The 72,089-nt window shown below is 44.3% G+C and overlaps 3 protein-coding genes across 3 annotated transcripts in view; 2 read left to right on the top strand and 1 right to left on the bottom strand.

Annotated features, from left to right (window-relative positions):
* Positions 1-1,897, top strand: part of chadlb (chondroadherin-like b) — an 8,286-nt gene extending 6,389 nt beyond the window's left edge. Inside the window, exons 10-11 of the mRNA XM_079493575.1 lie at positions 979-1,145; positions 1,525-1,897. Coding sequence (XP_079349701.1) covers positions 979-1,145; positions 1,525-1,819 — 462 coding nt within the window. The 3' untranslated portion in view covers positions 1,820-1,897. The remainder of the gene's footprint in view (positions 1-978; positions 1,146-1,524) is intronic.
* Positions 1,898-2,965: 1,068 nt separating this feature from the next.
* Positions 2,966-17,712, bottom strand: l3mbtl2 (L3MBTL histone methyl-lysine binding protein 2). Its single transcript, XM_079492945.1, has 18 exons — positions 17,572-17,712; positions 16,483-16,955; positions 14,337-14,451; positions 13,703-13,836; positions 13,060-13,132; positions 12,345-12,412; positions 11,603-11,720; positions 11,324-11,458; positions 11,048-11,136; positions 9,236-9,485; positions 8,877-8,944; positions 8,625-8,729; positions 8,381-8,528; positions 8,113-8,195; positions 7,799-8,033; positions 6,735-6,800; positions 4,986-5,153; positions 2,966-4,042 (listed from the first exon to the last, which is right to left on the bottom strand). Exons 2-18 carry the CDS (start codon positions 16,858-16,860, stop codon positions 3,135-3,137), a joined length of 3,141 nt encoding a protein of 1,046 aa, XP_079349071.1. The 5' UTR covers positions 16,861-16,955; positions 17,572-17,712; the 3' UTR covers positions 2,966-3,134.
* Positions 17,713-33,696: 15,984 nt separating this feature from the next.
* ep300a (EP300 lysine acetyltransferase a) lies at positions 33,697-71,764 on the top strand. The gene is made up of 31 exons (XM_079492296.1): positions 33,697-34,243; positions 36,739-37,436; positions 42,545-42,724; positions 42,869-43,211; positions 43,644-43,757; positions 45,606-45,845; positions 46,702-46,807; positions 47,219-47,338; positions 47,429-47,546; positions 48,298-48,439; positions 49,316-49,396; positions 49,770-49,849; positions 50,152-50,304; positions 50,868-51,344; positions 51,480-51,924; positions 52,365-52,483; positions 52,838-52,901; positions 53,579-53,754; positions 56,427-56,515; positions 57,842-57,922; positions 59,939-59,995; positions 61,024-61,101; positions 61,266-61,333; positions 61,743-61,893; positions 62,560-62,706; positions 64,039-64,152; positions 65,288-65,453; positions 65,803-65,970; positions 66,197-66,358; positions 67,434-67,715; positions 67,993-71,764. Exons 1-31 carry the CDS (start codon positions 34,150-34,152, stop codon positions 71,431-71,433), a joined length of 8,754 nt encoding a protein of 2,917 aa, XP_079348422.1. The 5' UTR covers positions 33,697-34,149; the 3' UTR covers positions 71,434-71,764.
* Positions 71,765-72,089: the final 325 nt, after the last annotated feature.

The following is a 72,089-nucleotide window of genomic DNA, read 5'->3' as shown; positions in this document are numbered from 1 at the left end:
TCACAAGATAATGAATAAACCCAGGACAAAAGATCAATTTACGTGACTTATTAATCAAAAAATAAATAAGCTAAGCTTATTTAGTTTGGAAGAATGTAAAGACGTTGAACTAAATGTAAAGAAATGTACAGCAACTGCAACCTCTTGAAATTCAGGAGGCTGGCGTAGAGCCATAGACGTCCGGGCACCTAGGCTGCTAATCAGCCTTAGCCTGGCGCAGCCAGACTTCATCTGCTTGCCCTGCATATGCAGTGCAGTGGTATATTAGTATCTCAATGAGAGGCTAAATCAGCCTGACAGCGTGTCGCAGGTTCGAATCCCGATCCCAACGACCTTTTCTGCGTGTCACTCCCCATTTCCTGTCAGTCTACTATCCTATCAAATAAAAAATCACACCTGTGTGAACTGAGTGGTGCAAGGTCTTATATAGTCTGATCAGCTATGTCAGTGACGTCACACACTAACCATAGTAACCATGCTCACCTGTGCACGTACACAGGTACACGGACACAGGTACACAAACATACAGACAAAGCTGGTTATTGGAGTGGTTTGCACCACTCAAAAAAAGAAACACATCTTTAAAAAAGAATCACACGTGTGAAGTGAGGGGCGCTATATATATACATCTTTTATGACGTCATTATCACACAAAGCAAACATTAAACTCTGTCCATGTCAATGGCGTTTTTAATGTTTGTTTAAGGAAAAACAAACATTAAACCTGTATATAGGAGCCCCTCAAAAATAAATGCCATGTGGGTGGCTTGCTTCACAAAGGTAACCTCATTGTACGTAGCCCGTACAATGAGGTCCTTTACCAGGTCGCCGATGCTTTTTTAACCCATAGGGTTTTTGATGTATGCAGAATAGAAAGTAAGGTCTGTGGTTAATTAACAGTGGCAGAAGTAATTTATGCAATGGCCTACAAACATCATTCCTGTAGCATGCTGTACCATTTCCCCTCTGCCACCTCAGATGTCTAAGGATGCCCTGGCAGGGCTGGGTCCCAGTCTGAGGAGTCTCTTCCTTGAAGGGAACCAGCTAGAGGAGATACCCGACCTACACCCCCTGACCTCTCTGGAGGTCATCAACCTGGCTGAAAACCCCCTGCTTTGTGACTGCCCCCTGCTGCCACTACGCATGTAAGACACACCCCGAAATCAAACTAATCATTCTGATTGATAATCACAATATTTATGTCGGTCATAATGTTGCAGAAACTAGTAAAATACACACATCACTTAGTGGAAGTGCTGGGTTCAAAAGTGACATCAGAAAAAGAGAAGAGAACCCGCACACTCATCTGCACCAATCTACAAGCCAACATGACATGTGAGCTTGCAGATCACACTTTGGTAAAGATCTCTGACAATGACACACACAAAATAGGGATGGCAAGTATTTTGTATTACTGCACTAGTTTTTCCTCTCCTTTCCAATTTGTGCCCTCTGGTTGCCTTTCCTGTTTCAATAAAATATTCTTATTGTTAGAACAATGTAACTTGGTATGTTTTATTCCAGGTGGATTGAGAAAGTCAACCTGAAGGTGCGCGCCACCTGTGCCAACCCTCCTGAGCTCCGGGGTCGCAGGGTCAAGGATGTCCACATCTTCAAGGCCTGCCCTGGGGGTGAGAGTCTCCCCTCCACCCCCGTCCTGCCTGCCCCAAAGATCCCCAAGGCACCCAAGTCAACAAAGCCTAAGCCAGCACATCTCAATGGCCCTCATCATACCAAAATGCTCAAAGTGAAAGCCAAGCCTCGCAAGAGTCACACCCTGACCACCAAGAAACCAGCAAATAGAAGCAAGACAGCTTGAAACTGACTCTGTGTAGTGGTTTCGAGTGAAAATAAACCGATAATCACCAGTAAGTTACTTATCAAGACGATCTTATCGATCTACCGCTCATGGTGGGAGCCTGAGAACGACAAACCTACCCGCAAGCATGGAGCAGCGCAGTCACTTCCGTGTTTCCTAATCACAGCCAGTAGGCTCCCAGACTACATGCAGTAGGTCTATAAGATCGTCTTGATAAGTAACCTACTGGTGATTATCGGTTGAGAACATTCGAATCGGGTGCTCTGTGGGGGGGTGAGTGGGCACCCTCTGGATTCTGTACCGAAGATCAGTGAACTGTGCACAGCTCCGCCTGAGATAAGTTTAATTCACACACTGAGCTCTGCTTTTTATTACATTTCCGTTGTTAAACCCACCATCCAAGAAAACTTTAAAGAACATGTATGCCTCTTTGAAAGGCAAACAAAGTTGACTGATAAGTCATTCTCTTTGTTTTCTCATTAGTATGTGGTGTGTGGAAGAGATGGGGGGGGCGGAATCAAAACTATTTATCCAGATCAGGTATTTTACAATTATGCACTGCTTTACCTTCATGCAATTAGCCATGCAGTTACAGCTGAAAATACAACCACATGAGCTGCTTCATTCAAGCAGGCTCTTGGATCTTGCCAAAGTGAATGGTCAATTGGCTTTGGTGATAGAAGTCCAATTCACCAGCTTATAGTTGTTTAGAAATACATCTCATTATGATCAACCAAATGGTCTCTTACGATATATATTACTGTTTAGGCATTTCTAGGGAAAATGATTTACTTCTGAGGCATCTACAGCTTCAGGCTAACTTACCTTAACCACTACACTATCCCCCTTTTTGAAATCAGCTCCTTGCCACTCGCCCTACACACTTGGTTGGAAGTGTGTAGGCAGAGTGGTGAGGAGCTAGTTTAAAAAAGGGCCCATGATTGACTATTCACCATATTCACGCAGCAGCCATTTTGCTCTTAAGTCATACTTGGGCACCTCGGTGGTGGCGCTTCTCCCAACGCGCAAATACGACGCGAGAGCAAAATGGCCACTGTGTGAATATAGTCAATGGATAGCCTCTTCTACAGAAAGTATTACATTTACTGGTTTTGTGAATGTAATTTCAAGCATCTTTCAAATCAACAGCGTTGGTACAGTATTTTAATCAATGGTTAATATATTTACCATTATCATACCGTGATGTAAAAGAACAAGAAGGAATAAACATAATAAAACAGAAGAATATCAGTAGTGTCCTTACAATCAAGATCTATACTCTTTCAAACCTTCCGACTTGTGTGCAGGCAAAATGTCAGTGTTCCATTGCTTCTGCTTCCTCTTGCTGCTCTGCCTGCTTCTTTGTGTCATTTACATCCATCTGGTTCTGCTCCATCAAGTCTGTCCTGCTCTCGTCTGTCCCATGACCATGTCTGTCTTCTAATGTTTCACTGTGGTGGGCTTCGCTTGCCTTGCTCTCCTCCCTACCCTGCTCCGTTATATGAACATCCTCCACTCTCTGTTCTCTGCTCGCCACACTTTGCTGTGCAGTCGGCTCCACATCTGCTGTGGCCTCCTGCTCGTTGCTTTGCCCTTCTGCCCTCTCAGTACCGTCCCCTGCGTCCAACGTCTTTTCCGCAGGGCTCTGGATGCTCCTGGTCTCCACTTCTTGGTCCAGATTCTGTTTCTGCTCTGTCAACTTGTTTACATCTGTCGTGTATCCCTCCCTTTGTCCACGTTCACTTTGGACCTCGCTCTCCTCCCGTCCCCGCTCTGTCATATGAACATCTTCCACTCTCTGCTCTCTCTCTGTCACACTTTGCCCTGCAGTCGGCTCCATATTTTCTCCAGTCTTCCGTTTGTCTCTTTGCACTTCCAGCCACCCCGTACCGGCCCCTCCCTCTTCTCCTGCGTCCAACGTCTTTTCCAGGGGGCTCTGGATGCTTCTGGTCTCCTCTTCTTGGTCCAACTTCTGTCTCTGCTTTAAGTCGACGTTGTCCTCATTTCCGCTCGGCTCTGCGTCTCTCTCGTTTGCAGTCTCCTCTTTCGTCAAGCACGCTCTTCCTCCCACTAAGTCGCTAGCCTTCGTGTCACTCTCTTCCTTCATTTGGCCATCCGTCTCCTGCTTCACAGTGGCCAGAGGGAGTGGAGCGATGGGAATGTACGGAGCAGAGATAGGGCACTCCACCTCCAACTCCTCCACCTTCACCTGCACAGCAACGACTGGAGAGACGGGATGGGAGAGGTGGTTTCAGTCAATGACTAAAACTTTGTTTAATATCGCCGTCTGGCAGTCGAATATTCTTCATAGAACAACCAACCCATTAGATTATATTCGAACATGTTTTTAAATATGAAATATTGTATAAAACTTTAAGGCAGCAGACCCCTTCTCTCTGTTTGCACAGTGAGTGAGAAACATGCTGAGGCTCTGACGAGATCAAAATTAAGGATTTCTGCTTTATATTCTTATTCTATAGCCTCATTTTAATAACAAATTTAAGTTACGGAGAACGTACATGCATCTGTGATGCACTGAGCGTCAATCTTTTCTTGGCATGAAACGTGAAATTATAATCAAACCAATTTCTAATCAGTCAGATTTAGCATAGCTTACAATGTTGTAATGATTGATTAAACAACATTGAGGCATACTAAGAAATTAAGTGAGTTTTACCCCCGAAGGACAACTACAGTTTTTAGCTTAATTAAAGTGAGGTGTGATTCCAGTGGTGTGCATTCAGTGCAGCTTTCTATTCTGTGCTGTGAGCAAGGTACTGTAGGGGCGTAACTTGAAGTTAACTAGTAAGTAATCTGCAAAAATCATGATTGTGATTATTAATATTCTTGTTTTAATTCAAATCTTATTTTTTGCAGTCAAATATTCCTTTACTTTTAATGTAAAAAATGTACATATAGACAATAGGGACACCAGTTTGAAAGTTGGTGGGTTTTATAAATATTTAACCATTGAAAAGATAGTTAAAAAGAGCTTGCGAATAAATAACTATATTGGATCCATTGGAACACAGGTTCTTTTTTTAACATTCCTAGAAAGTAACCGTTGTGGACATACAAGGTTTTTGTCCGACAGTGACGATATGGACAAGGAAAAGAACATTCGTGACTAATGCCACAAAAACACCAATTGTTTCATTGTACTTACTCTCCTGCTCTTCTGGCTCTGTCTTGGGTACAACCAGGCTGGGTTCTGGAGGTGCAGATAGGCCGACGACGCCGGGATGGAGGTCTGGAGTCCGGCACGAACCGTGATCCTCGTCAGACTGTTGTTCGATGCGGTTAGCAAGGCCCATTCTCTTCTCCCTCCTTTTCCCTTGAGTGGCGGAACAAGACGAGTAGAGAGACATTAGTCATTCATTGAGGGACGAGTAGTTTCCTTTCTATTCTTTCACCGCCATCGACAGGATTCTGAGGAATTCCAAGCTAAATATTGCCGCCGTAACCTGGTCCTCGGTCTGTTCCATGACCTCCTTCCAGCTGGGTGTGAAAACCTCCCAGGGGAGGCGACCAGGGAGCATCCTTACTAGATGCCCAAACCACCTCCCAGGGGAGGCGACCAGGGAGCATCCTTACTAGATGTTCCATGACCTCCCAGGGGAGGCGACCAGGGAGCATCCTTACTAGATGCCCAAACCACCTCCCAGGGGAGGCGACCAGGGAGCATCCTTACTAGATGTTCCATGACCTCCCAGGGGAGGCGACCAGGGAGCATCCTTACTAGATGCCCAAACCACCTCCCAGGGGAGGCGACCAGGGAGCATCCTTACTAGATGTTCCATGACCTCCCAGGGGAGGCGACCAGGGAGCATCCTTACTAGATGTTCCATGACCTCCCAGGGGAGGCGACCAGGGAGCATCCTTACTAGATGTTCCATGACCTCCCAGGGGAGGCGACCAGGGAGCATCCTTACTAGAGGCCCAAACCACCTCAACTGTCTCCTTTCTACATAAAGGAGCAGCGGCTCTACTCGAGTCTCATTCTCCGTCTCCACTTATCCCAGGGAACAAAATTAACACCAACGAAACTTTGCGAGTACATTTTCTCTTTGGCTGATAAATAAGGAAAACATAACCAACCACTAAAGATTTTTGAATTTTCAATTGCTTCCGTTGTCTGTCTGTGATTCTACCTAAAGCGCCACTTTTGCACAAAATGACCAGGAATAAATCTGCCTGGCTGGTAGACTTTTAAACCTACCAGCCACTTTGACTGGTAAGCCAAAACGTTAAGTTTGTTCCCTGCTCACCCTCAAGGGAGATGCTTGCCAACCTCCCGAGAAAACCCATTTCAGCCGCTTGTATCCGCAATCCTGTTCTTTTGGTCATGATCCACTTAAGTGAGTAAGAATGAAGACTGGCAAGTAGATCACCTTCTGGTTCAGCTCTCTTAGAACTGATCTCTCCCGTTATCTAATATCTGCACACAGCAAGCCGGCCTCACCCTAACACGGTGAAATAACACGGAATGGCAATTCCGTACATACACTACTAGAAAACCCAAAAATCTTTTATTACACTGAAATCCTCCCGATAGACCGCGATGGAAGGTCGCCGTCTCATGCGAACTTGAACCACCACTGAGCGAGTTGCCGTGGCGAACGTTGCGAAGTTCGAGTCTGAGCCGACTCAGCCCTGTCCGAGTTGTAACCCAATAGCACAGAATCCTAAATAATGTCAACCCGATCTCACCCAAACACGGTGAAATAACACGGATTGACAATTCTGTACATACACTACTAGTGAAAGCCACGCCTCAGTCGTAAAAAAAACAGTAGTAGTGTAATATGTACACCTTGTACGGATATTGTGGTTTTCTAGTAGTGTATGTATGGAATTTCCACAACAGTGCAAAGTTTAGTACACTACAAAAGGTTTTTGAGGTGGAAGAACTTACTCTTCTTTCCCTTATACACGGTAGGCTTTGATTTCTTGGGGCGCACTGCCTGGTTCTCTGCTGCGTCTTAGAGAGGGAACAAAGAATCTGTCAGTTTTATATAGAAAAAATATTAAGTTGACAATACCATAGGGCAGAGGGTTGGGACATTGTACTGTAGTTCTCCATCTCTGGAAAGTTGAAACTGGTATCTTTCCATTGGTTGCTTCAACCAACCAACGAAGGCTCCTGGTGGTTTTGTGGTAGTAAGAACTGTTTTATGATAACACCATAATATCATTAATAGAGAGGGCTGGGTGATTTCTAATGAATTTAGAGTAGTGGGTGAGATATGATCAACACCCACACCAACCATTAACCTGCTCAGTTAAACCCAGCCATGTAAATATATGAAATAGAATAAACTATCAGATCTTGTGTATTTGTGTACACACTAAAGCAGGGGTGGGCAACTGGCGGCCCGGGGGCCACATGCGGCCCCCACCTTCACTTAATGTGGCCCTCAGGTTAATGTCAGAATACTGATATAATATTGGTTTCAGCTGTTTACAATTCCACAACATGCAAACATTCAACAGCTTGAATTACTTCAGTCTAAATTAGTGGCTCAATGCTCAACACAAGTATAAAATTAAAGGCATTTGAAATGACATAAAAATGTAAATTGTCAGGATTCCAATTCAAAAATAGCAAAAAATAATTCAAGATTTCAATTCGAATATAGCAAAAATAGCCGATCTACAAGCTCAAAACTGCTACGACAGTAATATATGGCTCTAGGGAGTGAGTGTGGAAATATAGTGGCCCTCTCCATCATCAAAGTTGCCCAGCCCTGCACTAAAGGCAAGGGTGGAGACTACAATCAGATATCAGCATGGGAATTTCAGACATGCCAGCCCAGAACTGCACTTATACTGTATGAGGGCTTTATAGTAAAGGCCTCTGGATTAACAGAGGTAACTGTGTGCTTTGTTAATACAGGGTACATCAGACCCTTGTTATATTGTTAGTAGGCTCTGTACAGCTGTAGGACCTCTTTATTGGCACAGAGTAAAGACCCTTACCAGGTGGGTAAGGCGGTTGGAGTTGGTAACCGGTGACATCACACCAGCCAACAGGGTAGATGTCTGGGGACTGGTGGTCCACCCACTGATCAAACTCCTCATCCCAGCCATCAAAGTGAATGAGAAGCAGGCGGCCCACACAGCGCCTCACAGTGGCCACACACACCAACCGCGGCTCCATGAGGTCAGACGCCTCCAGCTTCATGTTGGGGGAGAAGCCATGTCCTGGGTAGTCCTGATGATACAATCAGATAATAATTAATAATATGATGTTTTTTTTAGGACAATTACTGGTTAGGACAATGTCAACTTACAGTGTTGAATAGCCGTGGTGGTGCAGCTTTAGCTCCGGTTTCCTGCAAGTATTTGTCCCAGGTGAATGTCTCCGAGTCATAATCTGGTGGCAGAAATTTGTCACCCCCTTGAATGTTTCGTGTATTCATATAGGTATATTTGGGCAAGACTGGCATCAATATAATATGTCAGAGATGCCGATGGAAGCCACACCAAGACACCATTCTTACACCCTTGTTTTGTTAGTTTAAGTGAATAAGTGAGAATAAGTACAAATATGTACAGTACCTGGAGGTACTGTGAGGGGGATGTTCTTCTTCTGGCAGTAGCCAGTGGGCAGGATGGCATGAGAGGAGGCGTGGTAACAAAATTTGTCACCACCGTTTTTTGGATCAGCACCATCTATGCTGACCATCAGATAGCCGTCCAACAACACCTGAGAGACAGACGGACGGACGGACGAGGAGGACAAGAGTGTCACAACTCACACAATCAAGCCAATGCGAGGCAAATAATGGTGGGGGTCTCTTACCTTGTGTACAGAAGCAACACAGATGCTAACTAGGTTGAGGGGGTCTATAACCTCTAGTTTCATTCCCTCCTCAAAGAATCCTCCTGCCATGTACACCACCCTGGGCTGTGGATCAGAGACGATACAACCAGTTATCCTGTGACCTTTTCTTTATGAAAACCAACACCTGATTTATACTTAGTTGTGTGACACAGTGCATATTAACGGCTTAGTCGTGTATCTTCAATGGGGAATTGGGGATCTTCACTTTACCCTTTTAAACAGCATGGCAAAGGTGTCTGGCGGACCCTTCCGAGACAGACCACTTTCTGTTCTCTTAGCTGGAAGAGAAGAATAAAATACCATATGACATGACGATGCAGGGTTGAATAGAGGTTGAATTGCTGTGTGGATGTGGGTACCATTTTTTGTATTTTGTAAAAAATAATACATCAATAAAATACATTTTAGATGGGTAGTTGTAGAAAAGTAGAAAATCATTCATCAATGTCACTTGAAAACGTTATGCCTCAAAATCCCTTTGTCTTTCTTTTCTATTCTCGCTTCATTTATTTTTCCCTAGTATTGAAACATTTGTACTTGAGGGCTAACAAAAGTGTATGGCTTCAAACCTGGGGCCTTAATGATGTGTCCCACTTTATTGGACCAGCAGATCGGGTGGAGGAGCGGGCTCCACATGTGGCACCAGAAATCTGGGGTGACTTTATCTGGTCCATCAGGATTTGCGTCCTCATACAGCAGCCGAAGGCGGCCCCCGATCACCTTGTCCACCACGGCCACTCGCGTCCGGGCAATGTGCTTGTTGTCCACCACTTCCACCCGCAAGCCTGGCTTGAATGAGCACTTCATGCTCTCTGCTAACTGTAGGGATAAGGGTATTATTGCACTCAGGTAGAAATGACCAACTGATACTTTTCAGTGTGAAATTAGTTCATAAACTATCAGCTAAACTATTAACAGACCCTTTGCGTGGGACAGTCCCTCATTTCGTAGACTTTTCAGGCGTCCCAAATTGTGTGGCATCAGTGCTCAAATTCCCTAATAGTTGGCTTTCGGTTGAAAAGCTCTCTTTGTCTGCAAGATGTGTTTTTAAGCCTGTTAAAATAACATAATATCCCCTAGGCTACAGTACGAAGTCGGCCATACCACCCATGACCAAAATTAGCATTTTAAAAGAAAATGTGAGACAGAGGGTTTTAATAACAAAAAGAATCACACCCGTGTGAAGTGAGGGGCGCTCTTATCATCATACATAATCATGTATCATCACATACTGGCCAATCAGAATGCCTGTTGCCTGTGATTGGTTAGCCGATTTGCTCGTTTACATATGATGTAATCTATGTGATCAATGTCAATGGCGTTTAATGTTACGTCATATTTAGCGGAATTCTGGCGCCATTTCTCCGTTCATCGTCAATGGCAAAACTTGAGACGGGCGGGGACAAAAGCTGTTTATAAATGATAGGCAATATTAAGGCCTATGGTTGAATATGAGATCAAGGCATTTAATAGCAACTTAAGTAATAGGTTGCTAACCCCACACGCTATCCAATACAAAAGATAACAGTAGTTAGGAAGCAGTGTAAAAATATAAGGAGTTAGGCAAGAATGTTAACCCATTTTGACCTGAGATCAGATTCTAAAAATGTCTTCTACATCCTGACAGTTTTCTGAAAAAGCTATGTTTCTATGTCAGTCGTTCTTCGATTTTTCAAAAATAGCAGACCTCTCGGTGGTCCGCTATGAGCTTGTAGATCTGCTAGTTTTCAATAGCTAAAGCATAACATAATGCTAACACCAAAACGGGTTCCTGCCCAAAATGGGTTAATATACATCATCAGTCCCTGACATACAGGAAAGTGCAATGTATACGTCACGTATACATACAAACATACAAATATCTAGGAAGGTACAGATATATATATAAAAAATTACACCACTCAAAAATATCACACCCGTGTGTAGTGAGGGTTCTTATCATCGTACACCAGGGGTATTAAACTAGATTAGGCCGGGGGCCACAACTGTAGAATGATTGTGTGTTTTTGTGGGTTCTCAAAATGCATGTTGTGTTTACTTCAAACACAGTATGAGCACAGGGTGATATAAGTCTATGCTACAGACAGAGCATACGCACGCGCGCACGCACACTAATTTCTCTCCAAAAGCCCTTGAATATCATATGATTAAAGATTACTGTCATTATGATAATCTCACACTTCATATCTTACACACCATACCTGTAACTTTCATTAGTTCTCTAAAAAAAATGTTTTTTTTTATTGTTCCAAGGACCACTAGGGGGAGCTCCGCATTTATTTTACTTTGTGTAGTACAAGGTTTGTGCACACACCAAAAGCTGGACATAGGAGGGCCTAGCACCCCTCACAAATAAATAAATAAAATAAACTCATGCCTACCTTCATGTAGAAGTCGACAGGTAGAGTGAAGGCCCCAACCAGTTTCTTCATCAGATACTCCTTCCAATCAGGGATGTACTGCTGCACATCTATTAGAGACATTTCCTTTTCATGGTTTCTTTGCTTGTTTCAAGGTGATTCAGATTATAAAATGCATGCTAAAGGGGCAAATACACATACAAGGACTGACAGGTAATGAGCTATCCATATATGGGCATAAAAAGGGACAAAGACTGACAGAGATCTCCATACATGGGCATATCAGTGAATACTCACCTTGAGGTGGAACCAGCAACTTGCTGGTCATTGCACACCAACCGATTGGGTACAATTCCCCTGAACCGAGGTTGCACCAGAAATCATGGCTGCTGTCGTAATCAAAGCCTTCATACCTTAACAGAGCTTTGTATCCTGGAGACGAGGACAGAGAGGTAGGCCATGGTGACACCAAGAATTACATTTCTTACATGTAAACCGTCACTTCTTAAGAAGTGCTACTTTGCTATAATGGCTCAATGAATCCATGCGCCACACATACAGGTGTACAGTACAGACCTGCTAACTGAATGACAGTGGCGATCCAGTAGACTTTACTGGGCAGGACTGCGTTGGTGTTCAGCACCTCCACCTTCATCCCTACAGTGATATCATCCCACTGGGCACACAGGGGAGCCTGCAGGAAGGGAAGAGTCAGAGAAAAACCCTTTTAGTCAGGGATATCGGCTGCGTTTAATGCTGGAATTGAAGATTATTTCAGTTAAATGTTTGGCACATTTTACAATATAGTGATTCTCATCGGCTTATCCAGAGTGGCATGGGCAACTATAGAAGTTACCTAATACACCAATAATACAAGGACTCTTTGGACTCTATGTGTGCAGATAGTGCTCAGTCAATGTTGCTGTGATCCTACAAGTATTAACAATGGGGTGGCGCTCCGGTAGTGCAGTGGTAAAGTAGCTGCCCACCACCACAGAGGTTGTGGGTTCAAATTCACAGTGGAGCATCCGGCTTTGTCGAGCGTCTGTACAATAGGACATAGGCTCTAGTCTACGCCCTCACGGTTGGGGCTCCTCACTGGTAGGTGAGTCAGTAGGATACAACAGCAGTGACAACACAGAAATGTGTGAGGGAAGAATCAATTAGCACAACGACCAAGTTGGGGTGAAAAAAGGGGTAAAAAGAAACAAAAAATTAAATAAAATAAATAATTAACAATGAGGAATTGCTCATATAAGAACACACAGCAATGGCTAATAAAGAGAGGATAAAGAATCTCCGCCCAGTTCCAACTCACATGTCTGAAGCAGGAGACAGAAGCAGCCACAGATGTTTCCCTGTCCAGGTAGGACCCCCAATCAAAGCCTGAGGTTAGAATAGAACTGTAGTTACAAATTAACAACATGCCACACAGGGTTAGACAAGGTTAAACAACCCAATACCTCATCAAGCTATACTACTGACAAGAGAGCACAGCCAGTCAGAGAAGATGGGCAAATATGCCTACTAGTGTATTGAATAAACTCAAGGGTTTCAGCAGTGCCTGCCTGGTGGATCAGTGTCAGTTAGTACACTGACCATACTCCTTGTGAGTCGTGAGGACCAGGGGTCAAATCCATCTTGCATGTCTCCCCCTCTATTCCCTAGGTTTCCTGTCTCACTACACACTCTAATCTAAATGCAAAAACAAAAGACTAAAGGATAAAAACGTTTCTCAACTGCTGGGTCATAAGTCAAAATGTAAATGTTCTGACAGGGAATACATTTGCTACATGACTAAATATTTTTTAGTATAGTTTACTATACTAGAAAAAGGAGCTGCATAGCTAGTGATATCATAAAACAGTCCTACCACATCTATAATACATTATAATGTGCACCGCCAGCACAAATTTTCAATCATGCAACCGTAGTCCAAACTCCAAAGTAAAGAAAGATTATAAATGTGATCATAATCTCTCACAAATATTGAAAATGTGTGTGTGTGTGTGTGTTTGTGTGTGTGCTCTCACCACCCGGTCCAGTGATGGGAAGGGCCTTGGCCACCTTGGGCAGCACTGTTGCCTTCTTTGATGGGGGCTTTCCCTAGGGAGACAAAGGTAATTAATGAGCAAGAACATCTGCCATTTTCACTTTTTAAAATAATCATATATTCAATCATAATTGAGGCAAACGTTTGAAATAATTGTGATATCAATTTGAATTCGTATCGCTCAGCCCCATTACCTGCCATCAAAAATGTATTTTTCTTTCTTTCAAAAAAGCCAATCTACAAGCTTGCAGGTAGCATTGTCATATGCTTAGTATAATAGAGATTAAGTAGTTAATGGGACAGAGGGGAAGTTTAGATTGAGGCCACACAGTAGTAGAGGAATACGGGCAAAGCTCTCATGGAAAGAGTATCAGAAGGTACCACTTATACATTTTTATATTGAAAGATATTGAAAGAACCACTTTGATAGAGAAATATTTTGTAATTGAATATTATTGGTTCATTATTTCTTGACCAATGAACAATTGTGATCCCAGTTCAGAACATCTTGGAGATAGAAAGTCAAAGAGTTTCATCATTATCATTAAATTAATTGATTTATAAGTCATTAATTTCCCTCCCCCTCCATTATTTGTGATGACCTGCATCTCTATTTCTCTTACCTGTAGACGTGCCAGTACGGAGGACTTCTTAGAATTGGAGGAATAGGAGCGTGAGCAGGAGACACTGCAGAAGCGTTTGGTCTTGGAGAAGAATGTACCAGTGGTCCCACTTGTACCACACATCTCGCACACAGCTAGAGTACAAAAAGAATGGTAGCACCAAGGATTGACCATATTCACACAGCAGCCATTTTGCTCTTAAGATCATACCCGTCAACAAGCACACCAAGCATGTGAGCAGGGAGTGAATGCATCCATGTTAGGTTTCATTCTCTACCTGGACTCAAGAGTTCAAATCATATGGGTTGAGTCGGGCTGTTCTCTCGTGTATTATAACATTGTAACCGTAAACTTTATGCATCATCATAATAGATATCATCAATATTATACTACAGAAAACAATAAGTCAAAAGTGAAGAAAAGGCAGCACACTTATATAGCCACCATATAAAAAGATATTTAACAATAATGGACCTGGAATGGTCTAATCAATGTTATAATGTTGTAGTATATATATATATATGTAGTGTACCTATACTACCAGGTACTATACATATACTAGTACAGGCATATTTACCAGTACCTGGTAGTGTAAACTCAAGTTCTTGCTCCCCTGTTGACATTTGCTCCTTACCTGGTCTGTCTTCCTTGACCTTTTTTCGAGACTGAAAAGGGTTTTTTTCCTCGCAGACTTCCTCGCCTCCTAGCTCAGCCTCATCTAACTCCAACGGGGCCACATCATCATCGGTCTGTTGAGACAAAAACATATAAATATGGTTAGAGTGTGAGGAATGGTTGATTCTATGCAGACCCATTTTGGGTGTACATGCATGCAACCAAAATAATATGTCCAATGCAACTAAAAATGGCCATTGGTTGCACCAGTTGCACCTTACATTTACCAGGTCTGTGTGTGTATATGTGGGTGCATCCATTATACATGATATGCTGGTGCATCTACATTTGACAATGTTTGGCGCACCAGTGCAACCAACAAAAAAGTGAGTCTGGAGCCCTGCTATAGTGCTGTGTGTTATTTTGTTAAGGGTGCATGTGTAACTCCTTCTAACCCCCAACTTTGATTTAGGGTTGGATTGGATTTTTGTTTCAATATTATTATTAACCCATTCTGGGCAGGAACCCCTTTTGGTGTTTTAAAGCATTGTTATACTTTAGCTATTGAAAAATATAAGATCTACAAGCTCATAGCGCGGCACCAAGTGCCGCACTATGAGCTTGTAGGTCTGATATTTTTGAAAAATCGTGAAAATGTGCCTCTAATCTTTGAATATATATTACAGAGTGAACATTTTAACTCAAATCTTTGCTCCTGGGGGGGTCCCTGGAACAACATATTTTCAGATGGGGGCGGAGGTCCTTGACATGAAATACTGAGCACCACTGATACAGAAACATAAGGTTTTTCAGAAAACTGTCAGGATTTTGAAGACATTTTTTACATTTTTCGACGTCAGGTCTAAATGGGTTAAAGGTGACCGTAGGAGAGATGGGAGGAACAGTGTAGGAGAGCTAAGGGATAAAAGCCTATGCGACAAGGCATAACTGACACAGCACAAATGAAGCACTATAGAGCGTCGCAGTCGCAGCACATTTACCACATGACAACGTGAGACCCCGTTCATTTTCTCCATAGGCTTTTCAAAAAGTATTTATTTAAAGACGTTTACGCCACGGACAAAGCCAACTCGAGTTGTGACAAATCATGACAACAAACAACATTTTGGGCCAAACAAATAATTACAAAGAAGAAAAACAACAAAAAAGTGTTGTAACCTGCAGTTTTCTTCTAATTATTTATTCGGCCCGTTTGTTGTCATGATTTGTCACAACTCGAGTTGGCTTTGTATGAGGCTTAAAAGGTCTTTATACAAATACTTTTTGAAATGTCTATGCGGAAATTGAACGGGGAATCATTTCCTGGGCCCTGGTAGGGGGCGGGACTGCAACGCTCTATTGGCCTGCCCTTGATGCAAATCCTGTCCAGACTAGTCTATTGTATGTCCCCTTCACAGCCAGCTATCTGGCTCATTTTGTATGTCTCTAAATGTTCTGATGAATTCATGCTTTATGGTGTCGTCCACAGTAACAGTTTTTGTATCGAGTTGTGCTTTCGTTTGAAATGTACCCATTCTGCATATTGGTTTTTTTTGTTTGTTTTTTTGTGTTTTTGTGGCTTTCGCCTTTATTTTATATATTTTTTTGTTATGGAGGGACAGACAGTAGGCCGACAGGAAATGGGGATATAGATGGGGGAAGACATGCAGCAAAGGCCGTCGGGACCGGGAGCCGAACCCGCAGCACACTGCCAGACTGGACTACCAGCCAAGGCGCCCGGACCACTGAGCCACGTTTAAGAACCAGCGCATATTTTCCACTATACACAGACATTACACAATTCTTACAAGAACAAGAACATAGAGTGACGGGTTGCAACGGGCATTTAAATCGCTTAATCAGTCAGCCGTTTCCATGTTTTTCAAGGAAGTGAAATTGTGGCCGCAGAGGCAACATTACTGCCTCCCCTGGTCAGATGTTGAATTGGATTTTCCACCTGCATGTTCTTGGAAGAGCGTTGGGGCTGACCGTTACTTTTTGGAGCTACAGTATGAGCGGAAGGAAAGTTTCCATACGGGGCTAAGTCAGACAGTAAAATAACACTCATCAGTAAAGTTTAAAAGAAAAGGACAGACTCGTATAGTAAACACTGCAACCCAATTTTAAAATAAGTACTTATCGCACTCTCTGAAACAATGACTTACTGCGGGATTGGATTCTGTCTGGCCCAATGCTATGAGCTTTCTTTGAATCGGAGGCAGGCACTCGATGCAGCCCACTCCATTACAGGTGGAGCAGGTGGGTCGGATGAACACTGTTGGTACAGCCCCAGACTTCAGCCTCAAGGTCCCGGAAGCAGCCACTGATTTGAGCATGGAATAGGGCTGCTTAAGGTCAAAGTACTCCCTGCCAAAATGATCACTGCACAAGTGAGACCTGGGTGAGGCGGCCCAGTGGCTGCGGGTCCGCTGCACCTGTTTCTCCCATTTTCGGAACTCCTCTGGGTCTTTGGGGAATTTGTAGAGAGTTACACCATCTTCCACCGTTTTCCCACACCCGTAAGCCACACAGTGGTAGGGCATTGTGTCTTCTGTGGCGAAGTGACTTGCTGTTGGATAGCAGTCATACACCCTCTCTTCTTCACAACTGCATCATATAGCGTTGCTTGTTATTGGTTCTGTAAGGAACAATGTTGATATTATATTATTACCAGATCACTCTTCAGAATAAGACCTCAGGACAGGTCTCAATGGCATTACCTACAGTATACATAAAGGTTTCCCTAAAAATGATATATATACAGATTATTATACACGTTATATACAAACATACGTTTCTACACGGATGATTGATTGGCCGCAATTTGCAACACTAGATATTTTATAATGGGATGATAATGAGGGAAGAGTACATTCGTCCTTTGAATGAAATAATCAGACAATGCTGAAAATCACTAATTCCCAGTCTTTTCTCATTTCTGAGTGAGGAGAGGAGGGCATGAACTATAGGCACAGGTCATAACCAATATTAAAATCAGAATTTATGCAACATATGTGATATTCTTTCATATGTGCAAACTTTGCTGATCAAAACATACAGTTAAGCTAGCTCGCTAGCTCGCTAGAGCACACACGTGTAAAGCTAAATGTGCAAAAGCTTTACACGCAAAACCTTTATGCATGAGTTTTCCACACAATTCAGTACGTCTCAAGTGTGTCTTGAGATGTTTAATAAATGGATAAATATATAGACCGTGTATATTATGTTTTCATTGTAGTAGTTTAGTCACCTACCCGCCACCTCAATGTTGTTTTCATGCGCATGGAATGCTGGGACTTGAAGTTCGCATCCAATGAAGATCATCCGCAACTCCAAGACAACAGGACCAATGAGTGACCACCACGTGACGAGTCACGACCTATGGTCACTCTGCCGACTAGTAGACAGGTGCAATTATGGTTTGACCCTAAAAAAATTGCAACAGAAGGTTTCTCAACTGTTTTGTGTAGTATTAGGTGTCCTTAATAACATACTAAAAGTTTACCAAAGTTTGACCATGCGAAAGGTGTCATTTTCAAGATGGCCGCCGCCAGTTCTTAAAAGACCATTACTCATCCATTATTCATCCTAGACAAGTAATTTTGGTGTCTAACCCTATGTTTTAGTTATGTAGGAATCCAATTAGCTTATATAAATTACAGTTATGATTATAATAACTAGTGTATTTGAAAAAGTGGTTATAAGGTGGTTATAAGTGGTTTTAAAGGTTCAAAATGAACGCTTTCCAATATAAATTTACATGTATCCTTTTTCCACGTGCCATAATGCCCATCATTGGTGATTTTACTTGTAATTCAAATTATGTTGAAGCTTTCAACAATTTACTTAAGGAATAAATGCATTATTACTGTGTGGTACTGTGAAATTAGTCAAAACAGGGCCGCCACGTGAAGGCTCAGTACCGCTAACCCCTATTTTTTTTGGTTGCTTTTTTCATACTACACCGTTCTATTTCATGGTTTCTGACCATGAGAGACTCAATGGAATACCTATTTTTATTATTGGGTGTGTCTGGACCCTTATTGTGCATATTTACAAGATGGTGGCTACCCGAAATAGTGCTTTACCATGATTTCTACCATGATTGTTGACTGTTTTGGCAAACACAAGCAATATTAATCCATTGGCTAAGATTCATGGCACAGAAGGAACATATTTTCTTGAGCTTGCATATTGTCAAAATGGCTGCAAACATGAAAAAGAAAAGAGACATTACATTTCCTGTCAGATCCTATTACCCAGGGGGGCAAACCACCCCTTTTTGGATACCTGCATTTGCCATAACATCAAAGGTTGACCACCAGAAATATCTATGACCCAATAGAATCACAACCTATATGGACACACCGGTCAATTTCTTTGCTGGAAATGCAATATGGCCACCACAATATTAGCCCCCATTAGCCTATAATGCAGGTGAATAGGGCAACATTTTTAACTGAGGGATATTTCCACGAAACTTCACAGGTTGATCAATGATATGAATACCATAATGGTTTGTATTGGAAGTTTCCATGATATCCAATATGGCCAACACAATACTAGCACCCAGAAAATAGGTTTGGCTTCTGAACCAGATGAGCTATAAATACAAACTCATGGTTTCTAACCACGAAAGATATTATTGTTCTGGGGTGTTTCTTTGCAGAAAGACATCCCTCTGGCTGTATTTTGGTTTTGTTCTACTGTTTGTTGGAATTTCCTCTGTTTATGTTGACAATCATCCCTGGCAGGGACGTGAATCGCTGAGTATGGATGGTCTCTCAGTGACGGGAATGCAGTCCCCTGTCCATCTACAGAGCCAGCCTGGCCTATGTCAATGAACAAGACAATATCATGTAGCTGTATCAAAGGCTGCCAGAAAATCTGTTCATGTGCCAGGGACTGGAGACAAGATGCAGCAGGAGCTTCACTCCATTCCTGACTGGGAATGTCTCAGATGCATGCATCATTCTGTGTGCTCTTTATGGGCCCAAAACCACTGGCTCAACTCCAGTCCACTCCTCTGACAAGTGTCCTGCTCACTGACAAGAGTGACATCCTAGCACACTGGGAAGAGCACTTCAGTGAGGTGTTGAGAGTCCTCAATTTCCGAAGAGGATATTGCCACGATACCCCAGCTGCCAATCAAAGCTGATCTGGCTGACCCCCCCCCCACCAGTGCAGAGACAGTGAAAGCACTCCAACAACCCACTTCTGGAAAGGCACCAGGAGGTGATGGGTTGCCTGCAGACATCTACAAGAATGGAGGCATGGCACCTGTACCAGGTAATCTGGATAGGGGGAAGTCCCTCCAGACTTCAAGGACGCATCCATAGTGCATGTTTACAAGAGGAAAGGGGACAGGGCATACTACGATAACCATCATGGTATAGCCCTCCTGAGTCCTGAACATCACAGTAAAGATCTTAGCAAGAATCATCCTCAACCGGCTAATCAGCCATGCTGAGAATGTTGTCCCTGGATCCCAATGTGGTTTCCACGGAGGCAGAGGTACCTGTAACATGATCTTTTCCATTTGCCAGCTGCAAGAAAAGTGCAGAGAGCAGAAGGGTCTCTATATGGTGTTTGTCGACCTCACCAAGGCCTTTCACACAGTCAATCGTGAGGGCCTGTGGCAGATCCCTGGCAAGTTTGGCTGTCCAGGGACATTGATCTCTCTCATCGCGTCCTTTCATGACAGGATGCCAGCCAGAGTCCAAGATAATGGTGATGCATCCCCAGTCAGGAATGGAGTGAAGCTCCTGCTGCATCTTGTCTCCAGTCCCTGGCACATGAACAGATTTTCTGGCATAGGCCAGGCTGGCTCTAGATGGACAGGGGACCATCACTGAGAGACCATCCATACTCAGTGAAGGGATCTCCGGCTTGGCGATGCACGTCCCTGCCAGGGATGATTGTCAACATAAACAGAGGAAATGCCAACAGAAACAGTAGAACAAAACCAAAATACAGCCAGAGGGATGTCTTTCTGCAAAGAAACACCCCAGAACAATAATACTTAATAGAAGGAAATTATGGCTAAAATATTTACAGTATATATCTCTCGTGGTTAGAAACCATGAGTTTGTATTTATAGCTCATCTGGTTCAGAATTTAGAGCCAAACCTATTTTCTGGGTGCTAGTATTGTGGTGGCCATATTGGATATCATGGAAACTTCCAATACAAACCATTATGGTATTCATATCATTGATCAACCTGTGAAGTTTCGTGGAAATATCCCTCAGTTAAAAATGTTGCCCTATTCACCCGCATTATAGGCTAAAGGGGGTTAATATTGTGGTGGCCATATTGGATTTCCAGCAAAGAAATTGACCGGTGTGTCCATATAGGTTGTGATTCTATTGGGTCATAGATATTTCTGGTGGACAACCTTTGATGTTATGGCAAATGCAGGTATCCAAAAAGGGGTGGTTTGCCCCCCTGGGTAATAGGATATGACAGGAAATGTAATGTCTCTTTTCTTTTTCATGTTTGCAGCCATTTTGAAAATATGCAAGCTCAAGAAAATATGTTCCTTCTGTGCCATGAATCTTAGCCAATGGATTAATATTGCTTGTGTTTGCCAAAACAGTCAACAATCATGGTAGAAATCATGGTAAAGCACTATTTCGGGTAGCCACCATCTTGTAAATATGCACAATAAGGGTCCAGACACACCCAATAATAAAAATAGGTATTCCATTGAGTCTCTCATGGTCAGAAACCATGAAATAGACACCGAGTTTGCATTTCTAGCTCATCTGGTTCAGAAGTTAGAGCCAAAACCTATTTTCTTGGTGCTAATATTGTGGAGGCCATATTGTGGCGGCCATATTGGATTTCATGGAAACTTGCAATACAAAAAATGTTCGTATTCATATCATTGATCAACCTGAGAAGTTTCGTGGAAATATCTCTCATTTTGCCCTATTCACCCCCCATTATAACTAATAGGGGCTAATATTGGGGGCGGCCATATTGGACTTTCGCAACAAAATTGACCGAGTTGTCCATATAGGTTGTGATCCTAGGGGGTCATAGATATTATTTCTGGTGGACAACTTTGTATGTTATGACAAATGCAGGTCAACCCCCTTTGCCCCCTGGGTATATCCTTTTAACTTGAAATGGGTGTCCATTTCAGAGAGTTTTAATAGAGTCAAATATAAAATATTGGATTTCACAATGATCTGATTCTATCTCTGCCATTTTGACAAGTCCAATGGATTCACAGGCCTCAAAAACATAGGGTTAGACACAAAAAATACTTGTCTACGATAAATAATGAAGGAGTTAGGCTATTTTAATGATTTTTTGGCCATCTTGGACGCCATCTTGAAAATAACACCTTTCGCATGGTCAAACTTTGGTAAACTTTTAGTATGTTATTAAGGACACCTAATACTACACAAAACAGTTGAGAAACCTTCTGTTGCAATTTTTTGAGGGTAAGGTGCCTTTTTTTCATATATGCCCTCACCTATAGTCTTTTTTTTTTCTCAAGCAAACAAGATTCTCAAGTCAACCAACTGGATTGATTGATTGATTGATTGATTGATTGATTGAAGTATTTATTAATAGTTTGCAGAATTACAGTAATTTCAAGCACAATTAACTCAATACAAAAAACTGTTAACTGTGAGTGGACGACCTAATAAAGCACAATTGTTTACAAGAGGGTCCACCTTGTTCAATTCATCATAACATTTAGAGACATACAAATATGTACACTTCTGTATAGCCAAAAAACAGGACATCATCAGGGAAAAGAAAACATATAGGCCTACTGTGAGGGGGAAAAGGGGTGGGTGGGGGATTCATATTTTACGGGGGCCAGTTTCGAATTGCAGCCGTCCGTAGGTGCCCTTTGAGAGCGGTTTTGAAGGAGTCAAGGGATTTGCATGTTGGTAGGGCGTTCCACATTTTGGTGGCATAGGAGCGAAAATTAATTTAGTCCCTTGTTTGTGCCAAATCTGGGTTGCACATGGTTTGTTGAGCTCCCTCTGGGGTTGTGGGTGTGGACTTCGCTGACATTAAGGAAGTATTTAGACAGGTACATGGGTATCTTGGTGGTGTATCGAATCTTGTGGACCTGACCCATTGCAAGATGCTGTACTCTGTCATCAACCCTAAGCCATTCCAGCCTGTCAAAGTGGGCAGGGGTGAGGTGGGTTCGGGGAGGGAGGCCAAGTAGTAGCCTGACCAGTTTGTTTTGGGAAGTCTGGAGCCTTGTTTCAAGGGCCTTTGAGGTGCTGTGGTACCAAGAGGTGCAAGCATAGTCGAAGAAACCTTGTATGAGGGCTCCCATTAGGGTCTTCAAGGTGTTTTTGTCGACCAGTGAGGAGATCCTGTATAGTAATCTTGTTCTTTGGTTGACCTTTTTGATTACGTTGGTGGCCATTTTATCACCAGAAAGATTTGCTTCCAGGATGGAACCTAGGTAGGTAATTTCATCTTTTCTTGTGATAATATTGTCAGTTGTCAACCAAGAACCCATCTGCCTAGCTGAGATTACGATTTGATACAAAGAGAATGGATTCGGTTTTTCCCAGGTGTAAAGATAGTTTGTTATCAGCGAGCCAGGTGCAGATTCTACCGAGTTCGGAGCTGAGGGCCTTTTCAACCTGCAGTTTGTTCCTGTCCGAGACCAGCAGTGCTGAGTCATCTGTGAACAGGAACAAGTTGCAGTCACAAGCTGATGTCATGTCGTTTACATATATTAGGAACAGTACAGGGGAGGGGGACAGTGTTCCGTTCACCTCCACCATCTGTTCTCTCCCCTCCAGGTAGGATTGCATCCAGCTCACTGATGTTCAAAACCAATTGCTTTTAGCTTGTTAACCAGTATGGAGTGGTTCACGCTCACGGTGTCAAAAGCCTTTTGGAGGTCCAGCATAACCATGCCGCAGTATTTGCCAGCATCCACCTCGTGTTTGATGTGGTTACTCAAATAGAGGAGGCATGTGTCAGTGGAGTGGGATGTTCTGAATCCGGATTGAAATTCGTACATTAATTGTTTTGTGGCAATTAAGATACTTTTCAACCTGTTCATAGACAATTTTTTCCATCACTTTCGAGATGGAGCTAAGAATAGAAATAGGGCGGTATTTGCCGGGGTCTAATTTGCTCCCTTTCTTGTGCAGGGGGGTTACTTTGGCCAGTTTGAAATCTTTTTTTATTTTTTATTATTTGTTTATTTGGACAGGACAATGCATATCAATGGACGTCACATGGACGTAAATACACCGGATATAGCTAGCCTGGATCCAGCCCAAAGACCCCGCCCACTCTCTGAGTGGACTGCATCTCTTGGTCTGGTGTTGCACTGTGAACCTATAATTTCTTCGGTACAAAAATGTATTATCCAATGAGAATCGGTGGTGGGGGTGGGTCTAACGAACAACCAATCAGCGCCGAGTCCCGTTTTCAGCATCATCACGCAGCGCAACACACAGAGGAAGGAGGGAAAAACAACACCAATGGCTACTGGTTGAGGGAAATTCTAATCCCCTCCCCCTTGAAATCGCTCAGACAGGAGACAATGTCAGACTGAAGCTTCAAGAAAGCTACAGTCTGATAATCAGGCTAGGATATAGCACAGTTGCTAATTTTCATCTGCAGTCCTCACGAGAAACATAAAACGGAAAACAGACAGGCAAAACAGTGAAATCTGGGGGACCTGTTTGATGGAGAGGTTTATTATGTGGGTGATGATTGGAGCTATAGAGTTGGCCGAGTCTCTGAGAAATTTGGAGGGAATATTGTCATGGCCAGTGGCCTTGTGGGGTTTAAGGGCACTCAGTTTTTTAAGTACCTCTGCTAGTTTAAAATGGCTTTGATGTGCTCTACCAAAGGGCCCGGAGTGGGAGGGCAGTTTGTTAACCAGCGTTGTTGCAATGTTTGTAATGTTTGGCTAGTAGTTGGCTACGTCAAGTTTGTCAGTGATGAGGGTGTCGTTCGATTTGATGTTTATGTTTGTAAACCTGGTTTTTAGTTTCTGACCGCAGCCTAGTTGGTTGTTTAGTAGCTTCCAGAGCTCCCGAGGATTGTTTTTGTTTTCCTCTGCTTTATCATTGATACAGTTTCTTTTTGCGGATTTGGTCATGGTAGTTACAATGTTTTTTAGCTTGTTTCGTTGGGTTTTTAGGAGATCACTGTCGAAGCGCTTGGCTATGCTTGGACTTGCATTTAAGAAGTTCAGAGCATTTTTTGTCTCTGGCTTTCATTGCAGTCAGTATGTCCGAATTCATCCATGGCTCAAAGGAGCCATGATGTTTAGTACTGATGTAAATTTGGTTTTGAAGCCAAGCCATGCTTCTTCGACTAGTGTGCTCCTGAGCTCATCAGACCAATCCAGATTCACCAGTTCAAGGTTAAAGGCCTCGCTAGATTAGGTTTTGAGGTCCCTTGATATGACTGTTTTGTGACAGCCGGACTTTAGTTTTTGTTTTTTGCGGGTACAGAAAATTATAAAATTATCGCTAAGGGCCGATTCATATTCTCCTATTTTACCGCTGTTTCGGCGCTGTAGTGCCGAAATGATTTCGGCTCGTCAGAAATTTTCAGTAGCACCGAAGAGCCGACATTAGGACGGTACCCGCCCCCCCGAACCTCAAATGACGTCACATTGTAGGCTCTACAGAGCCGAACCGACTTTTATTTGGCTCTAAAATAGGAGTATGAATCGGCCCTAAGCCCGCCTACAATAACACCTTTCTTGGAGATTCTGGATTTGTCCGAGGTCAGAATGAGATCAATGACAGTTTGAGTAGAATCACACACTCCTTACGTTGCATGTCTGTATTATAATCGCCAATCAGGATTTTGTCTACACATTCCTCCCCAGCTAAGTGGGGAACATAGAACCTGGGGAACATAGGGATGACCCAGCTAAGCACCCCTCAAGTATATCATAGAACCCATGCTGGTCAGGCGGTCTATAGACGGTGCCAACTACTACTGGACCCCTCATGGTGCCCTCAAAATTGGGCACCATGTTTTTAAACATTTATTTATTTTACATTTGATTTTATAGTTACATTTATTTTACAAATGAAGGACCAATTTGATTTTATATTTACATTTATTTTTACAAAGGAAGGACCAAATACAAGAAAGAGAAATCTAATGTTTGTTTTGAGGACTAAAACAAACATTAGCACCCGTTGCTTAAACAAACATTATGTTGTAATTGATGTTGTAAGATGATAAGAGCGCCCCTCACTTCACACGGGTGTGATTTTTAAATTACATTTAAGGCTAATTTGTCATTTTGGGAATAAACAAGAAACTGATGGGTAAATTTAGGTTATCAGAAAAAGAGAAAAGAACCTGCCCATCATCTGCTCCAAAAGTTATACTTTATTGACGACGTTTCAAGCCAAGGCTCTTCATCTGGTCAAACTAAATTTAGGTTATGTCTGATAATGAATGATGTACCGTGCATGTTCAAATCATATATATTTTACTTACATTACTGTATATCTAACCATGATTTTCCAAAGCATAGGCCCTACATTTATTGTCTCCGTCAGGCCTACTGTAGGGTTAGGTTTTTAGGCTGCACAGTGGCCTGAAAATCTATAAATGCAATGCAATGGGTGTGGAGCTGACAATGTGTACAACGAGTACATCAGATAATAATAGGAGTATTGCACAGGTGGGGTGTGCATCGTTCCCAACTTGCATGGTCCCCGAATAGGCCGGTGCCGAAGAGAGAGAGAGTTTTGTGCATATAGTCTGACTTTGTCATATATATAGTATATATATATTTTTTTTTATTATGAATAAACACTAGACTAGAATAGTCAGATTTAGCTCCGTAATGCCTGGAGTAATTGCCTAAAATTCACGGGGTAGGCATAGTCTTATACCAGGAGACTTTATGTTAACAGTTCCATCCATTTTAATGTTAAAGAATACATAACCAGGGAGCTGAGTCTGCAGTGACCAAAATTTCCATAATGTATCAGAAGCTTACTTCATTATCAGTTTATACAAGGCAATTTAAAGTTATGCCTTTGCATATCTTACCTACAGTACTCCCATGCATACAAAGCTTCCTACACAATTTTCTCTTTTTATTTGGTTGATGCAATTTTGTTTATTATGAAATGCGATCATTGTATTATAAATTGTGTGTGTGTGTGTGTGTGTGTGTGTGTGTGTGTGTGTGTGTGTGTGTGTGTGTGTGTGTGTGCGTGCGTGCGTGCGTGTGTTTATGAGAATGTGGGTGTGTGTGTGAGTGTGCGTGTGTGTGCGTACGTGCGTGCGTTTTTGTCAGGATTTTGTCAGGATAGCACAGAACTCAGAACCAGTCTGGTTCTCAATTCTGTCTTCATATGCATGGAATACTGGGAGTTGTATGGTTGTATCCAATGAAGAGGTGACTCCAGGAAGGCCAGCAGGACCAATAGGCCTATCTCACAGCCCGTTTTTCACGCCCACTTCCGGTAAATAGTGGTGACTTTAACATGGGCATTTACACGTTTTTTTCTCTGGAGAATCTAAGTACATTTTCTAATGTAAAAATGTGACAGACCAATATTATTATGAAGCAAACAAGATGGTAAATCAGGTCGAGCAGATAGAACAAACCTTACCTTGAGAAAACAAAAGTTGTAGACTTCTTAAATAACCTCTGTTAACATGTAGCGTCTATGGAGTGACGTCACGCTATCACCACTAACCCCGAAAGGGGGCGTATTTAGGGGGGCGGGGAAATTCTGTGAGATAGGCTTATTAGCATTTGTCTCTGGTACCCTTGTAAGTTCACCAAAAATAGATTTTTATCTGAGTAAAAATCCAGTATTTTCAGCGAGCGACACCATCATGCAACAAAGTATAATTTTGTGTCTGTGTGTCTGTCTGACAGATTTGACAATGATTTTAAGATTTACAGGGCAGCCAAGCTGTTATTTAGTTGTGAGAACTTGTGACGCAGCCTGACATGTCTTTTTAGTGGGCTTGCTTTTTTCTTTTTTTTGTGGTTTTGTTGTAGTTTTTCAAGTGGGCTCGCCGGCAACAAGCACACTCGTGTTCTTTTTTCTTTTTCTGCTGCTGCTGTTGGTAGTCGTGGCTGACAGTTCCCACGGGTGAGACCATACTCAATAACTGCTAGTTTGCGTAATGTCTTCAGAGTAGGGTTTAAGTCTAAGATGTAAATGTCATTGATATAATAGTAAGATTATTATAAAAGAATAATAAAACTTTATAGCACCTTTCATGACATGAAATGCAGCTCAACGTCCTTTACAGAACAATGGAGAAAAAAAGAAAAGAAAACAAGGCATAAAACATCATTAAAATAATAGCAGTAACGCAATACAGTGAGGACATGAATAACAACAAAGAATTTATAAGATCAACTAAAAGCAAGAGTGTAGAAGTAGGTCTTGACTTGAGCTGTGCTTTAAAAATGTCTACAGAGGCTGCATGGTGCAAGGTATAGTGGGAGTTTGTTCCATGCCGTCGGCCCGTAGAAGCAGAAAGCTGCTTCACCATGTTTGTTTTGTAGTAGACATTGGGTGTGTATCCTCCAAAGAGGATGATACGATCTCACACATGCTACAGCACATCCCAGACTTTTTACATGGGCCTTTCCCTTTGGGCTTGATCTTTTTTCCAGGCGAAGGTATTTGGTTTGAATTTCCATAGAACCTTGAAAGTCTGATCATTGCAGCCACCAAATATGTACAGCTCTCCATTGTAGGCAAAGGCTGAATGATCTCCAATGTAAGCAAATTCTGAATGATCCTCACACCCTTCTTTAAGAAGCTGAGCAGAAGGCATGCTCAGCCAGTGGTTGGTCTCTGTGTCAAACTTATGCCGTCGCGGCCCCCCCCAAAATCTTTGTCCCGATGATGGTGGCAGAGTGGCTTGCTGAAGCAGGTGCCTCTGGTGTTAACTAATGACCAGACCATTGTGGCGATGTCCAACTTGTCTTCTCATAATGTCTCCAGTCGTGCCGTCAGGACGTAAAGTGCAGGGACATTATTTGGGGGGGGACGCGACGTCATGACTCACATTGTTGTGTATTAGCCCATCTGACACCTTGATTGAGTTGAGACTAAGAGCAACTGTAGTACTAGTTACTGCACGTGTGCAGCCAATACACAACGACTATTGCGCAGCAAAATGGAAATGGTGCTCAGCTAGACCATGGCATGCACCAGTGCCGGTCGAGAAAAATAAATAAAAAAATAGACCATGCATCCCCCAATAGTGCAGGGACATTCAGACCCAAATGAGCCCCTCCGGCACCTCCTGACTAAACGTTTGCAACTTTGCATTGCCTTATATCCTGACCAAAGCTACGTCCATAGGCTGACCAGAGCTCTGGTCTGACATCGCACATAACACAAAATATTAGCATGCATGCCTAACAACGCCGATTTGCACAGCCGCTGTTATCTGCACAGGAGCCACTGAAATGTAATACTCTATTCGAAACGAGAACAAAACAACATCTTGCGGCCGTCAAGCCTCTTGACATGCTCCATATATGGCCAATACAGAATTCATTCCATGTTGATCTGACCTCATCAAACCCTGCACTGCTCCATATATGGCCAATACAGAATTAATTCCATGTTGATCTGACCTCATCAAACCCTGTACACTGCTTCATATATGGCCAGTACAGAATTCATTCCATATGTTGATCTGACCTCATCAAACCCTTAGATCTCCATATATCATATATGCTCCATATATGATATATGGAGCTGACCTGTTCTGAAATTCCATATGTTGATCTGACCTCATCAAACCCTGTACACTGCTTCATATATGGCCAGTACAGAATACATTCCATATGTTGATCTGACCTCATCAAACCCTTAGATCTCCATATATCATATATGCTCCATATATGATATATGGAGCTGACCTGTTCTGAAATTCCATATGTTGATCTGACCTCATCATCTGACCTCATCAAACCCTGTACACTCAAGACTCGCTCCATATATGGTATCATCACCTAGATCTGCATATATGTAGCTGGCCAGCAACTCTACATCTGACCTCACGGACACCAGATTAATAGTTTAATTTAATTAGCCTACTTGCACAAGGTCGCTTCTCATCCTCAGGGCGTCTTACTGATTCCATTATACATTTTAATTAAAATGTATAAAAATCACACTTGTGTGAAATGTGGGGCCCTCTTATCATCATACATCATCATACATGACCACATTCCAGCCAATCACTTTTGGCGTCCTCAATTTTTATCTTCACTTTTTAAGCCCTAAAGACTAAAGACTTCTGGTGATTAGTAGTTTTTGTTCCCTACCTATGTTGAATACACTTATTGTAAGTCGCTTTGGATAAAAGCGTCTGCTAAATGACTGTAATGTAATGTAATGTAATGTAAGCCCTCAGCCAATCAAATCATCGCTATCGGGTACACATGCACACACAAAGCTGGACATAGGAGGGGCTGGCGCCCCTCAAAAAATATAGACAACACATGAAAAACAAAATGCTCTTCCTTGGATATTTTAAATAAAATACATTTGGCACTGAATCGTCCTTTGGTTGGTGAGATTATTACCCCCAGATAGACAGTCACACAGAGTGGGTGATCTCCCTCTTGCCTTCAAGCCAGGTGGAGATAATTAGGCTTTAGCCTATCTATATTCAATGTGTTTCAGGCCAAGGACTCTTAGACCATGCAAGGACCCCCTACTATGCTACTTCCTAATATTTTGTAAAACTGTTTTGCATATTAGCAAACTTCTGATTTCTTTCTTTCTTTTTTTGAAAGCCTCCTATTCTATCATATAGGCCTAGCTGGATGGTTTATGTTATGGTTTACAGCACCCTGCAGTGGGTCTGGTCCACAAGATTCGCTACACCACCAAGATACCCAATGTACCTGTCTAAATACTTCCTTAATGTCAACGAAGTCCACACCCACAACACCAGAGGGAGTTCAACAAACCATGTGCAACCCAGATTCGGCACAAACAAGGGACTAAATTAATTTCGCTCCTATGCCACCAAAATGTGGAACGCCCTACCAACAGTCATTAAGACATACGAATCCCTTGACTCCTTCAAAACTGCTCTCAAAGGGCACCTACGGATGGCTGTAATTCGAAACTGGCCCCCGTAAAATCTGAATCCCCCACCCACACCTGTTCCCCCTCACTGTAGGCTATATGTTTCTTTGCCCTTTTTACCTCCTATGATGATTTCCTTTTGACTATATAGTTGTGTATATTCGCACGTCTCTAAATTATTTGATGAATTGAAAATGGTGGGCCCTATTGTAAACAAGTGTAATGCTGTCGTCCACTCACTGTTAACAGTTTTTGTATTGAGTTGTACTTGAAATGTACTGTAATTCTGCAAACTGTTAATACATCAATCAATCAATCAATCAATCAATCAAAAATATGTCTTGTGGTCTTGCATGGATTGTTAAGTTTGTTGATCTCAGAAACTATTTCTGAGATTTCAGGCATGGTTACTGAAATTTGCAGCCAGCTCTGTACAGTTTTAGAGAATGTATGTGTAGGGGTGTTTCTAGGCATAGGTGGCAGGCATGCCTCCCCAAAATATAATACAAATAACAGTATCTAGCACTAGCAAGTTTGGTCAGTGGGTGAGTGCACTGCTGGTCTGTACCAATGAAAAGTTCAAAGTCATCAAGGGCAATTTAGAAATAGATGGTAAATAAATGGTGCATTTATATAGCGCTTTAATCCAAAGCGCTTTACATAAATTGTGCATTACATTACACCCATTCACACACTTTCATACACTGATGGTGGAGGAAACCATGCAAGGCACCAACCTGCACATCGGGAGAAATTAGGGGTTCAGAGTCTTGCTCAAGGACACTTCGACTGGGAACCTTGCGGTCCCATACGGCCGCTCAACCGATCACTCTACTGCTGAGCCACTGCCACCCAGAAACAGCAAAGATGAGGAAGAAAGCAGACAAAAGTACTTTTATAGGTGTGTACATGGACATTTTTAAAAGCATCTGTCTGGTTGTCCTGATTGCTTTGAAAAGATCAAAGCCATCAAAGCCAATTTAGAAAGAGGAAAGATGGTAGAAAGATGTCAAAAAGTACAGAGGTGGCCTTGGAAATAATAATACAAAATGTACAGGGTTAAGTGCTATACCATCTTATTAAAAACGTTCTTGGGTACCGGTATTTTCAGACATTAAATATCTGAATAATAAATTAAATAAACGTTACTTTCAAACAATAACTTGAATGACTCCGAGGAACCCCAGGGCTCGCAGACCCTGTGTTGAATACCCATGCTCTATGAAGAACTTCATGGATTTCATCCTGGCCTCTATGCACTCGGGGAATCGGCCCTGATACATTAGACCTAGAATCAGCCAGGATAGATTACGGTTTGAGGTTAAAACAAGTCAAGAGGCCAGGTTGAGAATAGACATGTGCACTGTGCAGAGCAGGGATGAGGGGTACATTGGGAGAAGGATGCTGAAGATGGAGCTGCCAGGTAAGCTAAAGAGGTGGTTTATTTATGGAAGCGATGAGAGGGGACATGCAGGTGGATGGAGTGACTTTGACTGATTGATTGATTAAGTATTTATTAACAGATTGGAGAATTACAGTACATATCAAGCAAAACTCAATACAAAACTGTTAACTGACACCATAATAATAACCTGTAGGTTCACACTCTATAACATACGACGAATTAGACCGTTCCTCACCCAGGAATCATCCCAGCTCCTAATCCAGACAACAGTCCTGTCAAAACTTGACTATTGTAACTCTCTCCTTACTGGCCTACCGGCATGTGCACTGAAGCCTCTCCAACTGATCCAAAATGCCGCAGCTCGCTTGGTCTTCAACCAGCCAAAATTCTCACGTCTCCCCCCTGCTCCGCTCCCTGCACTGGCTCCCGGTTGCTGCCCGCACAGAATACAAAACTCTGATGTTGGCATTTAAAGCAACCAAAGGTATGGCTCCCCCATATCTTGCCAGCATGATTGAACCCTACAAACCCTCCCGCGCACTCAGATCAGCCAACGCAGGGAAGCTGGAAGTACCCTCACTAAAAACGCCGGGACAACGCTCCACACGTCCCAAACTCTTCTCTCTTCTGGCCCCAAAACTGTGGAATGCACTTCCCGTTGCAATCAGAACTGCAGCATCACTCCCGATCTTCCGCCGTAGTCTGAAAACCCACCTTTTCAGACTCCATCATGGCCCATAGCACTTACCCTACCCCCCTTAGACAGCACTTCTTAGACTTATATAGCATTTGAAACAGACTTATAGCATGTCATGTAGCACAATAAGTGCATTGTATGTAGTCATAGCACTTCATAGTATATATGTACACCATAGTATAGCATATATGTATAGTTTGTATGTATAGTGTCATTATATAGATATGTTCTAGTTATAGTTTATATGTATAGTGTCATTATATAGATATGTTCTAGTCACGTTCTTAGCTTACGCATGTTTCGCGATAAATGCATTTTACATATGTGATGTATTCCCATGCTTTTTGTTCTTGCTTAATGTAAATCGCTCTGGATTAAGAGCGTCTGCTAAATGCCTAAATTGTAAATTGTAAATTGTAAAGCATTACACTTGTTTACAATAGGGTTCACCATGTTCAATTCCTCATAACATTTAGAGACTGAGGAAGATGCAAAGAACAGAAGCAGATGGAAACAGCTGTGGGACTGGCTGAAAGAAGAAAATATGTAATTACAAAGATATACCGAATAATAACAATAAATGTCGATGAGTGCAACATGTACAAGTATAAGAAATGCCACTGAACCCAACCCACTTGTTTGCTATATCAGTACACAAAAACTTGAGTTTATATGGGTCTGGCCCGTCTGGGGGCATGCAGTTTACACAACATTAGGACTACTTATTAACGAAATATGTTTACAAATGTGTATACACACACACACACACACACACACACACACACACACACACACACACACACACACACACAAACACACGTTTTATTCATTTCTTTTTTATTAGGTCTGATCAACTATAGGCTATATTAATATATGAAACATGTTTTATGTTTGAAATGCTTATAGTTACTTTCAAGGGTCTTTACATTTAGTGTATTAGAAGCATTTCTTTCTTTCTTTTTTAAGAGAACATAGCCCCCCCAGATCTCCCACTGCCAGAGACTTTCTGTACTTGGCCTTAAAATAAATGTAAAAAATAAACTAAAAACAAACGTTTAATTCTACCATGCGTATACAAATGAATATGCATAATATGTATCCACCAGTGCATATGGACATTTGTCTAATTTATTTATTGCATGCCTTCATCTTTACCCGCTACCAGCAGCAGTACCACCTCCACCACCACACCATCACTTCACAGCCAAACAAGCTTTTTCTGCCCGACATTATCTTCACCTAGACTCCGCTACGGGAGGCTGAAATGACGGATGCAATCATGGGAGAGGGACGTTGCTGGGGTGGTTTATTTACATTTGAAGAAGCTCTATAACTTTAGAGGGAAGCCGCTACGTGCGTCTCCCTCTTTTACTTTTCACCGACCCCCTCCTCCTCCACCACCACCTCCTCCGCTCGCAGAAATTTATAAAGAACAAAAAATCCGAGCAGGGAGGGAGGGGGGTTGATACGCCGAGGCTGAAATCGAGAGGCGAACACAGGAAAGAGGAGTAATTTGTACACGGGACTTTCCCCCTCTTAGTCCCCCAAAAGGAGGGGGAAAAGTCGCAATAGTGGAAACGAAAAGGAGCAAGGTTCTCGAGACGTGAAAACGTCTGCAATTGTGGATACTTTATATATTTTTATTTCGAAAAAATATGGCCGAGAACGTTCTGGACTCTGGCCCGCCTTCAGCCAAGAGGCCTAAACTCTCCTCTCCGGCACTTTCTGCCTCCGCCAGCGATGGAAATGGTAAATATTTGTTTTGGATATAATTCGTTACAGTGTTATTGATCAAATTGGGCCGTTTTCATCGGCCCGTGTTCACTCGAAAGAGGAAGGAAACGTGGGATTCCTCTTGTGTTTTTGTCGTAGCTGGCTAATGTTAGCATGTTAGCGTTGTGTGTGTCGGACTTGGAGAGAGACATTAGCTGAAGCTAGCTCTACTCTGGAATAGAATACCAAGGATGCGTGAGTGATGTCAATACTAGGCTTCATCCTAGCGGAAGTGCCTCGGACGGACTACCGGGCCCCCGTAACCGTAACACCGCGCCGTTGCCAGGCTGCGTCGCACGAGCCGTTCGCTTGACACAAATTAAGTGTCCACTCATTTTAATGTTAAAAATACGTAATTTTGTCCAGTGACACTTGGGGATCGCCGGACGACGTACATAAAAGTCATAACGGAACCCATGAAATTACAGGCTACACACTTCCGATTGTATTTGACGTCACTCACTCATCCTTGGTGTCTTCATTCGAGAGACTACTAGCCATAGCTAGTTGGTTTCCAATGATGGACCATTCCATGTCTAATGGCTAGTTTAGCCAGGTTGCTAATGAGCTAAACGGCCAGCCAACTTATAATAAAGTTTTTCTTGGCCATGTTTTGAATGATCGCCATAGCAAAACACTAGACATGTCCAACAACTCCTCTTCTGTCCATGGAGCCGTGTAGACATGCTTCCTACAAACACTGAACCACATTATTTTTGCCTCATCATAACCAAATGGGATCTTTTCCCTGCTAACGTTGGTGTAAGCAAAGCAGAGGTAGCTAACGGTGCTAGCGTTGTGGGAGAGCTAAATTTAGGCCCATGGGTCTGAGTGATTGTTATGCTCAAATTGCCATTGTTAGTTTTTCTGTGGATGGTGTGTGGCAGAGGGCTGGAGTAATGTAGTGGTCTCGGTGTGGATGGTGTGTGGCAGAGGGCTGGAGTAATGTAGTGGGCTCAGTGTGGACACAACTCTTGTCTGGGGAACAGGGACAGCGTCGTGTCCATCACTACTACCAATGAAACATCACGTTGGTTAAGCAGACTGCTGTTACAACTTAATATAGTTGTCTTGATTTCATCACGTATGCATATGGTCATTTAACTGCTGCAGTTAAGCTTCTCTAGCTATGCTCTGAGGTGGTCAGCATCTTTGCAAGTGGACTGGACATGTTCCATCATTCTGTCATTGCACAAGCCTTTACTGTTGTTCCCCCTAGGTAATAAGGCTTGCATTACTGTATTGAGGATCTTGAAGAACTGCAAGAATAGTTTCTCCCTGTTGATAATATCAAACTAGTTGTAGAGAATAATTTAAATTGAATTGAGTTATTTGACAAGCCATGTGTCAAGAAATGTCACATGTTGAATGGAAGCATGTTTCAGTGATAACATTACAGGCCTAAACACTTGTGGATAATACATAATATCAACATAATATATTATTAAAGTTGAGGTTTTGTGCTAGAAGTAGTTTTGACATTTCAGACTGGTTGTTGTTGTTTTATAAAGTTAGTTGCATAATGTATTACATCAGTATTAATATTGTACATGAGATGTTAACTTAATTTTGCTTCGCTAAACAGTTTGTAAACAGTTTCCTTTGAGAATTCAGATTTCCTCTATTTGAGTATATTAATGCTAAATTTTTCCCAGTGCATTATCCAATTAATTCATAAACAGTTGTAGTGTGTCTCTGTACATAACCGACAGTGTCCCAAATTATGTGATACCCTAAACTTATGGGAGAAAAAAAATACAAACAACTTATCCATTGACACTTGACAGTGAGACAAATTACATTCTTGATTTGAAGAATTCCAAAAATGTGCCATTTAGCCTCCCATGTGCTTGCCTTGTCATTGGAATAGCGAATTGGTCTCTATTTGCTCTCTTGCTTGCCCAAGAGTTGTGCGTAGCACACAGCATGGAGTCGTGCACAGTGCACACCCGGTGTGATTTGCTACGAGCTTGGCTCTGTCACTGTGGCAATAACACTGAATCAGGCCATCCGCCAGCTTGTGTGCCTGAACCTGTATCGCCATCATGTTAAATCACATTGTCACATGTTCACCCGTCTCCACTAATGGGCTAGTTGTGTGACATGTTTCTGGGGTAGTATTTCTGCAATAAACTGTAAGGCTGACTGAGTTCATTTCTGGATGTCACCTCACCTGTGCATGGATATACCATCTGCACGTCAGGATTTTATTTTGTTTAAAGACACTGGCACTGAGGGTTTAGAAAATGTCCCAGGCATCCTCCTTCCCAAATGCCTTTCATCACTGTTGGTTAAGCAGTAAGCATGCAGTTTATATGTCCTTGCTCAGTTCTGCTGAATGATCTAGACTTCATACAACCAGATGCACTTTTGTTTACATTATTACATTATTATTATTATGTCTTTGTCTCATCATGCTTCTCATGTGACTGTCTTTTCTTTCCTTGCTCTCCTTGCATCCCCTCTCTCAGACTTTGGTTCACTGTTTGACCTGGAGCATGACCTCCCAGATGAGCTCATCAGCTCTTCGGACCTGGGCCTGGTCAATGGTGGGGACCTCAACCAGTTGCACACCAGTCTGGGAGGAGGCCCTGGCAGCCTGGGTCCTGGAGGCGGAGGAATGGGTCTGGGTCTAGGCCCAGGCCCAGGAGGAGGTGGTCCAGGCGGAGGAGGTGGTGGCCCAGATGCGGTGGCCAAGCACAAGCAGCTCTCCGACCTCTTGCGTGCAGGGGCGCCACCACCCACTTCCACCCAACAACAGGGGCACCAGGGAGCCATGGGCAGCCCAGGAGGGCCAACCTCCATGGGGCAACACCTTGGAAACATGAAGGCATCCCCCAACCAGGGGCCCCAACAAGTGATGGGCCAGGGGGGGCAGCATATGTCTCCCCAGCAGCAGGTCAGCATGATGCAGCAGCAACAGAACAGTGCAGCCGGCATGGTTGGCGGTGGCATGAACAGAGGCATGATGGGAACGCAGCAGAAAGGCAACGGACAGCAGCAGCCGGGCATGATGGGGGGCCAGGTGATGAATGGCTCCCCCAGGATGGGCTTTGGGAATCAAGGGATGGGGGGTAATGGTAACTTGCTGGCTGAGACCCTACAGCAGCAGCAAGGATCAGGGGGACCGGCTGGGATGAGAGGTCAGCAACCTGGAGCACTGAACAAGGTAAGGCTCCTGGCTCCTTCAACTCTGTGATGCGACTTTAAAATGATGTAATTTGAAAATGTACAATATAGTACATTTTTACAGGCTATAAGTCAAAGGATGGTGAATTACTGTCCTGTCCTGTGGGAGGTACAAGCAACCGTAAATGTTTTCTTTGCTTTTTAAATGCTGTATTTGAAAACAGTGATGATATTGATGCAAAAATGTCCGTCAAATGCATTAATAAATATTTGTGTTACTCAAGAAGAAATGGAAATGGAAAGCAGCATGTCTATTCAGCTAAATAATCGTAACGTGAGCTGTAATCACAGCATTTATTTAAAGATGACAACAAGTGAGGAGGTTGAGGAGGGAGTAAGAGATCGATAGAGTCATGGATAGAGGGAAAGGGAAGAATATTGGATATAGGAGAATAGGATAAAAGTGATAATAAATAAATGTTTTAGTTTTCATCCCCAGTCCTCATGGACGAATTGGGTGATGTGTTAAAGGGAAACTTCACCCTTTTTGCAAAAAATGTGTTAATGACGTTTAGAAGATTTAGAACACTTTCCTGGGGGTCTTTATGTGTGTAATATGTGATTTTAGCAGTGAGCCCAGTGTCTCTGATTTCATGGACACTGGGCTCACTTACTTTGTGGACTACATGTTGTCTCAATAAGACGGCCCTCCCCGGCCTGGGCCGTGGCTCAGCGGTCCAGGCACCTTGGCCGGTAGTCTGAGTCTGGCAGTGTGCCGTGGGTTCGACTCCCGATCCAGACGGCCTTTACTGCATGTCACTCCCCCATCTCTCTCCCCCATTTCCTGTCAGCCTACGGTCTTGTCCCTCTATAAAATAAAGGCGAAAGCCGCAAAAAAAAAATGACGACCCTCCCCCTATCCACAAGGAGGAGCAGTGCACCAAAGCTTTATGGGAATTATAGTCCAGGAAGGAAGTGAGCCCAGTGTCGATGACATCAGAGACACTGAGCTCACTTCTAAAATCTAAAATATCTAAAACCACATATTACACACACATAGATATTACACACACACAGACCCCCAGGAAAGTGTTCTAAATCTTCTAAATGTCCCTTTAAAGGGAAACTTAACTCTTTTTGTGTTCCTTTAACTGTTCATGACATATTTGCAACTGTAATAAGTCATGAACGTTAGGCCTGCAGAGTTCACTGAGAAAGGGGGGAAAAAAACCCTCACCATCATCGTGTCGTAATTTATAAATTACACAAGGCGTAGATGTTTTCACTCTTGGGAGTGAAACGTTTATCATAACGGCTTCCTATAAAGGTATACTGGTGGTGTTGAATTAAGTGCATTCGTAAGGGGGGGGGGGTTATTTTTTTCTGGCTTTTGAAATTACGTGATATGGCAGCCAAGTCTGGACTTTTAACACAATCCCCGCCGGGATTAATGTATTTATGTATCACGCATTGCCAAGGTTTTTCCCCTTTCAACCTTTATTTTGAAGAGCCAAATATCTGTAACCGGATGTTACGATGACGTAATGGTGTGTGTGGTGTCTTGACGGATTGTTCTCTCGCTGGGTGCAGAAACGACCTGACCGCGAGTATCACAGCGCCGGCTGTCGGCCGTTGAAAAACCTTGTTTTGACCAGAAACGACATTCATGGCGTCGATTTGGAGAAAGGCCATTGAAAGCAGCACATAGAATGCACGTGGATGCGCACGCAATTTAAGATGGCGTGGTCCAGTGTCACACTCGACACTAGCATGCTAGACGTTCCTCGGCTGTCGACTCAATCCGATCAAAACATGGATTAATTAATGAAAAGACCCTTATCACGTAATTTACGGAATCAGCCGGGGGCCAGACTAATGGTTATTTACGGGATCTACGTGAACAGCGGGCTAAACGTGACAGCTAAGTCTATGGACTTTTAATTTTGTTAATTTCGTTTGTTTACAGCACTTTACACAAACATTACCAGGTGCCCCTCACTTCACACAAGTGTGATTTGTTTATAATTTGTTTTGACATAGCTTATTATTTTTTCCCACAATCTGTTTATTGAAGTTTTCCATTTTACATAAAGGTGGAAGTGATCAAGAAACTGTATAATCAACAGCATTAGGCAAGACTTCTGACGGTGAGAGACAGGAAAGGTGGGAGATAGTTAGATAGACATAGTCCAGTGGGAAGGATTATAGCTTGCGATGCGAGAGTGCAGTCTAGCCAACACCAACTCGGGACTCTTGAATCGCTGCCCTCCACACTCTCCTAACTAATATCACGGTCTTGAGCTCTACAGTGTTGGCTATGTCTCGCGCCATTATAGCTTATTGTGGGTTATCATACATCTTTATTCCCGGTCCCGTTTTCTTGCTGGGCTGTGACGTCATCGTACATCTCTTTTCCCGGGCCCGTTTTCCTGCTGGACTGTGAAATCATGTTGGTCAATCAATAGGAAGACAGAGGGACGTCATCTGGCTTAATACATCATCATCGAGTAGGGAGCTACTCAAGCCCACAATGTTTCTTCAGGGACAGTATTTTCTAGTTTACTATGTCTGTGTTCTTACCAGGTCGGACACCTGTTGGGAAAAAATCTTTGATTAGAATTTTAACATCTACGTTTGTTTTCCTTGTCCACATTTTTGTTAAGTTGGCAAAAATAAATTGTGTCAAAGGCTGTATCTGCACGTGTCACACTGTTGAATGCCGCAGGTAAGGTTTTCCCTTCACATGGGCCACACACACAGTGATGGCATCATGAGAACCAGAAATTACCAACCATAGATTGGTGGGCGAGGGGAAAGCTCCTGTTAATTAAGTGCATCACAGTGAGAGGTTACACAATCCCAGATATGTCAATATTAAGTCTCTAATGGCCACGACAGACTTAATTGGTTTATGTATGTTTTAAACCATCGTTAATGGCTTAATTGAACTAAATAAATGCCATAACCCACCTAATTGATTAGAAACGGAAAGCAGCGTGTCTATTCAGAAAGTAGATGTATTTAATTGCTCTCTCAGATGGAAGGGAACGCAGATCAACGGTATGAAAAGGAACACTATTAACGTCCTCCCCATACCCGCATCCCACTGGGAGAAGCAACGTTCATCTCTCATCACTTCCATGTTCCTTTCGCTAGACTGATACTCATTTTTAACTGCTGTTAGAGTATGAATATGCGCTGCCTGTGAATATGCACTGCCTGGGTGAGCAGTCTGAGCGCAAGATGTTTGATTGTAAAGGGAGCGGAACCAAATGAAATCTTGGGAAAGGTTGTGTGTTTGGGCTCTAATGGGGCGGGCTACACTGGCGACGGAACAGTACGTTGGGCGGAGCGGTACGGAAGCAGCTAGGTGTCTCCATCGACAATTTGTCCGCCCCTAGAGGAGTTCCGTATTTACAGTATTTCCCCTTCTGAAGGCGAGGCAAAGGGCTGCGTAACCCCCGGCGTACACATGGAAAAATAGCCCTTGCAGACCTGCTAACAGCCCAACACGCACACATTTTTTGTAGGAAACCACGCAATTCTAGGTCTCAGTGCGCACGAAATGCACAACAAAAACTAAGCAATTGGCCCAGACGGTTATCTCAACCGTCAGGCACCTAGGCTGCTGAGCCAGCCTGACGGCGTGCCACGGGTTCGACTCCCGATCCCGACGGCCTTTGCCACGTGTCTTCCCCCCATCTCTCTCCCCATTTCCTGTCAGTCTACTTTCATCCTATCAATGAAGGCAGAAAAAGCCAAAGAAATATCTGAAAAAAAAATAAACTAAGCAATTTACGGCATGCAAGAGCGCCTGCCGTGGTTTTTATGGATCCCACCGCAGTTCCAGGCATGAGCCGAGCCGTCTTGTCCTAACGAGCGGGTCCATTTGGTTCCACTGCCAAAGTGAAATTATGTACGCGTCAAGCCAGCGAGCGAAGGGACTATTTCTTTTAATCTACGCTGTCCTGCACGGCCAAAATGAAGCGATTGAAGCGACTGGAAACAATCTTCAGGACTCTCTCTGATTCGTCCGTCTTAGTGGGCAGAATTTATGTTGGTTGAAATCAGGTGATATTCTGGGCCAATCGAGACGTCACAAATTCGTCCAGGTCCTGACCGTGCTTGCTTGCAATTTTTATATAGCACCTTTCATACACATTCAAAGTACATGTCTGAGATGTAGCTGGGCACAGAGCCACAGAGAGATTTATTAACGGTAAAACAGTATAATAATTCTCCATTAGTGCAATGTACTACATTTCTTGTGTGACATTTTCTATATAACATCCCCCCTCCCCCAAAAAAGGCATGCAGGACCCCCAAATTTGCACCTGCGGGACCCCCCCCCCCCCCCGCCACAAATGTCCTGCGCCATGCATGGGTGGTACTGTCAATATTCCAAGTTTGGCAGATCTGCAAAAAAAAGATTCACGTGCGGAGCTTACACACAACCTGGCTGCGCACCGCGCTCGGTGTAGCCGGGTCCATTGATTATAGTGGCAGCGTACTGTTGCAGACGCCACTCTGCAAACGGAGCAGAGCCAATTCCTCACCCAGTGTAGCCCCCCTGTGGTGAACGTGAACACTGTTCACCGTTCTTTTACCTTCTGCTTTTTTATTCCCTGGCTTTGTGCTAGTTAAATACCTCACATCACTACCTCTCTCCTTGTCTTCCATCACTTCTCTGTCCCCCTCCTGTCTTTGTGCTTCACTCTCTCCCCTCGTCTCCATCCCCTTTCTTCAACATTCCCTCATCATTGTCTCAATCCTTCATCCCTTCCTGTTCCTATTCACCCCTGCACACCCTTCATCCTCTCCATCTCCTATCCTTTTCCGTGTCTCCCTACCTCCCTCTCCGCCTCCCATCTCTACTTGTTACACTTCTACCCCATCTCCCTGTTTTCAATCTCTGCACACCTTTCCTGTATATTATCTCCTCCTACTCTCTTCCATCTCTCCTCATCCATTTCTCCTTGCTCTGCTGTCTTGTTCTCCCCTGCACATAACTTCTCTCTTCCCACTCACCTACACCTTTGCACCCTGTGCACCTTTCACATCCACTTTTCACTTTATTCTCTCTCTCCTCCATCCTCTATTTTAATCCTCCCCCTGAACACATTCTCCTTCTCTCCCTACTCCTCTCAGATTGGCATGATGGGTACCCCAGGGACCCCCTACGGAGGTCCATACGGACAGCAGGGGAACCAGGGTCTTGGGGGAGCAGGGCTGGGCCCTCAGCTCCAGAACAAGGGGCCCATGGCCAACAGCTTGGCCCAGTTCAGCATGGACAAGAAGAACCAGCCCATGCAAGGCATGGCTGCCATGGTAGGACATATTTTTTGTCTGTACGTTCTTGTCTGTCATAGTGATACTTGTAAAAACCTTTTATTATACAGTAATAAACAAAATTGTCCTTATTTCCTTCTCGCCTCTTCCCCTCTGTTCTCTACCACCACCTCACTGGTGCAGGCCTCTCAACAGCCACAGCCAGGAGTTGGAGGTCCTTCTGGGCCTGTAGTGGGCGGAGCTCCGGGGATGGTCTCCAGCGGCCAGGGCGGTCTGGTTGGTCCTGGAGGCCAGGTGTCTGCGGCAGCGGCAGCAGCTGCCGCCGCAGCCGGAGCGCCCCCTACTGCTGACCCTGAGAAGCGCAAGCTGATCCAGCAGCAGCTGGTGCTCCTGCTCCATGCCCACAAGTGCCAGCGGCGTGAGCAGGCCAACGGGGAGGTGCGCCAGTGCAACCTACCACACTGCCGCACCATGAAGAACGTCCTCAACCACATGACCCACTGCCAGGCCGGCAAGTCCTGTCAGGGTAAGTGGGAGTTCAAGGAATGGGCGAAAGCTATTGTTGTTTTTTTAATACAAGAGCTTCAAATTGTTCCGCCATGAAGTGGTTAAAATGGTGAAAGGTGAGAGGTTCTTCTGTTGCTCAAAGACACTGAAGCTGCAACGGGTAGTTAGAACTTTCAACTACTAAATTCAGAGAGGCAAGATTACAGTAACCCAGTGAGAACTTACAAAATAGAACATTCTTGTCTTTAAATTCGAGTTTAGTATTTGCATATAGGTTTAACTATTGAATATTTGTTGACAGCCCTACTGTGGACACAGCACCTAAATCTCAAGCACCATTTTTTTTTATTGCAAGATCCTGAAAGGTCTAACTCATTTTTTATCTTTGTCCCCATTCTTTTTTTTACCACTCTTTCTTGTACCCCACTCTCCCTCTCTCATGGTTCCTCAGTCGCTCACTGTGCATCATCCAGGCAGATCATCTCCCACTGGAAGAACTGCACACGGCACGACTGTCCTGTCTGTCTGCCGCTGAAGAATGCCGGAGACAAGAGGAACCCCCAGTGTGAGTGTCTGTATCTGACCATACGCCAGCTATTACACTAAAGCCGAATTTACTGTTTACTTGAATGTTTACTATGAATGTTCCTGGAAATGTTTTGATCTGATTCTCACGCTGTCAAAAGACCACTTGCGATGGCAAGTGGTCTTTTGGCAGTTATTTCCATGCAACAAGGTATCAATTAATTTGTGTCCTTCTGGGACTGGAATGTTGTTGACAAAAATGCATGAAATTGCCTGGTGTGAGGTACTGTAGATCAACATTTGTGACAGACGACACTAAACACAAATTAAGAAAAAACATACGTGTAGTCACCATCTATCCCAGCCTCACGAGTAATAACTGATTGTCATGACAATGTTACAGTTTCTACCAGAGCAGAATTGTGTAAAAACAGTAAAATGATTGTTATTGGTTGATGACGCAAATTTGCATGCCAAGTTCACCAGTACGAACGTGCTCCTTAACGGTGAATTTACAAAGGCACCAGAAGCGAATATCTAGTGCTGCAAATGAAGATTCCATATTCGAAAGAATATTCGGATATAAAACAATAAAGAATAATCGAATATAAAAAATTAAGTGTTCTCGCGAGACTCTGGGCCATGTAACATTAATCGGCGGCTTGTGTCGCGAGATCACAGAACCCTCAGTCGGAGGCAGAAGGCAGGAGAAGTCTCCCCTAAGCTTTACTTAATCATACGACGGTGCCGTGGGTAAACGAGAGCTGAGTTAAAAGTCCACAATGCGTCGGTGATGCAACACGTTGTGAGCTTGTAGATTAGTTATATTTGCCATGTGACACCAGCATACAATGAAGAATAAATCAGCTGCCTACCGCTCTGCACAGACTTCACAGTGACAGAGGGGCACCCAACTGCAGCCGTGCAGACGAGACGTGACACGGTCAGTGCAACCACAGTTGCCTCCGGAGTCCGGACTTGAAGCATAGAGTTATAAGCTAGGCTCGCTAGGCTTTTGACTTTAACTTGCTCGGTATTAGAAAGCACACACGTTTAATCACACAATGTTACTTTGATTAACAAATGATAACGGGTCAAGGCAAGCTGAAGCGGTGATTCGTCTGGTCGTGAAGACAAAAACGGCGAAAACGCGACGTAAAAACAATGCGTGGATTCTTGTCTCTCGTGTTAAAGCTCCCTCTGTTACACATTTATATTGTAGTCTACCTTCATTTGATTTAAACCAAAAACATTGCTTTGATTATTTCCCGTTTCATGTCGAGGTAAGAAGTTCTATCACAGCAGGCTCAGCACATGTGCACATCGTTCGATGCGTCTCTGTTCTCCAAATAAGTCCCGGGCTTGCATCTAAACTAAACCATTAGACACAAATTAGGCTATTAAGATCATTATGAATCATTCATTTGATCTCGCAAGAGTGCATTTCTCAGCACCAACCGTGGCCGATACAGGACCGGCGCATATAGAGAAATAAAGAGAAAGTTCTACTGCGTATTAGGCTGCAATATTTTATATTAAAATCATTCGAACCCACGTGGTGTTTTAAAAGGAATATTCAAATGGCATTAATGGCCAATTCTGGCAGCACTACAAATATCCAGTTGTTACATTCAAATGAATATTACTGTAGGAACGTAAACATGGCTAATTGTGTTTGTTGATGTGCCTGGCCAAGCTGAAGGCACCATGGTGGATTTAAAAGCCAGTCGCCATGGCTGTGAGCAGAACTTTACCCCTGCGCCACCCCAATGCCCCAGTGTTTTGTTTTCTCTTGAATTACAACCCAAATGTGCAAAATTATTGTTTATCTCTTGTGTCATCAAAGGTAATGCTTACCCGCTGTCTTCTGTCCTCCGTCTCCCTACAGCTCTGCTGGGCGGTGCAAGTGCTGGTCTAGGTAGCTCTCTAGGCGCAGTCCCTGGCGGCCAACCGAGTGCTCCCAGTCTCAACCCACCCAGCCAAATTGATCCCAGCTCCATAGAGCGGGCCTACGCAGCTCTGGGCCTCACCTACCAGGGTAACCAACTCCAGGCACAGCCTTCCCAGCCCAACATGCCCAACCAGGGCCTGCAAGGACAGCCAGGCATGAGGCCACTCAACCCCATGGGTGAGTGAGGAATACTTAAGCGTTATTCATAGTCTGGATTTCCGGTGGTGATGTGACCACCGAACTACAACATAACGTCACAAGCCGCGGTGAAGAGCAAACCACCGCCACCGCCCCAGCCCTAATCTCTGTTTTTACTCACCACCGCTCAACGTTATTTCAGCTCCGGTGGTCACCTCACCACCGGAGCGGTGGTCACCTCACCACCGAAAATCCAGACTATGAATAGGACTTAAAACCCCAAAATGACTTTTTGTCATTCACTCACCCAGCAAAGCCTTGAATCCATGGAGAATCTTTGTTTGTGTGAGAAAACGGGAAATTTCAACAAAGCTGTCAGAGTTGGGGTTACCCTGAATATTGCTAGTTTTAAATTCTACCAGGTACATTAATGCATTGACCTAGACTAAGAGTTCTGAGGGCTAGAATGAAGACCTGACGTACTCTGGTGAGTTTACAGTCTTGGAGTCATTGGTGACCCTCGATGTTGAGAGGTGTGTACTTAATGTCACATGTCCCCACTGTGCAAACACTACAGTGCCAGACTGACAACATGTTGCAGATTGAGCAAGCTCTCGTTAGAAATGGTGGTTGTTAACTCAGGTTCACTGCTATATAATGATTATTGTGCACAATTCCTCTGGTATAAATGCAATATAATCGATTATCATAGAATGTGGACATATTGAAACTTTAAAGTTCATATGCTTTTTGAAAACATGCTGTTGAAAGTAGGCAAATTGTATAAACAAAAACTAGCATATTTGTTTGTAAGATACACAAATTACAAATTAAATGGCCTTTAAAAAGACTAAAATACAAATGATCCTAATGTTGCTTCGCCCTTTGTGTCCAGGTGGTAATCCAATGGGAGTGAATGGAGGTGTTGGAGTCTCTGCTCAGAGTCAACAAGCCAGCCTGCTACAGGACACCATGATGCATCTCAACGTCAACAGTCAGGGGTGAGAGCATGGACAACAAAATGCAACATGACACTAGGGATGTGTGAAAGTGTCCAAAATGAAAATCCATTATCCATTACTATAATTCAATATTAACGATTAGTCGCTAGTCAATCGGGGGTGATTGATTTAGAAGCTCAGGTCTAAATGTGTTAACTAGGTGGGCTATATAGACACATGGTTTCTGCATAGCAGGCTACCAGCATGGAAATGAAGATAAAACCCAGGTCTTGACTTCTACCAATGAAGACTCATCTGTTTTAATTTCTGATCCTGCGGGGGGGGGGGGGGGGGTTCTTTATTATTTTATTGTTAATAAACCATAAAACGGACACATCGCTACATGACGCACTGTGAGACCTGTGTAGCCACCAGCCTCACCAACAGCATTTGTTTTATTTTTCACTTCAGACTGATGAACGATGGTGTGGGTTCAATGCCGACGGCCAACCCTCCCTCTGCCCCGGGCATGAGGAAGAGCTGGCATGAGGACATTACACAGGACCTGAGAAACCACCTGGTGGACAAACTGTAAGGGACTGGGAAAATCATCACTATATAGCCCCAGTGGTATACTTGGTTGTCCTCTAACACCAGACCTCTCTCTCTTCTCACCCACAGTGTCCAGGCCATCTTTCCTACCCCAGATCCCGCCGCCCTTAAAGACAGACGGATGGAGAACTTGGTGGCCTATGCCAGGAAGGTGGAGGGAGACATGTACGAGTCGGCCAACAGCAGAGTAAGCAACATTATGACTATCCTAATGGATACTACCGTGACAAATTATTTTTGAGTGGTGCAACCACTCCTATAGACGGCTTTGTGTGTCCCTGGCTGGTTGTGTCCGTCTGTCTGTCCGAGCACGAAAATAGAGTTTGGTTGGTTTTGTGTTTTCAAGTGTCACTGTTGTTCAGCCTAACACACACATACATATTAACTCTATATATGATGATTTCGGGTGTGACAGTACAGTACAGTGACCGTACAGTAGAGGGACCCCCTGGGGACCCCCACACGGTAACTCTGTCATTTCTCAACCATTTCGAACGCGGGCCGGCTCGCCGGAACCGGGCCGGCACCCTGGGCCGTACAGTACAGTACAGTACAGTACAGTACAGTACAGTACAGTACAGTACGGCCCAAGGTCTGGTTTAAAGTCATGCATATTACTTAACCATACCTTTTCAACTAAACAAAAGTCATTTTTGATATAAGCTTTCTGTGGTATATTTTTCACAATAACCATGCCACATAAATGCGCTTTTTGACAACTTGACAAACAACGTAGGAAACAGAAATTAATACCCTATATTTATGTGTTTTACAGTTAATAAATATTGTTTCTGATTACGTGTATAAAATATCCTACAGCAGTATGACTTTAACTTCGATCTTTTTTTAGTTTTAGACCTGCTGTACTCCACTCTCTAATTGTCTTTACCCTTCTCTCCCCTGCCCTTCTCTCCTATCTTACCTCTTACCCTGCCTAGGCGGAGTACTACCACCTGCTGGCGGAGAAGATCTATAAGATCCAGAAAGAGTTGGAGGAGAAGAGGCGGACCAGGCTACAAAAGCAGGGCCTGGGGCTGGGGCCTCCCGGAATGGGTCAACCTCCCACGGGACTACCTCCAAGTAAGTGAGACATGCTGCACGTTGTCCCAGTGGCGTGTCAATATTTAATACAGGGTTTATCCAGCACCTGTATGTACCGAGGTCTAATCAACCAATTGTCCATTTGTGTGAGGGGGTCCAACAAGACGTATTTTAAGCACAGTGTATATTTTGAATTGTTTACAATGCGAATGCCACGTTTTTGGAAACCAGCAGTGCTACGAGGCGCTGAGCGTTTATTTTGTGCTCCACTTGCACTTTCACCTGTGGCGTTTACCTTTTATAAAAGGTTGACCTTTTATAATAATAATAATATATGCGATTTATATAGCGCTTTTCAAGGTACCCAAAGTCGCTTTACAGAACAGAAGCAAAAACAATTGTGAGCGTCTTTCATCCAGGAAAAACGTCTTGGTGGCAACGCTCCTTCCTACCTCAAGAAATTGGTCTCGCAACAACCCCCTTATTTGCAACCTAAGCTCTTCAAACACTAACCCCCTCAAAACCCCCAACACCAACCTACGTACCATGGGCGACCAGGCCATATCCTCGGCCGTCCCCGAACGGTGGGATGCTCTCCCTGCCCACCTGAGAGCACCACAGTCGGTTGACTCTTTTTAGAGAGGACTAAAGCCCTTTTTTGTAGCTACACTAGTTTTACCTGTAGGCTTAATTTCTTAGATCTTTTATAGTGGTGTGGTTTTTGTATTTGTATTATGCAAATGCTTATTGTAGCACTTTTCACAAGTCTAAAGTGCATTACAAATAAAATCAATTATTATTTTATGGTCCCTAAAGGTACTGAAGAAGTGGCTGTGAACTTCATGTTGACGTAGATGATGTCTGCTCTGCTTTAAGTCAAACAGTCCTAAAACCTTCCTGTCTGCTTGTTTACAGATGGTCCCCTGGCCCTCCCTGACCCACCAATGGTGAGACCCCCAGGACCCAATCAGATGGTCAACAGGATGCAGGGTCCAGGTAAGAGACATTTTACATCACGTTTTACTCATTGTGACTGTGATTTGTAGCCAAGATGCATTTGATGCTCTGGGGATTGAACCTGTGACCGTTTGGATTCAGGACAGCATCTCTAGCCACCACCGTGCCTTTTGGTCAGGCCCAAAACTTTCGTTTGTTTTATTTGCGTTCACAGTTTTTTTGCTTATTACTATATTTAAATTACTTTTACATTTTATTTTATTTATGTGCATGTACCAAGGTTATTTCCAACCTAGACCAGCGGTGCTCCTGAACATTTTAATCCATTTGGCTGTGTGGTTCAGTCTGCTTTAGTACATTGGGTCTTATTTGTTACTATAACCTATTTCATTGTTCTTGTTTGTTACTGCAGGTATGAACCAGTTCAATCAGATGGGAATGTCACCCATGGGCCAAAGGTCTCCTCTTCCTATGGGAGCAACTGGCAACCAGGTCAGCACTCACTCACCCATCCATCCATACACATATTGCTTTGTGCTCAATAGCTAATTGTTGCACTGTGTTTTAAGACACAGGAACTTTAATAACCGGGACACCCTCTTTATTTGGTGTTTCGCCCAGGTGGGCATGGTTATATACCCTAACCTTTAACCTTACAAAAACTATGCCTAAACCTAACCCTAATCTAACCCCACAGAAATTATGGTTCAAACCTTAAAAACACACCCACCAGGGTGAAACACTGGGAAAAGAGAGAGTCTGGTTAATAACCACCACCTCTGTTCCATCTACAGATGGGTATGGTGGGAGCCAGGATGGGCCAGCCTAATGTCAACCAGCTCCAGAACCAGTACATGTCGCAAGGACAGTTCCCTGGGTCAGGCCCAGGGCTCGGCACTGCTCAGCCTGGCATGGCCCAGCATGGACCGCAGGGAGGAATGCAACAGGTAAGACAGAGCAGGCTACCTGGACTTTAGGACTGCACAATTGATCTGGTGTAACTTTCTGGCTAATCGAATCACGTGACGTGCTGTAGTTGAAAAATGGTCAAGATCTTAATAGTGGATGATAAAAGTCAAATGATTTTATTCTATAAAACTCCAACTTCAGGATTAATATTAACTCACTATATTTGTTACAATATGTAATTTTAGCCTGGTCATACAACCCTACTATAAACACTTAATATTATAGCAAATTAAGAGTGTGACAGGTGCCTCTGTTGTCTTTTTCTGTTAACTTATAGATAGTATAGATGTATGTATAGATAGATACATATTAATTCATATCAAATGATAAAATCTGAATGTGTACCTTTTGTTTACCTATCATAAAGGGATTTGATAACACAGGTTCTCTACCTAGTACAGTGTTGGTTTCAGTGGAACCTCATATAGTGATTGTGCCATCCTCCTGTTTTCAACCCCCCGCCCCCAATTCTGCTCCCTCTCTTCTTCCTCTACTTGTCCTCCCTCTTCTCCTCTTCCTCTCGCTGTGCTTCTTTCTTCAGACACAGATGGGCACTCCTCCCTCTCTGCCAGTAGCTAGTCCTCTGGCCCAGCCCGGATCAGCCGGTGGTCCAGTGGGACCCATGGGTCCCCAGAGCGTCGGTGGTGGAGGTGGTCCCGGCTCCAATATGGGCGGCCCTGCGTCAAACATGACCCCGCCCAACGCCAACCAGCAGCCCAACTCCATCCCCCACCTAGCGGCCATGCGCAGCTGCTCGCCCTCTCCTGCCCGCAGTCGGACCCCCACCCCTCACCAAACGCCCCCAAGGCTAGCTGGGTCCCAGACCCCACAGCCACACACCCCCAACCCGCCCCAGTTGGCTCCACCTCCCCCTGCCCCACAGCAGAACCAGATGAGTCAGGGGCCGGGCTCCAACAAGTCCATGCAGCAGCACATGCCAAGTGGATCCACCACTCCCTCTCACCCTGGACTGACCTCCAGCTCCACGCCGCACAGCGCTCAGCTGCCACGCACTCCGGTCAGTACCCACACAGTAAAGTGATGTAATTCGGAGACTGTACGTGTCCATTTTACTCTTACATGAACAGTCCCTCATGTCTGTCTAACCCACCCCTCTCCTTCTGTACTTACTTCCTTCTATCTCTCCCTCCAGCTTTCCCAGAAAGGTTCTTTCACGGGCGACGGCCAGGCCCTGACACCGGCGTCCGTAGGTAGCATGGATACCTCCTCCTCCCAGCCCGCCCAGTCGGATGCTTCCTCCTCGGCCGCACACCTCGACCCAAAGACGGAGGTCAAGCAGCAGCAGGATGAGGATGAGGAGGAGGACGATGACGAGCGTGAGACATCTGGCAGAGGAGGAGGGAAACTCAACCTCAAGACGGAGGACAGGAAGCCGGAGGTGAAGTTGGAGCCGAAGAGAGAGGAGTGCTCGGGAGAGGGTGGCAAAGGCAATGCTATGGACACCTCCTCATCGACAATGATGACATCAAGTATAAAGACGGAGGACAGGAAGCCGGAGGTGAAAAAGGAGGTGAAGAAGGAGGAAGAGGAGACACCAACGACAGATGCTGCCGGACAGGTTCCGGTTAAAAGAAAGAGTAAGGGATTTATTTTATTTGTATTTTTATTGTTTTAACGTCTTCTGCCACAATGAGCGCCAGGATTTCTTTCAAAATTGGAGCTTGGGGTGCCGGGCAGATATGGCAGCTTTTACTCTGAAAGCCCCCCAGACGAGCCATTCTTTCTGAGCCGTAAACAAGGAAGTGAACGGCAGCACGCATGCGCGAAACAGCAAGGACTATGGTGCAGAAGGAGAGGCCAACCCCAAAAAAAGAGAAAAATCTGAATTTTAATTTTGTGTTTATCAATGAAAAAGCACTAGGACGTGTGTACACGTCCTCTGGATCCATCGGTTGTATTTCATATTTCCACATTCCTACGTTTCCACATTCCTACGGTCTGAATGTGTAAAGATTCTGTTAATTGGTCCATTTTCAGAAGTATTCACTTTTTTTGTGTGGTATATTCTTTTTCTCAGTCTTCAAACCAGAGGAGCTTCGGCAGGCGTTGATGCCCACCCTGGAGTCTTTGTACAGACAGGACCCAGAGTCTTTACCCTTCAGAATGCCTGTAGACCCACAGTTGCTCTGCATACCTGTATGTATTACTATTGTTTATGTCAGCGTTTTGAATTTAACTGTCTATTGATCCATCTAGCGATATGTTATTACACTATGTGTTTCTATACCTCTTTATTTGCGTGTCCTCCCTGACTGGAGGACACGTTTTTATAATTACATGTTGAACTGGGACGGTTCTTCTAGCAATAGTGTATGTCCTGGAAGTAATGTCTCTGATCCATACTCTCCATACTGTTGGTTGCTTACAATGTTAATTATTTGAGAATTGAAGCTTAGTCTTTAGATTGCACTCTTGACAAATTGTTCTCCATAGTAGCATCAGCATAATACATGAACTGTAAATGTAAACATCTTTGTTGTGATCCTGCAGGACTACTTTGACATAGTAAAGACTCCCATGGACCTGTCGACCATTAAACGAAAGCTGGATACAGGTCAGTACTGGACATCTGATAAGGAGTATGGACTACCTTACCCTTTGCTCATACAAAGTTTAGCATGATTTTAAATGTAATCAGAAATATGTTGTGTACCAGTATGATCGCAGTGTTGATTTTGACTGCGAATTTAGTTTTCATTTAGTCACATTTTAGTCACCTGGAATGTTTTAGTGTTTAGTCGACTAAATATCATATCATTGACTAAATCTACAGTTGATTTAGTCGACTAAAATGTATTTTGGCGGGCCTTGATGCCGTTGTAATGGCTGAATCTATCTACACTTCGGCACTGAAAATAGCCGATGTACAAGATCACAACGAATCGCGTTGTGACTGTAACATTTTAGTCTAGTTTTTATTTGTTAACGAAATTGTCAATATATTTAGTCTTGGTTTTAGTCATCATAGCTTAGTTTTCATTTAGTTTCCATTTAGTTTGTCAGTGAAAAAAGGTCAATGAATGTTTTTTTGTCAAAGTATTAGTCAATGAAATCAACACTGCTATCCATTTGCTCATACAAAGTTTAGCATGATTTAAATGTAATCAGAAATACGTTGTTGTGTGTACCAGTATGATCGTGACATTCACATACGGGACAAGGGTTACAAAATGGCCCAGAATACTGCAGATTGTGCACCGTTGTTTCATCTTTGTATGTCCACTGTCCCAGGCCAGTACCAGGAGCCCTGGCAGTACGTAGACGACATCTGGCTGATGTTCAACAACGCCTGGCTGTACAACCGCAAGACGTCCCGCGTCTACAAGTACTGCTCCAAGCTGGCTGAGGTGTTTGAGCTGGAGATCGACCCTGTCATGCAGGGCCTAGGCTACTGCTGTGGGAGAAAGGTGAGGCATGGATGCCGTGGGGATGGCGTGGGGCAGGAGTGAGGTGTGGCACTTGTGCTGAATGAGTAGAAGGGAAATGGGGGGTGGAAATGATGGATAGATCTCTAAAACCACTCTTATGCATCAGAGGTGTCATTTTGGCTCACAGGGGGTGGCAAATAGCAAATCGGTGTGTGTGTGAGGCCACTGATATGATTGGAGAGGTAACTTTTCTCATTGGCATCCCATATTTTCTTGGCCGACACAGGCTGAGGCCTCTTAAACCGAGGGGGTGTTATTTAAATGACAATCGGTTCATCAGCGACAACACCATCCATTCTTATGCTGTGATTGATAAGATATGGCTGATGGATAAATCACACGTGAGCTCCGTCGTGAGATGATTCCTGGGCTCTGATCTACGCGCCCTTGATAAATGAGGGCCATTATGTGTGAGTGGAGAGCTCCTTCTGCTCCCTCCGTGATTGTCTGGTTTAGTCAGCTTGGCCGGTTAGCGGCTCTGGAAAAGCTCTCTTTCAGACTAATTGAAAAAGTAGACAGCGGAGGCATACATTGACTCTTGTCTGAACTGAACAATACAATATATTTTTTCCTTTTTTACCATTGTGCTATTATTTCTGGCCAACGTTGAATCTGCCACTACCTACTGGCCAAAAGTGCAACTGCAGCACCTAACGTGCGTCAACACGGACCCCAAATTTGAGTTCCGCTCTCAACTTCCGTTCGCTCGAGCCATTGAGTTATACTTGCAGTATAATGGAATGCTTCAAAACGCTACTGAGCAACTTCTATTGAAATGAATAGCAGGGGGCGGGGCTGTCGCTCCCGGTCCTCACTCTATCCTTTATAACTCTATTCACCTCTATGCTGTCTCTCTCTCAGCGGTCTGTCTCACTCCTCTGTTATGTTCTTTATGTTGTCTCTCTCTCAGCGGTCTGTCTCACTCCTCTGTTATGTTCTCTATGTTGTCTCTCTCTCAGCAGTCTGTCTCACTTTGCGTGTACATCTATGTTGTCTCTCTCTCTCAGCAGTCTGTCTCACTCGGCATGTGCAATTTGTGCATCCTTTATGCTGTGTCCCTCTCAGCAGTCTCGTTCAAGGAAAAATGTAAAGGGTAGTGGGACTTGTCCATTCAATAGTCATTAAAAACAAACTCAAAATGGTGAAGAACGTGGAATGCTGTGTGAATGAGACCCTCTTGTGAATGTGCGTGAGTGTCTCAGATGAACGCATGTCTCCTCCGTCATACAGTCTGAATATGGAAGCGTTGATGCTGAGTCCATGGCTAAATTTGGCCCCCGTCATACCGATGCTGTATCACGTTTCTCCTCTCTAGACTGCTATTTTGGGGGGGTTTGCACACAAATGTCCTGTTGACTTTTGACAACGGGACAAAGTAGTTTGGACGCTCCAAAGCTTCATTTGAGAAAAACAGTGCATGTGCTTTTCTTGTTATTATTTTCCATTTCTTGTGCATAGTGAGCCAGCACTTTTGTCTTGTGAATCGTACAGTATTGTCTGGTGTCAGACAAGCGTCTTGTGCAGTTCTCAGTGTACATGTCTAGGTAGATGGACACAAAGGTTCTTAACCTTCAGAATAGGAATGTTTATGGCCATTTGCAGTGTAGTTCCAGTCTCTATGGGAAATGACCATGACTCCAGGGCCTGCTCTTCTGGTCACCTGGTCCAAGAGTTCAAAACTTTGAATCCTAAGCAATTTTCATTGATATCTGATCAGATGAGGAAATCAAATCCAAGCTTTATCGAACTAGAGAGGTGGATTTATAGTGCATCAATATGGGCAAAAATAAGGAAAAGACAGCGCCCTCTGCTGTTTGTTTCCATAACACTTCTTTTGCTGGGGAATTCTTCATAATAAAGGCGCTAGAGTGCCACGTAAATGAGGCAGATTTTACCCTGAAAAGCCCCACCTTCCATTACCCCCCAAAACCGGGAGGCATCATTTTCCGTTAGTACCTCACGCTACCTCGTCTTATGTCTCTCTAGAAGCGTTAATATTCCAATGACCACAGAACATCAGCGTTACGATCAAAACCATGGAGAGCGCCGTAGATTTAGAGTTATGAGCAACTTTTGTCGGCCCGTAAACGAGGAAGTGAACATCAGTGCGCAATACTGCGCATGCGCGAAACCGGTCTAGGATCGCTGAAGAAAGAAAGGCCAAAAAGATTTTTATATTATGGTTTGATATCAATAAAAAGGACCTAAGATAGATAGATAACACGATGTTAGGCCCGTTTGGTCGGCCCTCAGCCCTTCTCTTCCGGTGGGGAGCTTATGTTTTCATTCTACTAATCCCCAGTATACACACGTTCTGAGTTCCCCTGCCGACAGATTGGTTAGTGCTCTTGAGAGATTAATAGTGCATTAACAGAGCAAAATGTACTATACAGTTAATTTAAATATAAATAAGATGGTAAAGTTTGTAATTTCAAATAGTACATCATCTGAAGCCTATCAACTGATCTAGCTTCAATATTAATTGTGGAGACTAGTATATTGATTTGTCCGCCACTCAAATGGTATGAGAATAAAACCGAGCCTTAATATGATCTAATTAAAGTTGTTGTTTAGCTCGCTGATCAGAAGTTTGTATTAACGTGAACTTTGTCTTGTCCTTCTCTCTTTTTTCTGTCCTTCCCTCCAATCAGCTGGAGTTTTCTCCCCAGACACTGTGCTGCTATGGGAAGCAGCTGTGCACTATACCCCGAGATGCTGCTTACTTCAGCTACCAAAACAGGTATGGAGAGAGGTGGAGATGGTAGTGCTACTAGTGGCCATTATAAAAGTCACTACTAGAGCGGATGGAGGCTAGAAGGTTTCAACAGGAACTCTGCTACAGGGGACTGGGTATCAATAACTTCTGTACCCATACCGATTTGTAGTGTCAGTCAATTTTCAGGCATCACAGCGAAGTCCGTTGATGTACTGTAGCTTAATTATTACAACTTGACAGTTGATGGCTTATTTATAAATCTAGAAAACTAGCAAAGATTTCCATTCAAAGTGTTTTATGCGAGTGATTTTCCTCTTGGAACAAATGCCTTGGGAATATATGGTCCCCTTCAATTTATGTTTGCCATTGTTTCCATACCTTCACGCTCTATCTAACACGCTGGCATTTTAAAAGTCGGTCCTTTCCATCAGATTTCTCATCAGTTGCTTAAACAGATTAGATAAGTAATAAGGCGACAGCATGCCTCAGTTATATTGCACTGTTATTTCAGTATTAAAATCCATGCTGATATGATTGATCCTTTTAACTCTAGATTGGATTTAGCACCACTAAAGGCAAATGTACAAGGAAAGACAATATTTGAATAACATGCGAACCTCCAACTCTCAAATTCAGACAACATACATGCTTCAAACACACAATACAACTGCTCCGGTACGGAGAAATCTGACAGTGATTATACAGCCTACACCGTGTCTGATCACCTGACTACCTACACCGTGTCTGATCACCTGACTACCTACATCATCTGATGATCACCTGACGAGAATGTTGAAAGGACCCACTTTAAAATGGACTTAAATGTGCACATTTAAATTGCCTTGTGAGTTTTGTTGCATTTGTTTCAAACTACCACCTGACCATTATCTGTGACGCCTATATCCTCTGCTCCCTCCTTCCCTCCCCCCAGTTGATTGTGCTCCTGCTGTGTCGGTTGTGATGGTGATTGTTGTACTCATCCTTGTGTCCAAATGTCTAATCTGTGCTTTGCCTTGGCCTTTCTACTATGTGTTGTCTTGAATGTTCCGTCCCGTCTTTTCCTCCTGGTCTGTCCCTCCATTTCAATGCCCGCTGCTTGCTTTCCACCCCGACCAACCATGTACCTCCAAACCTGCACCCCCTCCCCTCCCCTAAATCCTGATTCATGATTGGCTGTTTTGACGACGACTCCCTGCTGTCCTGCGCTCCTACTTCCTGCCTGCCCCGCTTGTCCTGTCCCGCCTTGCCCATGCCCTGTCCTGATCGGTGGCTGCCCTCCCCGTGCGCTGTCTATGATTGGCTGTGCGGAAACTGGTGTAGTTCACCAAAATTTGGGCTTATTGCTCTCAGGTACCACTTCTGTGAGAAGTGTTTCAACGAGATCCAAGGAGAGACTGTTTCCCTGGGTGATGACCCTAGCCAGCCTCAGGCGTAAGTATTGATTCATCTTCATCTCACAGGAGTGTTGCACAAAAGTAAAGAAAATAGCAGATCTACAAGCACACATGAGCTTGTAGATTGGCTATTGTCACTATTTTAAAATGTTTTAATAATATTAAAAAAGGAAACGTTTCTTATCATGTATATATAATTATATATAATATATATTAAAATTATATTATAATTATTTTATCCTAGTCAAGTGTATAGGTGATGAAGTCGACATGCAATGACGGATGATATTAAAAAAGAAAATGATGTACTCTGCATCATGCTTATAATAGCAACCTCCATTTATCTGTTTAACTCATCATCACTTAAGTCTTGTACGTGTTTTCCTTTTAGCCAACTGTAAAGTCATTTGAAAGTGTCTTGCTTATTTTTGTGATACATTTGGTAAGGCCAGCTTGCCTGAGCCAGCAAGTGCTCGGCTCACGGCGCGCCTCACGCATTGGACATGATGCTGTCCAAGTAGGCAAACCATGGTGGACGGAATAGGTTATTATATCGTTAACCAAAACTAGTGCTCCCTGTCTCAGCATATCACGCCCATAGCCCTCTTCATAGTTGTTCTTCCATTCGGAGGACCCTGGAGGCATCATCTCACGCTTGCTATCAGCGTGAGATGAGTGTTGAGTCACAACCATTAAACAACAACAACGACGTTCTTAAAACACAATAATATGCCAACCAGTGATGGTATTGTTGAGACTTGGGCAGCCTGGCAGGCAATGTATGTTGATTGTGTGCACATTCTGCGAGATTTACTTTGTGGTACAACGGTGTCATGTGCCGAAAACGGACGATCCACAAGCTCACGGCGCATCGCCCAAGCGGTCTGAACTTCTGAAACATGCCACATTTGGGGCGCAACACCGCCATTACGCCGTATGACGCAGCATCTTAAGATATCTCAACTTTATTGGCGAGGCGGGTTGTTGCGGGTTAATGGAATTTAACTTGTCCTCCTGCGAGGAAGTTTGGTAATCAAATTAAGCGCCTACTGTGTTGTGGATGTGGAGCTGCGTGGTCAGCTGGGATTCATGGCTATTTGCATTCACCGACGTTTCGTCCTCCTTTCAGAAATATATCCAAAAACCAGACATTTTCGCATTTGAGGGGCGTGACGGAAGGAAGACAGGTTCTCAATCGCACACAATTCACGTGCTCAGTGTGAGTGACAATAAATGGGCTTCAAAATAAAAGCAATGCGGTTTTAGTCCACCCATAAGGTAATTAGAAAGTATGTTTTATTTTATAAAAATTATCAAGTAATCTTTCGCGGGCCGGTCAGTCAGCCGGCCTGCAATGCCCAGGTCTGCTCTAAAGGGTCCCTGAAACTGAGTAGAATACCCCCACCTTGTGGTCACGTGAAGTTTATGGTACTTTGGGTAGTATATAAATTGGCAATGTAATAGCTTTTCTATGACACACCACATATTAGATTGGAGGTAAACTACACACGTTGCTTAACCCACTCAGGGCGGGAACCCCTTTTTGGTGTTTTAAGCATTATGATATAATACTTTTAGCTATTGAAAAATAGCAGATCTACAAGCTCATACGAGCTTGTAGGTCTGCTATTTTTGAAAAAATGTGGTGCATTTGAATATATTCAGAGCGAACGTTTTTAACTCAAATCGTTGCTTCTGGTGGGTCCCTGGAATGTCATATTTTCAGATGGGGGGGCGGCGGTCAATTACAGATCATTTTTGGGGTCCTTGACGTGAAATATTGAGCACCACTGATATAGAAACATTTCAGAAAACTGTCAGGATTTAGAAGACATTTTTTTTATTTCGATGTCAGGCCTAAATGGGTTAAATTCATATTTTGGACTGAAGAACAACAATTATGTAGTGCCCCATCGTCAACATTTGAAATGCTCTGTATATACATCTTTACTATTCATTTTAGTATAAAATGCGTTCATCATAATATATTATTTGAATGTATTTTATTTTAATATATTCTTATAATCTTGCAATATGCTTGATTTCTTTTCAGCTCCATAAACAAAGACCAGTTTGAGAAGAAGAAGAATGACACACTGGACCCTGAACTGTGAGTCCTCATACATGACATCCTGTCAGATCATGTGCTATGTGATGCCAACCAAGGCTATGCAAGCAAACTCCACACCTGCTAATTTTGATTAATTAGCACACCTTCAAAGACAGAATTTGTGTACTACACTATTGTGTAGTGTGTACCCAGGGCTTAAAGTTCTTAAAGTCCTGGGGACGGATTTCCATCTTGAGGACTTCATATGGGCCATTTCATAAATGGCCCATATGAAGTCCTCAAGACTGCAAAAAATAATAATAAGGGGGGTGGGGGGTGTATGTAGCCATGGGTCACGGTGTGAAATCAAAACGCAGCATATACTTCATTCTACTAGTCAAGAGATCTCTCCAAAGTCCAAAATACCAAGCTTCTATCGATCAGCTGCTCAGATTTGAGAGGATTTATTTGTCTCTCACAAAAGTTACCCATACAGGCGTGCCAATGCAAACACTTGGGGGCAGTGTTTCTGTTTCATTTAATCTTTTCTGGACTGTGCTGTCAAAGGCAGTCGCGTCCAAGCCACCTTTAAGTTTCACCACCCAACGCTTCCATATGATTATCGCTCGATTGTACCAGCTGCTACCACACGGGAGTTAAACAATGCAATTCACGCCACGGTGGAAAACCTCCCCTGTTTTCAAGGCAGTCGAGCGATAATCATGGAGGCGTTAGTAGTGAAAGAACAGGCTCGGACGTCAGGTGCTCTGCAACACACTACAGTGCTACCGGGGTGTTTCAATAACAAGCGAGGATGCACGCAAATCAATGACCCATTGTGTGTGAAAACTGCAATCATAAGATGGTTAGAACTTAAGGGAAACATGATTTACCACTCCCAAAACATTGCCCGGATATTAGTGTCATTAATGTATGGAAAAACCAACGTTGGAAAAACATTCCATGTTGATTGGGGGGGTGGGGGGGGGGGGGTCTGAAAATCATTTTCCGTCTTGTTTTTGTTGTTGTTGCAATCTGTTTCAATCTGACATGAATCGATGTGTTAAAGGTGTGTCTGTTCTCCTCAGGCTTGTGGAATGTATGGACTGTGGACGTAGAATGCACCAGATCTGTGTGTTGCACCATGACACTATCTGGCCAGCAGGGTAAGTGAGATCAACATTAAATGGTAGACGGTGTCTTATCAGCTCTTCAGGAGATCCATATCTTTGAGTGGTTTTCAACGTGTTTTTGCTCTGGGATCCTGACCATGAAAGTGTGAGTCAAGTATATGAGATAATAACTGTGTGTGTGTGTGTGTGTTCTGCAGTTTTGTATGTGACGGCTGCTTAAAGAAAACTAACAAGACGCGGAAAGAAAACAAGTATGCGGGTAGACGTAAGTAACTTATGTTTCTTCTGTTGCTGTGCATGATTGAAAGTACAATTACCAATAGTGTTGTTATTGCTTACTATGATGTTGTACAAGTTTTGGTTGAGAGTAATTGTTGTGGCCAGATACAAATTTGATCTAGTATTTCACCATGTTAACCCATTTTGGGCGGGAACCCCTTTTGGTGTTAGCATTATGTTATGCTTTAGCTATTGAAAAATAGCAGATCTACAAGCTCATAGCGCGCCACCGAGTGGCGTGCTACGAGCTTGTAGGTCTGCTATTTTGAAAAACCGTGAAAATATTTATTTCAGAAAAAATGGAGTATTTAGAAGATCTTTTTTTAAATTTCGTGGTCGGGCCTAAATGGGTTGCTCTTCCCCTTCCTCTCTGCCTTCCTGACTTTACCATACAGGGTTGCCACAGACAAAGCTGGGCTGCTTCCTGGAGGGACGGGTGAATGACTACCTGAGGCGGCAGAACCACCCTGAGTCGGGGGACGTGGCCATTCGTGTGGTGCACGTCTCGGACAAGGTGGTGGAGGTCAAACCCGGCATGAAGTCCAGGTACACAAAGCAAGCCAAATCAATAGAAAGTGTCGTTTTTCATTTTCGAAATTGTCCCATCAATAAACAAATGTTTTGTCTTGAACGGTAGTAACACTTAAAATTACACAGTTTACACACCCCGTACGCCCGGGGGTATTTAGGACCATTAAATCAGAGCGCCCAGCGATTTGCAGCAACGGAGCACATCTCAAGGTGCACCAGGCGCCATCTTGGATGTAGCTGAAGTAGCTAGATGTAGCCAAAACACCCCCGAGGCGATCGACAACAACGGGAGGTATGATTAATTCTAACGCGACTAGCGACGGGGCCGCGATGGGCCGTCAAAAACATAATCTTTGGTTAGAATTGGACGGATTGATTTAGATCAAGAGTTATTCACGTTTTAAGATTTTCTGTGTCATCCAGTCAAAAATGGGGGGGAACATTTTGGATGACGTCCCAACCGGAAATGACATTGAATGTTGCCCAACAGGTGCTCCCAGCCTGTGGAGCGATGTGCTCGGTTATGATATCAATAAAGTTCCGTCCTGAGTGTCGAGCATTACTATTTGATACGGAGACCTCCGTTTATGCCGCTCAGGGTGTTAACCAGTTAAAAGATATTTCATAATTTGTTATAATGAATCCCAATGAACTAACATGCTCTTGTTTGCTCATGTCCAGGTTTGTGGACAGTGGCGAGATGTGTGAATCCTTCCCATACAGGACGAAAGCCCTATTTGCGTTTGAGGACATAGACGGGTCGGACGTCTGTTTTTTTGGCATGCATGTTCAGGAGTACGGCTCTGACTGCCCTCCGCCCAACCAGAGGTGAGTCAACGTGTTGCATATGTTTTCTTGACATAGAGACCAAAGAGATTGCATCTAAGATGTGTGTAATGCACTTTTATTTAATTGAATTATTTTGCGTTTTTGCAAAGCTGAGCGAGAGACGGTGCTACAGAAGAGAAAACATTGTTGAGATTTGATCCTAGGCCAGCAGGGATACATTTTTCTCTCGGAAGCAATTGGTCACTTGGTCTTTTTCTGTCCCAGCTGGACAGAAAAAGCCTGCCATTTATAGGTTTGCCTGTTCTTCTACCGTGGCCAAACTGTACCATGCTGCACTGAGATTCATAACAAACTCACCTTTCAGAACTCATCACTGTACGCTGTATGCTGCAGTTGGTCGGTCCTCATTGACATCTCGCAGGCTGCATCATTGGTATATTTTTATTTACAAAGCAATTATCGGTGATCTCCCTTCCTACATTTCTTCCTAATTCAATTTGGTCAAAAAGGGACTAAACCTCAGATCAAATACCTGGCTATGGTGTGTAGTACCCTCATTTTCAACTGAGGTGGGTAAAAGATAACCTGACTCCGCCAGATGGGGCAGCAGAGAGTACACTGGGTTCCCCCCTCCTGCCCCATCTGGCGGAGTCAGGTTAGGTAAAAGATGTCTTGCTTAAGTTGCTTTCTTTGGTCCCTGGTCGTGGAACGACCTGCAGACTAGACTAAAATTGGCCTTGACAGTTCCTTTGAGGCGTTTCAAAAGGATCACCTCTTAGATACACTCCAACATTTGCACATGTTCGGACAGGTATCACTATCCCTCTTTTTTGCGTCTCTTAGGGTTGTACGTCTTTGTAGATTATTTTGTATTTTTTGGTATTCTAGAGGATAAACATGGATGTTACTCTGTCTGTATGTCATGTACTGTGGTAGCACTGATTTGTCATTTTATTTCTGCCTCTTGGCCAGTTCCCATTCGTAAAAGAGATTTCTGTCTCAATGTGTTTTACTGGTTAAATGAAAAATAGAAAATGTCATTCATTGTCATCAATGGGTACAGACGGATGAATGATTGCCTTTAAAAGATTTAAAATTAAATGTTTGATTTCCCTTTCTCCTTTTTGAGGGCCACTAGCCCCTCCTATGCCCAGCTTTGTGTGTCTGTGTGTACCCCATAGCGTTGATTTGATTGGCTGAGCAATGTGTGTATCCCATAGCGATGATTTGATTGGCTGAGCAATGATTAATGATTGTACCCCATAACGATGATTTGATTGGCTGAGCACGGAATGTGATGTATGATAATGTAGGAGGATAATAATGCCCCACACTTCACATAAGTGACATTTTTCCCCCTCCATCTCCTAGACGAGTATACATCTCCTATCTGGACAGTGTGCATTTCTTCCAGCCTCGCCATTTGAGGACAGGAGTGTACCATGAGATCCTCATTGGTTACCTGGAGTATGTCAAGAAGTTAGGGTGAGTATTGGAGGTGTTTATCACCTACTCTTTATTCTTTATTCAGATCCCCATTAGCTTCTACAAAGTGGTCGCTAGTCTTCCTGGAGTCCACAGGAAGACTGTTTAATAGGCCTGTCACGGTGTTAGAATTTCCCCAACGTTTCCACCGTGCTTCTCAACACCGGTAAAACCGAATCCAACCACTAGGTGTCCTAATAGACCTGCCTGGCATTGATCCAGAAAGTTTAGAAACAGAAACTACAACAGCGCTTGCACTTATCTAATTTCCAAAGTAACTGACGTCGAGGCTTTAGGCAGTATAGGCAGGCACGGTCAAAAAATGCAACTAGAAGTTAAACAATCCAGCAGAACTCTTTTCATCATTTTATTTTCCTCACCGAGACCAACAATGCACGTGTTTCAGGCAGCTCACATAGCCTTCATCAGCGTTGATCAAGGAAACAGGAAATCATTACAGGATGAATTGAGAGTGCACCGTTGGTACAGGTTATTGTGAGTAAATAAAGCACTAAAACATTGTGGAAGTGTAAGCTCACCGTACCGTAAGTCCAATGCACTAGTCTGAATGCAGCTAAGACCTGTCACCAAAGCGAAAGTGAAATCTGACACCATGCTGGTGTGTGCCCAGACAGCTCCGCTCTGGCTGCTGCCTGCCTGCAGGCAGCCCCGTTGAAGAGCAGATCACTTCTGTTCTCTTCATCATAATAATAATAATAATACAACCTGTTATCTGACTAAAGTATTGATAACCTGCTTATAAGCACATGGGTGCCACACGAAAATGAACTTAAGTGGTTTTATAGGGTACACGAGAAAATAAATAGTCTAGTATTAAAAATAATAATAAAACGGTGCTATCGGTGTGCAAGTAATGTACTCTGTGGCGCCCACCGGTAACACCGGACACCGTGACATGTCTACTGTTTAATATCCTTTAATATTACAAAATTCTCTAACCAGGGACTACTTTAGACCTGGGAGTGACTAAATATGTGTGGTAGAATAGAGAACACCTGTCCTATGACATCATAGGTTGTTTTTTCTGGTCTAAAAAAATTGTGTGTGTGTGTGTGTGTGTGTGTGTGACACTGTGTGTGTGACACTGTGTGTGTCTCTCTCTTCTCTCCTTCAGCTACACGACGGGTCACATCTGGGCCTGTCCTCCCAGTGAGGGGGATGACTACATCTTCCACTGTCACCCTATGGACCAGAAAATCCCCAAGCCCAAACGACTGCAGGAGTGGTACAAGAAGATGCTGGACAAGGCTGTGGCAGAGAGGATAGTACACGACTTCAAGGTATAGAAGCTGAAGGTGCTGTTGGGGCTGCTTGGAGGGGAGAAATTAAAATGGGCATGCTGGTAGATGCAAAGTCCAAGGTTTGATTCCTGTCTCTCCACTATCATCTAAAATAAAGCACAAACCTCCGCAAACTATATACATTATTATATATCAATGAGTCGGTCGGTGCTAGCTTGCCACCGTTGGTGTGTGAATGTGGGAACTGATGACACTGGCGTTGACTGTTCGCCGCTTCACCTCCCTTTTGATTACTTGGAAAACTGCTATAAAAATGTAATTCATTATAAAAATGCAATTAATTATGTACATAAAGTATTATATGACCATCTCCCATTCTCCCCATCAGGATATCTTCAAGCAGGCCACGGAGGACCGTCTAACGAGTGCCAAGGAACTGCCGTACTTCGAAGGAGACTTCTGGCCCAACGTGTTGGAGGAGAGCATCAAGGAGTTGGAGCAGGAGGAGGAGGAGAGGAAAAGAGAGGAGAACAGCACTTCGAATGAGAGTATTGATGTAAGGCCAGATGAAACTCCATGTAGTGCACTTTAAGAATATAAATGATGTCTTTTATAGCAGTTTGTATAAAATCTCCACTTTACAAAGTTGGACATAAGATAGTAAATAATTGCCTAAATTAATTAGCGTGCAGATTGCTGAAATTGTACCTACCGGTAAGTCTACATTCCGTATTTCACTCACTCGCATCTCATTTCACTGTAATTCCTCCTTCCTTCTGCAGGCCACAAAAGGTGACAGTAAAAATGCAAAGAAGAAGAACAACAAGAAGACGAGTAAAAACAAGAGCAGCCTCAGTCGGGCCAACAAGAAGAAGCCGGGGATGCCTAACGTCTCAAATGACCTCTCCCAGAAACTCTATGCCACCATGGAGAAACACAAGGAGGTACGTTGACGGTCAGGTTCTAGGTCACACTGTTGAAATGTGACTGGATTACTATTGGAACACCTTGAAAGTGGGTCCACACTATCAAATTAACTTGATTACAGTCACTAACTGCTGCTCTACCGTGCCTGCACACCACCGCTTGTTGTTTGCTCGAATCCACCATCGTGCATTACGCTTTGTCGAGCGTCCATACAAACACAATTAATTGGCCCGTGTTCGGGGGAGGGAAGCCGGGCGGGGAGCATGATATTTGTCACTGCACATACTTCTATGGGTGTAGTGCTGCCTGGGGAGGAGTGGACGACAAATGTGTGTGGGGAGGAATTTGTATTATTGGCATAACTACATTTGAAGGAAAGGGGGGGGAGCAAAAGAAAACAATAATATTATAGTCACTGACTTTTCATGTTTAAAACACATTGACTGCTGCTGACGTATACATATGTTTTTGAATAGCCATCTATTGTCTGCTGCTGACATATATATATATACGTTTTATATCGCTTTATATGGATATGAAACGGTTTCGCTAAAAATCTACTTTTAGCCCTAAGCCGGTTGCTAGGCAACGCCTTGCTCTTCTCCGCCCGCACAAAACATGCGTGCGCATCCATAGAGTCCTGTTTACGATCTTCTCGCTGCTTTCTCTGAAACTACGGAGCTGATCATTCATCCGAGGTTCGGATCTGATTTGTGATAAAAATAATTCACGGCATCGCGTTTAAAATATTAACGTTTCTGGCGAAAGATAGACATTGTGTGTTAATGCTAACATTAGTCGTTTCTTCTCTCAGTTTGCGAGATGGGAAAGTGATTGACTAGTAATCTGCCCAAATTCTGCTGGTTTCTTTTTACTAATTCATTTTTCAGTACATCTAAAATAAATTATAAGCAACATTTGGTAGAGACTTTTATCCAAAGTGCCTTACAAATGCATGCGTTTACCAGCGGGATGCAAACCCTTAACCGAGTGTCAGTGTAATGTACTGCCCAGTAAATGGGGAACGAATACCCTGACTTTCTCTTAATCTGTCCTCTGCCCCATGCGTTTCTTGTCTGTGTCGTTCTGCAGGTGTTCTTTGTGATCCGTCTAATCGCAGCCCCCATGGCCAACGCCCTGCCCCCCATCACGGACCCTGACCCGCTGATGGCCTGCGATCTGATGGATGGGCGAGACGCCTTCCTGACGCTAGCCCGGGACAAGCACCTGGAGTTCAGCTCCCTGAGGAGGTCCATGTGGAGCTCCATGTGTATGTTGGTGGAGCTGCACAACCAGAGCCAGGACCGCTTCGTCTACACCTGCAATGAGTGCAAGCACCACGTGGAGACCCGCTTCCACTGCACCGTCTGTGAGGTGAGCACAAAAGAATTCACACACAAGTTTGTCTTGTGTCAAAACGTGTGATAAATAAACTGCAGTTGATAACGACGGGGTAGGTGTACGGGCTGAATGGACTGACTGTGTGAAATACAATGGGAATGAATTAGTTTGTTTCCACACTTGTTGAAATGAAGAGGAAGTGATTCTCCTAATGTTGGGGAGGTGTTGGTGTGATGCTGATATGTACAGGGAAGGAAAGCCCTTGCTCTGCTAACTTCCCCTTTTGTTTCTCTCTCTCTTCCTCCCTCAGGACTATGACCTGTGTATTACCTGCTACAACACTAAGGGCCACGAGCACAAGATGGAGAAGTTGGGCCTTGGTTTAGACGACGAGAGTGGCAACCAGGCAGCCACTGCCACCCAGAGTCCTGGCGACTCTCGCCGCCTCAGCATCCAGCGGTGCATCCAGTCGCTGGTGCACGCCTGCCAGTGCCGCAACGCCAACTGCTCCCTGCCATCCTGCCAGAAGATGAAGCGCGTGGTGCAGCACACCAAAGGCTGCAAGCGGAAAACCAACGGCGGCTGCCCCATCTGCAAGCAGCTCATTGCTCTGTGCTGCTACCATGCCAAGCACTGTCAGGAGAACAAGTGTCCCGTCCCGTTCTGCCTGAACATCAAGCACAAGCTACGCCAGCAGCAGCTGCAGCATCGCCTCCAGCAGGCGCAAATGTTACGGAGGAGGATGGCCAGCATGCAGAGAGTTGGCCAGGCTCCCCCTCCTGGAGGGACTCCGGGAGGGCTACCATCCCCAGGAGGCAGCAACAATGGCGCCACAGGTCCCAGTACGCCCACGTCGGTTGGGACGCAGCCTCCCACCCCTCAGACCCCCACCCAGGGGAGTATGCCTGCCCTGCCCCAAGTACAAGGGGTTGGGATGGGAGGGATGGGAGGGATGGGGACGCCAGGACAACAGCAGCTCCAGCAGCAAGGAGGCAGCATGCCTCCTCAGCACCACCTCCATCAATTTCAGCAGATGGGTGGAGGAGCGGGAGGCGGAGGGGGCATGATGACCTCTCCGCAGCAGCAGATGGTGCCCCATCTCCAGCAGCAACAGCATTCTCCAAATGTCCAGCAGCTCCAGCAACAGCAGCATCCTGGCAGTTTGCCTCCCTATACCCCAAGACCTCCAGGAGCCCAGTTGCACCCGTCTCTGGGGAAATCAGGGATGGGGCCGGCCACTCCACCCCAGCAGCATCCACAACCCAACCCAGGACAGGGGGGCATGCCTGGGCAGGGTCAGCAGCAAGGTCCCCCTCTGGCCGCAGTGGAGACGGCCCTAAAGATCCAGCGCCAGGCAGAGTCCCAGAGGCAAATGGCCCTGGCTCAGGCCCAAGCCCAAATCCTCCAGCGGCAGGGGTCAGCAGGCATGATGCCCTCTCACCCTCACCACCAGAACCCCCAGGCCCAGATGGGCATGCCCCACCCTGGAACAGGAATGGTTGGAGGCCAGGGCATGCCACCCCAGGCACAGGGAGGAGGCAGGACTATGTTAGATCAGCAACAGGGAATGCTGGCAGGGATGCAGCAAGGTGGTCCTCAGTCTCAATTACCACCTCAAGTTCAGCAGCAGCTCCAGCAGGTCCAGCAGGGAGGTGGTGGGCAGCTCCAGCCCTCAAACCAGCAGTGGGGTCCTGGTGGGCCTGGTATGAACCCACAACAGAGACCAATGATGACCCCACAGCAGCAGCAAGCAATCGCTCAGCAACAACAGCAGCAGCAGTTGTCCCAACAACAGAACCCACAAGCAGGCAACCGCAATCTTGTGCAGCTGATGGGAGGCCCAGGTGGGGTGGCAGGAGCAGCTGCTGCGATGGCAGGAGCAGCCGGGTCAGGAAACCTCCCCCAAGCGGCACTACAAGAGCTCCTGCGAACCCTGCGCTCCCCAAGTTCTCCCCTCCAGCAGCAGCAGGTGCTTAACATCCTTCGTTCAAACCCCCTCCTCATGGCTACTTTCATTAAGCAGAGAGCAGCAAGGTACCAGGGGTCTCAGGGAGGTGGTCCTGGAAGTCCTGGAGGACCCGGGGGACCTCCACAAGGAGGGCCCGTAGGTATCCGGTTCCAGGGAGCCACGCCGGGTGGAATGCCTGGTCCGGGTGGGGTTGGAGGGCCTGGACCTAACCAGCTGGCCAACATGGATGGACAGCAGCAGGTTAATCAAAGTGGACAGCCAGCGATGAACATGGCCCAAGGAGGAGCAGGGGGAGGAAACATGCCTACAATGGCTCAGCTTCAGCAGTTACAACAGCAGCAGCAGCAGCAACAACAGCAACAACAGCAACAACAGCAGCAACAACAACAGCGGCCAATGTTCCATGGCAATTTACAGCAGCAACAGCAGATGGCTCTTTTACAGCAGCAGCAGCAACAACAACAACAACAACAACAACAACAGCAGCAACAACAGGGAGCCATGCAGCCAGGACAACAAGGAAACATGGTCAGTATGAATCCACAGTTAAGAGAGCTGTTTATGAGAAGACATCTACAACAACAGCAGCAACAACAACAACAACAGCAGCAGCAGCAGCAACAGATAGGCAACCATGGGCAGTTCCAGTCGTCACAGGGGCTTCAGCAGCAGCAGCAAGCCCAGCAAGGCTTCATGCAGGGTGGGCAGGGGCAACCAGGTATGACCCCATCATCTCAGCCCCAGCCTGGTGGTGGAGGTGTGGGTGTAGGCGGTCCCCAGCAGCAGCCAGGAGGGCCCCAAGGTGGGCCAGGGCAGGCAGGCCAGCAACAAGGCTACCCGGGCACTATGCAGCAACAGGTGCATGCAGCCCTACAGCAAAGGATACAGCATCAGATGCAAATGCAGCAGCAACAACAACAACAACAACAACAACAGCAGCAACAGCAGCAGCAGCAGCAAAATTCAATAGCTGGGCTTCCAGGGCAGGATGGGGGGCCTGGAGGTGGGGCTGGCGGACCTGGTGGCCCACTGCAGCCTGGACAAGGAGTGCCAGGGCAGGGCCAGGTCCAGCAAGGTGGGGTCGGGGGAGGTGGTGGTGGTGGTGGTGGTGGTGGCGGCGGTGGTGCTGGTGGCGGTGGTGGTGGTGGTGGTGGCGGTGGTGGTGGCGGGCCCACGCAACAACAGACCTATCACCAGGCCATGCAACAGAGGCTGCTCCAGCAGCAGCAGCATCTAGGAGGGGGTTCTCCAGCTCATCACAGCAGCCCTATGAGTCCACAGCAACCACAGATGTCCCCTCACCCGCATCTCCAAGGAGGACAAGGGGCACATGGCCCCACAGGGTCACTGAGCAACCAGGTCAGATCCCCGCAGCCATCACCCAGGCCCCAGTCCCAACCACCCCACTCCAGCCCGTCCCCTCGCATGCAGCCCTCGTCCCAACCCCAGCCCTCCCCCCATCGCATATCCCCACAGACCCAAACGGGCTCGCCCCATCCAGGCCACTTGGGCCAGCATCACCCCGGTATGGCTCCACCCCAGGCCCCGCAAGGCCCACAGCAGCAACATTTATCTCAACAGCAGCCACAGGGCAACTCTGCTGGGGCGGACTCGGGTCAGTATGGCACATCGGACCAGAACTCTATCATGTCCCAGCTTAGTGGTATGGCGGGGATGCACGCTGGCCAGGCGGGTCAGACAGACATGGGAGGGAATAACGGAAACAACAACAACCCGGATATGGGATCGAACATTAACCATAATAGTTTAGACCTTATGTAGCCCAAACTTCTTACCATGTCTTTCTCTCTCTCTGTCTCAATGCTCCGACTCACAATGATGATAAACAGTACGTGAAATGAGAGGAGGTGGAGCAGAGATGGGGCAGCAACTAGCTTTGTTTTGTTTTGTTTTTTAGAAGTTTTTATTTTTTAATTTAAATATTTTTCTGATGTACAAATGAAAAGAACTGTGTAAAACTTCCTTCCTATGGGAGATGCAACATTTAAATCTTAGAAGTCAATAAATGAATAAATTAAAACAATGGTAAGTTATTGCTGTTAATATATATATATATATCTATATATTTTTTGCCAATTGTGTACAAAATGGTGGAGGAGTTTGGGTGGGGTGGGGCGGGTGTTTTCAGGTTGAAGGTGTTTCTTCCTTGCTCTATGACACAACGCGTGATATTTTTGGGGACTGAGAACTTTGCCTTTTTTATGAATATTTTTAAGATTTTAAACGTGGCAAAATTAAAGTGAGTTAATACAATGTACCTTTTTTATTATTGTTTACGTTTTGTTTTGTTTTGTTGGGGGATTTCCCCCCAGTCTTCACATGCCCAGTCATGATTGTATCGATTTTGCAGAGAAGTGTATTTTTAATTTCTATTATCCTTTATGATCATCATGGGTTATATGTTGCTTTTTCTCTTC

The sequence above is a fragment of the Electrona antarctica genome (assembly GCF_951216825.1).
Source record: "Electrona antarctica genome assembly, chromosome: 22".
Lineage (NCBI taxonomy): Eukaryota > Metazoa > Chordata > Actinopteri > Myctophiformes > Myctophidae > Electrona > Electrona antarctica.
Note: the sequence above shows the minus strand (reverse complement) of the source record. Positions and strands in the feature narration are given on the sequence as shown.

Excerpts from the sequence above, each read along its gene's own strand:
- l3mbtl2 (XM_079492945.1), bottom strand. The coding sequence starts at position 16,860 with ATGCCCTACCACTGTGTGGCTTACGGGTGTGGGAAAACGGTGGAAGAT. Across the intron at positions 12,413-13,059 it reads TCCCATCACTGGACCGGGTG|GCTTTGATTGGGGGTCCTAC; the intron begins GTGAGAGCACAC and ends TTCTAACCTCAG. Across the intron at positions 11,137-11,323 it reads GTTGCTGGTTCCACCTCAAG|ATGTGCAGCAGTACATCCCT; the intron begins GTGAGTATTCAC and ends TGTCTCTAATAG.
- ep300a (XM_079492296.1), top strand. The coding sequence starts at position 34,150 with ATGGCCGAGAACGTTCTGGACTCTGGCCCGCCTTCAGCCAAGAGGCCT. Across the intron at positions 52,902-53,578 it reads TAAACGAAAGCTGGATACAG|GCCAGTACCAGGAGCCCTGG; the intron begins GTCAGTACTGGA and ends CCACTGTCCCAG. Across the intron at positions 67,716-67,992 it reads TCCACTGCACCGTCTGTGAG|GACTATGACCTGTGTATTAC; the intron begins GTGAGCACAAAA and ends TTCCTCCCTCAG.